At 33.0% G+C, this 68,949-nt stretch overlaps 6 protein-coding genes and 2 long non-coding RNA genes across 9 annotated transcripts; 2 read left to right on the forward strand and 6 right to left on the reverse strand.

The window, feature by feature from the left end:
* Positions 1-11,636: 11,636 nt before the first annotated feature.
* Positions 11,637-14,472, reverse strand: LOC136068965 (probable zinc metalloprotease EGY2, chloroplastic). The gene is given in 8 exon segments (XM_065776911.1): positions 11,637-12,057; positions 12,212-12,372; positions 12,606-12,813; positions 13,471-13,624; positions 14,074-14,167; positions 14,313-14,387; positions 14,390-14,417; positions 14,467-14,472. Coding segments are annotated over 8 exon segments (975 nt in total). The 3' UTR covers positions 11,637-11,808.
* Positions 14,473-16,624: 2,152 nt separating this feature from the next.
* On the reverse strand, positions 16,625-22,417 carry LOC111984778 (probable zinc metalloprotease EGY2, chloroplastic). The gene is given in 13 exon segments (XM_024016393.2): positions 16,625-17,045; positions 17,200-17,360; positions 17,594-17,801; positions 18,458-18,611; positions 19,061-19,154; positions 19,300-19,374; positions 19,377-19,404; positions 19,504-19,578; positions 20,054-20,164; positions 20,264-20,314; positions 20,811-20,954; positions 21,860-21,944; positions 22,051-22,417. Coding segments are annotated over 13 exon segments (1,590 nt in total). The 5' UTR covers positions 22,206-22,417; the 3' UTR covers positions 16,625-16,796.
* A 693-nt stretch (positions 22,418-23,110) lies between these two features.
* LOC111984802 (uncharacterized) lies at positions 23,111-25,172 on the reverse strand. The gene is made up of 2 exons (XR_010630261.1): positions 24,039-25,172; positions 23,111-23,673 (listed from the first exon to the last, which is right to left on the reverse strand). It is a non-coding gene; the product is annotated as an uncharacterized LOC111984802 (long non-coding RNA).
* Positions 25,173-26,476: 1,304 nt separating this feature from the next.
* Positions 26,477-29,715, reverse strand: LOC111984801 (probable inactive histone-lysine N-methyltransferase SUVR1). Of its 2 annotated transcripts, none has more exons than XR_002879957.2 (4): positions 29,552-29,715; positions 29,356-29,451; positions 28,982-29,132; positions 26,477-27,248 (listed from the first exon to the last, which is right to left on the reverse strand). XR_002879957.2 is itself a non-coding variant. In XM_024016424.2 (4 exons), exons 1-4 carry the CDS (start codon positions 29,582-29,584, stop codon positions 26,694-26,696), a joined length of 822 nt encoding a protein of 273 aa, XP_023872192.1. In that variant the 5' UTR covers positions 29,585-29,706; the 3' UTR covers positions 26,477-26,693. The 2 variants fall into 2 exon arrangements, 1 of the variants encoding a protein (XP_023872192.1); XM_024016424.2 differs by having other exon boundaries at positions 28,982-29,119; positions 29,552-29,706.
* A 1,449-nt stretch (positions 29,716-31,164) lies between these two features.
* On the forward strand, positions 31,165-33,400 carry LOC111984744 (uncharacterized). Its single transcript, XM_024016361.2, has 3 exons — positions 31,165-31,438; positions 31,509-31,709; positions 32,587-33,400. The coding sequence occupies exons 1-3, from the start codon at positions 31,330-31,332 to the stop codon at positions 33,204-33,206; spliced, it is 930 nt and encodes a 309-aa protein (XP_023872129.1). The 5' UTR covers positions 31,165-31,329; the 3' UTR covers positions 33,207-33,400.
* A 2,375-nt stretch (positions 33,401-35,775) lies between these two features.
* On the reverse strand, positions 35,776-42,698 carry LOC111984781 (auxin transporter-like protein 1). Its single transcript, XM_065776898.1, is given in 10 exon segments — positions 35,776-36,186; positions 37,473-37,730; positions 38,397-38,604; positions 40,280-40,377; positions 40,701-40,884; positions 41,002-41,114; positions 41,249-41,391; positions 41,394-41,433; positions 41,551-41,742; positions 41,851-42,698. Coding segments are annotated over 9 exon segments (1,419 nt in total). The 5' UTR covers positions 41,719-41,742; positions 41,851-42,698; the 3' UTR covers positions 35,776-35,979.
* A 14,903-nt stretch (positions 42,699-57,601) lies between these two features.
* Positions 57,602-63,711, reverse strand: LOC111984796 (syntaxin-31; the record flags this gene model as incomplete). Its single annotated transcript, XM_024016417.2, is given in 6 exon segments — positions 57,602-58,126; positions 58,306-58,503; positions 59,223-59,261; positions 60,649-60,794; positions 60,907-61,157; positions 63,384-63,711. Coding segments are annotated over 6 exon segments (1,056 nt in total). The 3' UTR covers positions 57,602-57,966.
* Positions 63,712-66,466: 2,755 nt separating this feature from the next.
* Positions 66,467-67,549, forward strand: LOC136068951 (uncharacterized). Its single transcript, XR_010630251.1, has 2 exons — positions 66,467-67,165; positions 67,282-67,549. It is a non-coding gene; the product is annotated as an uncharacterized LOC136068951 (long non-coding RNA).
* Positions 67,550-68,949: the final 1,400 nt, after the last annotated feature.

Here is a 68,949-nt window from a genome sequence, read left to right on the forward strand (position 1 = left end):
GAAAGAAGAAGAGAGAAAGATGGAGCGTAACGTGGAACATAGAATAGAATTGAGAATTGTATTCAAAATGGGGAGTTTTGAGTTGGTTAAAAAAAAAAAATTGCTTTATATTTTTTGTTTCAACTTTATTATGAAACTAGTGGCTAACCCATGTTATACATGGAACCTACCTATTTGTGAGACAGACTAAAATAAATTTATAAAATCTTAAATTGATTGAGAAACTACACATTACATGATTTACTCTTTTATGACTTCAATTTGTGTTACAATTTGATGAAGAAGCCATTGCTTGAACGTGTAATGGCTTAAAAAAATTTTGTCAAACAATTTCAAATACTATAAACATAACTCAAAAATTTAGATATTAAAATTTATGAAAAACCAAAAATATTAAAGAATAAAATGATTTACTGCTTAGAAATTATTTAAACAAAACGAAATATATATGACTAAAAAATAGAAAAATATAAGAAAAAGATTGAGTTACATTCAAAAGAATAATCCATGGCTATAAGTTTGCTCCCTATCATAAAATATCACATTAGTGAAGTAGAGAGATAATAATAATAATAATAATAATAATAATAATAATAATAATATCAACGTTTGAGTTTGAGTTTAAGTTGGATTTATTAGAGAGATAAAATTTCACTCATTGTTAAGTTTGGATAAAATAAAAATAATTTTGTTAAAAAAAATGATGAGTTTGATTTTAAGTTGGACTTGTTAGAGAGATAGAGTTTCACTCATTGTTAAGTTTGGACTCAACAAAAATAATTTTATTAAATAAAATAATAATTTATTTAAATATTGTGTTGAAGTGGAAAATTATGAGAGATTCAAAAGCTTTGGTTTATATATATATATATATATAGAGAGAGAGAGAGAGAGAGAGAGAGAGAGAGTTTCTTTCCTTATTAAGTTTGGATAAATAAAAATAATTTTGTTTTAAAAAAATAATGAGTTTGAATTAAGTTGGACTTGTTGAAGAAATAGAGTTTCACCCCTGTTAAGTTTGAACTAAACAAAAATAATTTTATTTAAATATTATGTTGACGTAGAAAATTGTGAGAGATTTAGAGGTTTCGGCGGTTATATATATAATATATATATATATATATATATAGACTAATTTGTAGTAAAACGTAGTTCATATAAAAAAATTACATTTTTTTTCTCACTTTTTTTTTTTTTTTTTGAGATGATTTTTCTTCTCACTTAAATAGTTAAATTTTTTAAGACACTAATATACTTCTTTCTTTTCTTTTTGTTTTTTTTTTTCTTTTCTAGTTTAAACTTTAATTATTTTACAAGAAAAATTAAATTATATATGACAAATTGTTAGATAAAACATAAAATAAAATACAATCAAAAAGTGGTATAAAATATTTTAATTATATTGTAAACAAAAAGGGGTTGCAGCGCAACCCAAAGAGAGAGAGAGAGAGAGAGAGGAACCTATAGGGAATTTAACCCGAAATTCCCAACCTGTGAGAAACAAAAAATAGAAAAAACACGCCAAAGAAAAACAATCACACGCACAAGCAATATTTACGTAGTTCGGCAATTTGCCTACGTCCATGGAGTTGTAGGGATTTCACTATTATTAGAGAAAAAATACAAAGTACGACTACAGTTATTCACTCTGTCAAGACGATGACAACAACAAAAAACTCTAATCACCAAAACTGCGTTTTCTAATCACCATGGACTAAGCTTCAGAAAATCTTCCATTAAAAATCACCCAACATTATTTCGGGTTAGGTTAGATCGTCAACCGGATCAAATACAACTAGACTCCACAAAGACCAACAGAACCTTCAGCAGGATCTATACGAGTTTGGGTTTTATTTTGAGATTGAGATTGAGCTACTTCCAACAGCTGGCCGAAGAAGCAAGCAGCAAAAAAGCTAAAGCTATAAGTGGTGGTGATCCCACCATGGCTTTAATCTTCCTAACAATATTGATGAGCACTAAGATTACAGCGAGCTAGAGAAAGATACACGCGTCTCCGTAATTTGCAGAGCCATCTGACCTAATCAAATGCATCTCCTAAATATACAAGTTCCCACGGCAAGTCCATCCATTTGGAGGTTTTACTTGAACATTGTTTATAAAATTACGTAATAATACCAAATTACTAATCACGGGTCAAGTAGTCAATCCAAGCACAACATTTTTTTCTAATTTTAAATAGGGAACTACAACACATTTTTTAGTATAAGTTTTATTCATTTTTGTGTCCTACATGCATCATTCGAATTTTGACTTAATAGAAAAGCTGATACATCTCTACCAAAAAGGAAAGCTGATACATCTCTACCAAAAAGGAAAGCTAATACATCCTCTAGTCACACCTCAACATCTTTTATGTATGAGAGATGCTACGTCTACAACAATTTTACAAAATTTTTACAACAAATCACAGGTGGTCAGTTGTTATTGGTTCAAATTTGAAACTAACACCAGGATTACTTTTTTGCCTCAACAATAACAACCAGTAACAACCTGCCACTTAGGATTTGTTGTAAAAATGTTGTAGACATATCATTTCTCTTTATATATTGGGCATGCCTTGCTAATTTGACTTTGAAGATTTGGACATTTTATTTAAAAAATATATGTGCTAGCATAATCAATCCGTCGTTATAATCAATCATTGTATTTTAATAAGAAACATAAAAATAAAAACCTCTAAATAAATTACTTGACCAAAAGAATAAGTGAGTACAGAGAATTATTTACATTACTCTGCTACAAATATGTAACTGAGCAGAGGAGAGACGAGAGAGAGAGAGAGCAAAACGGGAAACCAGTAAAACAAATCAACAAACTAACTGATTTTCTAATCTACCAATAACTTTATAACACATGTAATCACTTATTAATAAAATGTCATAGTGCTCCCGTGTTTTACATGTACTTCATTTAAGTCTCTTAGAGCATCTCAAACGGTGTAGCTAAACCCAAAATTCTCTCTATAATAGAGAATGAAACCCAAAAAAAGGTCCCCAGTGGATTCTCTAAATCCCCATTTTTTTTTTTTTTTCTGGCTTATGAACAATAGCTCATCAACTCTGATGGGCTACTATAGATTAGCAATTGGATTTTTTTTATTAAAAATCATACTAACTACTACTATATAATTCTTTCTCTTTCCTCCTCTCTTCTTTGTTCATCTGTCTCTCTTCAAAATGTATTAAACGGTAACACAATCATACACAACACATCTAAAATAGAATAAACAACAAATCAAGAACAAGAAAAAGACAATTTAATTAGAACAACAATCTAAAATCAAAACAAAAACAATAGATCAAGAACATGAAAGGCTATCTAAGCTCCATTATAACAACGAAGTGAAAAAAAAAAAAAAAAAAAAAAAAGGACCAAGGCCAACTCTCTCTGCCAGCTGTGTGTGCGAGTGAAGTGAGATGAAGAAGAAAGAAAATAAAAAACAAAAATGCAAACATAGAGGAGAAGTCAAAAGATTATGGTCGACTGTGTGTGTGAAGTGAGCCGAAGAGGAAAGAAAATAGAAACAAAAAGGTAAGCACAGAAGAGGAGGAGAAAGAGAGAGGGAGGTTCTGGAATCAAGGGGAAAGTAGAGATAAAAAAGGAGAGGATGGAGATATATGAGTATATGTGTGTGGTGGAGAAAAAAAAAAAGAAAAGGAAATTGTATGGATGAAAGAAAGGAAAAGGATAAGAAATCACAATTTAGAAATACTACTACAATATTTTCACAATATTTTTACAATAAATTTTAAGTAATTAGCTAATATTGGTGAGTAAAAATTTAATTTCAGTAGTAGGTTCAAATTAGAACTAGTAACAACTTTCCATATTAGATTTTGTTATGATTCTTGTGAAAGTATTACAAAAAATATTGTGAAAATAACACTTTTCGTTGAAAAATATAATTGTTGAGAATGAATAAAAGAAGAAAAAATACAAAAAGAAAAAATAAAGATTAAAAAAGAATAAAAAATGAATGAAGAAAGAATAGAGAATCTGTTGAAAAATGTATTTGAAGAAGTTAGTAGGTAAAAGGTAAATGTCAATGTTCATTGTCCAAATAGTACAAAAATTTAGCTAATCTGCTAGAGATGCTCATAAATCTAAGTATCTCCTAAGATGTGCTCACAAGACCCATGTCCATAGAAATAAAAATAAAAATCAACTAGAGACAACAGCTTTTAAACCATATTTAAACCATCTTAGACAACGATATCACACAAAGAAATGTAATCTTCATCTGTTTATTATTACTTTTTTTCCGTACTGTCATTTGCAGTTTTCTATATGTTTGGTTTTATAATTTATGTGAATGTTTTTCCTGGCAGTATACTACGCATTTCCTTTAAATAATCTTCAAAGTCAAATTAGTCAGGCATGCCCAATATATAAAAGATGTTGAGGTGTGGCTAGAGAAGCTGTTTTTTTTTTTTTTTTAGGGAGAATAAATGAATAAAACATACACCAAAAAAAAAATATATATATATATATATATATATTATATTTGACGTTCCCTATAAAAATAATAATAATAATAATAAATAATGTTGTGCTTGGCTTGAGTAAGTATTATTAAGCAGCTTAGTATTATTAAAAAAAATAAATAAATAAATAAACAAAACAGTTTTGTATTATTGTTTAAGACTTAACTTTGTATACGCAAAATATCAATTGAAACTATTTTCAACAGATTCAAATCTCTATGCTCCTAATTACCAAATTATCAACAAAACAACAAAAAATTTCATATACACAATAAGACTGCAGATGAGCACTATAACCCAATAAGCGGTAGGAGAGAGAGAGAGAGAGGGGGGGGGGGGGGGGGGGGCACACCGCATGCCTTCAGCAGGGTCTGTACCGACAGTTATGATTATTTTTAACCAAATCGAACAATACCTTACACCTTTCAACACAATCAGTAAGATATATAATTATAAAAGAGGTAATCTACAAATCAAAATATTTTACCAATTGAACTAATTTGAATAAATCCATGCATTTAATTTAATTATTCTTTTGTGCATAAAAATTGTGACTCTAAGCAGAAATGGCATGGGAAACAAAACATGAGGATACGAAAGAGAGAACGTACAATGGTAATGTGGCAAGTAGAGTTACTATTTGCAGAACAGTCATCTTTATCAAGGGTTTGTAGTTTGTGTCATCTAAGTTGGTAGAGTCGATGGCTGCTCCACTGCATGGTCCCCCTTATATTCCAGATTTGATCGTCTTTAGATCCCCCATTTTTGAAATATTGTATTCAATGCTCGATGCATGCAATCAAATTCACAATTAAAATTCAGTAATACACATATATAGTCATCACTTAATGGGGGTTGGGAGAAATTCTTGCAATCAATATTTGAGAGAATGTTCTGGGCTTTTGTCCATCAATTGAAGGTTTTCAACATTGTACGCTAGTGATTAGTATAGATGGAACTTTCCTATATGGTAAGTATAAAGGTATGTTACTGATTGCATCAGCGTGGGATGGTGAGAACAGACTTTTTCCACTTGCCTTTGCCATTGTGGAGAAGGAATTTGATGATAGCTGGTATTGGTTTTTGCGTTGTATTCAGATTAATGTCACTAATCAGGAAGGGTTATGTGTCATATCTGATCATCACCCTGGTATAATGGCAGCGATACGGACTATATGTCAATCGACACGTTGTATCATCGTTTTTGCCTTCGCCATTTGGTTAGCAATTTCAATCAACAAATTGGGAATAAAAACTTGAAGGCTATGTAATGTGGGCAGGCATGGAGAATCAGTTACGAAAGTATCAAATACCCAGGGATAAAATTACTCAATTAAGTGCAGATGGTGAGGAGTATTTATCGAAAATACCGGTGGACAAGTGGACGTTAGCACACGATGGTGGACATCGTTACGGGCAATGACGACAAACTTGTCTGAAAGCTTCAATGGAATTCTAAAGAGTGCTAGGAATCTGCCCATAACTACGTTAGTTGAATTTACATACTACCGTTGTGTAGCCTACTTTGCTGATCGATATACTAAGGCACGCACAGAGATTACTGCTGGGGAACTCATTATGGCCTATGCAAAGAATAAATTCAATAAATGGGAAAAAAAGGCACCAAAGCATTCAGTTACTGTGTTCAATCATGAAGATGGTCTGTTTGAAGTCAGAACACCAATAAATCCTAACTCTGCATATAAAGGTAATCATCGTCATGAGGTAAATTTGAGGCAGAACACTTGTAGTTGTCAAAAATGGCAGGTTTATAAGATGTCGTGCTCACATGTCATTGCCCTGTGTAAATATCAAGGCATCTCTGCAATGTGATATATCGATTGTTGCTACCATTTGGAAGAACAAGTTACTTGTTATGTACCTAGATTTCGCATGGTTCCAGACAATGTACATTGGAATGAGCCTGATTTTCCGGTTTTGTATCCTAATGTCAAGCTGCGCTGTGAAAAAGGTCGACCAAGAACAACTCAGCTTCGAAATGAAATGGACGAAGGGGCAGAGCATCAACCAAGGCCATTGTGCAGTCTCTGTAGGCAAGAAGGCCATAATAGAAGAACATGCCCCACTCGAACTGTGGCTGGCTCCACTAGTGGCTAAACTGAATGACCTACCATAAGTATTCAATCTACTTCAGTGGATTGGTTGGACCATTTTTTTTTTAGGAGTTGGACCATATTATTAGTTTGTATTATTTGAAAGAACATGGTACTAATTCCATATGCTACAATGTTTTCTATCACTGCAAGTTGGATTGGGGTGTATGTTTATTTATTTTGTGTCTGTGTGTGTATATATATATATATATTGTGTATTATAGTTTAGGGTTTCGATGACACCTTAAAATGTATACGTTTTATGGAGTGCTTGGGTCATTTACCATGTTTGAAAGTTTGAAATAAGGAAAGGAATCAAAGGGCAATAATCTAAAGAGGAAAAATCAAATTTCAGCACTACTCAGTATTTTAGACGTATCTCTCTCTTCAAAAATCCAATTAACTAAAGGCCAGATGGGATGAAACCGTGACTTAAATATCTACAACTTTTATGTTTTGAGTTTTTTGAAATTCACAAAATTTGTTGGCCGAAATTAACTCACAAGTTGCTACTGTAAATATTGGATGAAACTTACCACAAAAATTTTTTCCCCACAATTTTAGCAATACCATTGCCACAATTGAAAAAAAAAAGTTTATTTATTTATTTTTTCCAACTATGGTAATGAAATTTTTCCCCACAACTTCGGCAATACCATTGCCACAATGGGGAAAAATAGTTTTTATTTTATTTTTTTTCAATTGTGGCAATGGCATTGCCAAAATTGTAGTGAAAAATTTTTCTCCACAATTTCGGCAATACCATTGCCACAATTGGGAAATTTTTTTTTTTTTTTTTTTTCCATTTGTGGCAATGGCATTGCCGAAATTAGGGAAAACAAAATTTTCCCCACAATTGGAAAAAAAAATTTTTCCCAATTTCGGCAATACAATTTGGGGAATAAGTTTTTTTTTTTTCCCCAATTTCGGCAATATTTTTTTTTCAATTTTCCCCACAATTTCGGCAATCCCATTGCCACAATTGAGAAAAAAAAAAAAAAAAAAAAACTTATTCCCCAAATGGTATTGCCGAAATTGTGGAAAAAAAATTTTCCCACAATTTCGGCAATACCATTGCCACAATTGCCACAAAATTTTCGGCAACTCCATTACAGTTTTTTTTTTTTTTTAAAAGAAATAATAAGTGCACACAATTTTTACAATATTTTTACAACAAATTCTAAGTATCAGGTTGTTACTTGTTATTATTGTTAGATTAAAATAGTAATCTCAATGTCAAATTTAAATTTGAACTAATAATAACTAGTTACCTGTGATTTATTGTGAAAATATTGTATACGTAGCACATTATATTTTTCTTTAATTCTTCCCCAGATTTTGGCATTCACTTGTTTTTTTCCCTACCATTTTCGGCAATACCATTGCCACAAATTACTTCTTTTTTTTTTTTGGGGGCACTCACTCATTATTGCACTTCTCACACTCACACATCCGGGCAAGCATAGGAAAATTGGGCAGATGAATTTCAGCAATATTGTTGCCGAAATTCAAGGTTTACTGTTGCCGAAATTAGAATTTTCTCTTTCCTCCTTTTTCTCATTCTCTCTCCTACTTTTTCTTGAATTTCGACAACACTGTTGCCGAAATTCAATCTCTCTCCTCATTTTCCTAAATAATTGGTAACAGTGCCTATAACGCAAATATGTTTTAAATTTAGCAATATTTAGCCAAAAGACTCAACTCCATTGACCACAACTTGCAATTTCAATCAAAATCAAGTATTGTATTTTATTCCTACTTGTGAAGAAAATATTATTAATAAAAAATGAGAAATGTTATGTTTACAACACATTTACAACAGTATTCTCAAAACAAGCAATGTTCTCTCCTCTCATATAAATATGACATGAATTTAATTAGTAGAATTCTTCACCTTTATTTGATTGGAGAAAATATTGTTCCTAGTAGCATAGAACACAATCCACAACAAACTCCTTTTTCCCCTCATGACAGGTCTTAAGCCACTAAGCCTCTTCAAAAATTAAACAAAAAGCGATGTTTGTACAATTTCGTATCTGTTTGGAAATTAATTATTTTTTATAGCATATTTGTTTAATGTGAGACAAAAAAATTGAAAGTTTCATTACTTGAAAGGAAGCTGAAAATTGAATTACTTGAAATAAAATTGAGATTATGAAACCTCCAAACAGAACATAAAATAAACAAAAAGTTAGCTTATAGGCTCAACTTCTAGCCTTAATGTACAACTTTGGCGTAAATGCACTTTTAGTCCCTACATTTTGACGTTTTTCCATTTTAGTCCCTACATTTTATTTTTTCCACTTTTAGTCCCTAAAACCAATTTACGCGTTCCATTTTGGTCCTTTCCGTCAGTCAACTGACGGAAATAGCTGAGGTGGCAGCCAGAGCAATTAAAATATTATAAAAATGCCACATCACCCACGACACGTCAGCATATAAATTTAAAAAATTAATTTATTAATTTTAACTAAATAATAAAAATAAAAACATAATTTTTTTTTTTGAGAAACAATAAAAACAGAATTAAAAACTAAAATTCAAATCAATTAACATCTAAAAAGTTCATGAACAAGAACACCAACCCAAAAATTTTAAAACCTAAAAAATTAACACAAGATCCAAACCTGAACACTATTCTCAAACCGGCCACACAATTTTTCTTTTTTTCATCTCAAACTCAAACTCTATTCTCTCATCTCAAACTCAAACTACACTATTCTCTCATCTCAACCAAGCCAAACAAAAAAAAAAATCTCAACCCAGAAAAACACATCTCAAACCCAGCAAACCCATCTCAAGAAAACCTAGATCCGATGGCTGGAGCACCCAATTGGCTCGGAGCTTTGCGGTGTCACCGGGCTTGAACGATTTGACTCCGGCGATGAGGCCAGAAGCTCCGCCGCCTAGAGCTCCGAGGAGGTAGCCGCAGCCAGTGAAGAAGTTGAGGTTGTCGCTGAGATTACGGCGACTTCGGCGAGCTTCTTCGTCGAAGAGGTATTGAGGGCGGTGGGGAGTTGGTAGATGTTGCGAACTGGGATCGAGACTTGGATCCCTTGGTACGGGTCTGGGTATTATTCGGGTTGGGTTTCCATCAGAGAGAAGAGCTCGTCGGCAGGGAGCATGGCCTCTGAATTTGGTTTTGTTTGAGTGGGTTTGCTGGGTTCAACTTGCTTGAGATGGGTTTTTCTAAGTTTGAGATTTTTTTGTTTGGATTGATTTGGTACTTTGGGGTTTTAGGATTTGATGATTTTTTTTGGGTTTGAGAAAATGGTGCCTTTGAGATTTATGATTTTGTTTTTGAGCTGAAATTTTTTGGGTTTTTTGTGTGTTTGTTTCCTAAGAAAATTTTTGGGTTTTGCTAGTTTGTTGATTGGGGAAGAACATGATATTCATGTGCTGGGAAAGAAGAAATGTTCTTACGAAAAAAAATTTTAGATTAATGTTCTTTGTGTTTTGAAATTTGAGTTTGTGTTTGGTTCTGGTTTGAGCTCTTGTGTTGTTGTTCTTTTGTTGAATGTTTTTGTGTTAGATCTAAATTGGGTTTAATTTTAAATTTGTGTTCTTGGTTTGATTTTCTGACTTATTTTTATGTTTTAAATTTTGTTTTTATGTTTTTTAATTTTGTTAAAATTAATAAATTAATTTTTTAAATTTATATGCTGACGTGTCGTGGGTGATGTGGCATTTTTATAATATTTTAATTGCTCCGACTGCCACCTTAGCTATTTCCGTCGGTTGACTGACGGAAAGGACTAAAATAGAACGCGTAAATTGGTTTTAGGGACTAAAAGTGGAAAAAATAAAATGTAGGGACTAAAATAGAAAAACGTCAAAATGTAAGGACTAAAAGTGCATTTACGCCTACAACTTTTTATAGAATTAGTATTAGAGCTTGTAATAATATATGTTAGAGGATTTTAGCATCAAAACCATACAAATGTGCAAAAGTATGCATTATCCGGTGTTGTAATTGTAAAAAAATTTACAATTGTGCTACGGTAGCATCTTATTTATATGATACTACTATAGCACAATAGTATTCCTAAAAAGCATTTTTTTAATTGTCTCTCTCCTACTTTTTATTAATGATTCCAACAAAATTTTACTCTCCTACTTTTTGGTTATATATTTTGTTGTGTAGATATATTATTTTAATGTGTTGTATAGGAAAATAAAAGTTGGGATGTTAAGTGTATTGTAAAATGGTATAGTATAATCAATAATGTAAGTTTTGAGATGGTAAAATAGAATTTTTTGAAGAAACCAAATGCAAATGCTCTAAAACCTCTCCTTCTTCTTTTTTGTTTCTTTTTTTCACTTTTTCAAAAGTATTAATATACTTTAGCACATTTCCAGCAAAAAAAATAAATAAACTGTTCCCAAATGACTCTAAAATTTTGTACATACTTGTTTACCATTGGAATCAATAAAGGCCCATTTGTTACCGTTGTTTAAATAACAATTTTCAGTATTTAAACAACTTTACACATTTTTTGCATACTTCTTCATTTACACGAATTTTTAAAAAATACAAATAATATTACTATAATAACATTACGGACCTAAAGCTAGTCGTCAAAGCCCAGGCCTCTACTACTATCCAAAGCAGCCTCCTACCTTGTCTCCTACCATAGGCTGGTCCCAGGTCAATTTTGATGCCTGTTACTGACACGAGATCTTTCCTAGCCTCTATCTGTAGAGATTCTCATATTTGTGATTTTCCTGCTTGATCTTTCTTTTCTTTTCTTTTTCCTAGAGTTAACAATTGTTTGGCCCATAATTTGCCCGTTGGACATCTTTTGACAGACTTGGACCCCAATCCATCACCTCTATCCCACTTTGGTCCCTTGTTGATTCTAACGAGCATGTTCCTCTTTTGCCTTTCTTAATAAATTTATCGTTATTGACCCAAAAAAGGGTAACAATAATGGGGGAAATAAAAAGCAAAAAGAGTCTTCTAGAACCCATGTTTCCACCATAATATCCAAAATGGCTTATAGACACAAGAAAAAAATCCTGAGACATTTTTTTCTTTCATTAATGATGAAATTAAGAAAGCATGGAGACATCTTTATGAAATATTATTTCTGTCAAACCAATACATTTGAGTAATTTTCTAAGACAAATCCTACAAAAATGGATTCTTTAATTCTATAAGATCTTTTAAACTATATAAGGAATTGTTACTAGAAACTTGTAATTACTTCATCTGTAAAGGGAAATGGGTATGGTAAGCATACCAACAAACCTAAAAACAAAACTAGTACTCCAAGGGCAACATACTTTCCATCAGGATCAGTTACTTCCTCAGAAAGTGGAGCTATTGGCCCCCTCTGTAAGAAGAATATCAGAACAACCCAATAAAATGCCACATCGTTAAAGAGTGACGATAATCCAAGCAGCACAATTGAGGCAGCTGTGAAGCGAGATGAAGCCTGGCAAATGTTTTTATTTTTAATCAGTTTAGCAATTTTTCACTCTCTATATTTTGAAGTTTCATAGTAGCTTAGGTCTTTCAAGGGTCTTAGCCAGCTTATTAGCCATGTAAAAATGAATTTCCAGTAATATATTCAACTTCAAATTGCATACCTTTCTTCCCCATATGGCGAAAGAGATTCTCCCCCCATCAAGCTCTCCTGCAGGGATGCTGTTGATGGCATTAATAAGTAGTCCAGCCCATGCCCATAATACGAGAGGATTAACAGATATGGGAGTGCCTTCCTTGAGCACGTTGCCAAGAAGCAGCTTTGCTATAAAATAAGCAAGAGTCAATTTAAGTATACAACGATGTATCTCCAAATTAATGAAAACAATAACATGATTGCTGAAATATAGAATGCACAAGACTTGAAAAATAAATATGATTGCTGGCATATTCAGGAAAAAAAAAATGAAAATTGAGATGCTCCTCCAACCCATGATTTAATATGTCTTTACATCTCTCAGTCTCTGCATGCAACATATTTTCAAAGTAAGAGCTTACCAATGCCACCAGCAAGAAGTGATTCATGAAATACAGAAGCATCAACAACAACACCAAGACCATCTGTTGGTGGTAAGATGAACCCTAAAAGCAAAAGAACAAGACCTAACGAAAACCCAGCTAAAGGTCCTGCTATTGCAACCTTCAGAAGATCTTCACGCTTAGATACAATATTTACAATCCTTGTAATAGCACCAAATGAGCCTATCTGCCACCAAAACAACTCGTTAGATTTTCAATACACAATTTACTCACGAAAAACAAAAAAGAAAGCCCACTTTACAGAAGAAAGCATGGCTTAACACTTAACAGCCAAAACAGTCACAATCTGACTGGTAATAATGAGACCAGTTTGCTGTACAAATATCTTTGGGCATGATGGTTAAAGTAATTCCATATCAAAACAGTTAGCAGAAAAGTCAGAAGAAGTGAAGAACTAATATACTCATTCTAACTACACCTTAAGTTAAATTACATCCATTATCCATTGTTTAAACTTTCTTTGGCATTTCTTGCAACTTGTAACTAGACTTAATGAAAAATAAATTCAGATGCTGCACTTATATTTTGCTGGGTATAGAAGATTACAGTTCCAGAAGATAGTTTCCTAATTAGATTATTTAAAGCCAATCTAGCAGCAGTTAAAAGTCATTCTCCAGTCAAGTTGAATCAAAATGCAGCTTTACTACTGGCTTCTAGTGATATGTATGTCAGGAGAAATGGGATAAAGATTTGGATTTGTGCAGACTTGAAAACTTCACCTAAGAGACGGAAACAAAGATCCACCAACTTAAAAGCAAAAAATAATAATTATAAAATATTTGTTTATAGAAAAGAATTAATACGGGACGATCATATATATCACCTGCCAACTAGGAACAAAGTAGGGAACCCCAAGCTTAATTCCAGTACTATTTGCAACTAAAATGTGGCTGACTTCATGTACTGCCAGGACAAGTGCAGTTACTAAGGCACCAGGTAGCCCATCCTTTAACAAGTCGAGATTGTCAAAAGTTGATCTGAGAAATTAATATCATAACCTTCATAGTCAGAAGAAAAAAAAATATATACAGCTAATGTAGACTTACATCAATATAAGGATTACAAAACAGCCAATCAGAATTCACAAGTTGAAAATTTCAAGTAGAGAAATATCGGATGAAGTCATCATCCTCACAGACTAAAATTAAGCTCAGCTTAAAGGAATCACATAATTGCATAGCAATATCATCTTGGAAGTACCGGCCTTGAATAAATTTGTTTACTTCACAAAAAAAAAAAAAAAAAAATAAAAAGAAAGAAAGATCTATATCTAAAATATGACGAGCATTTAATAAAATTTGAAAAGTTTACTATCTAAAATGGAAAAATGAACAAGAAAGTAATATTGATTTGAGGGTTAAAAACAAACCATGCTTTGCATTTACTTAAGAATATCATATAAAACATACAAAAAGGGATTGCGTACAGTAAGTTGGACTGCAATGCAGGCACATTTCGAAGCAGTAAGGTAAACACTGTGACCAATCCAAAGGCTCCAGCAGCAAACCACTCCGGGACAGCTGCAACATATTACCAAGTCCATTATAGTACAAAAATCATAGGCTGTCTGTTATTCATTCAGCCCTACAGCACGTGATGGAAATTCTAATAAATAAATTTAAAAGAAAAATAAAAGTAACTTCAATGCAGGAGCTGAATAACTACCAGTTGTCTCTGGTTGCAAGGTCATTCGTGGAACAACAACTGCAACTGGTTTATCATCCTCAGGATTGATGAGAAAAAAAGCTTATATAGATCCCCAAATTTATCCTAAAATAGATGGTGTAGAGATTGAGTTGAATAAAGAATCAACAAGAACCTTCATAAATGTAAACAAAAGAAGNTGAGGCCAGAAGCTCCGCCGCCTAGTGCTCCGAGGAGGTAGCCGCAGCCAGTGAAGAAGTTGAGGTTGTCGCTGAGATTACGGCGACTTCGGCGAGCTTCTTCGTCGAAGAGGTATTGAGGGCGGTGGGGAGTTGGTAGATGTTGCGAACTGGGATCGAGACTTGGATCCCTTGGTACGGGTCTGGGTATTATTCGGGTTGGGTTTCCATCAGAGAGAAGAGCTCGTCGGCAGGGAGCATGGCCTCTGAATTTGGTTTTGTTTGAGTGGGTTTGCTGGGTTCAACTTGCTTGAGATGGGTTTTTCTAAGTTTGAGATTTTTTTGTTTGGATTGATTTGGTACTTTGGGGTTTTAGGATTTGATGATTTTTTTTGGGTTTGAGAAAATGGTGCCTTTGAGATTTATGATTTTGTTTTTGAGCTGAAATTTTTTGGGTTTTTTGTGTGTTTGTTTCCTAAGAAAATTTTTGGGTTTTGCTAGTTTGTTGATTGGGGAAGAACATGATATTCATGTGCTGGGAAAGAAGAAATGTTCTTACGAAAAAAAATTTTAGATTAATGTTCTTTGTGTTTTGAAATTTGAGTTTGTGTTTGGTTCTGGTTTGAGCTCTTGTGTTGTTGTTCTTTTGTTGAATGTTTTTGTGTTAGATCTAAATTGGGTTTAATTTTAAATTTGTGTTCTTGGTTTGATTTTCTGACTTATTTTTATGTTTTAAATTTTGTTTTTATGTTTTTTAATTTTGTTAAAATTAATAAATTAATTTTTTAAATTTATATGCTGACGTGTCGTGGGTGATGTGGCATTTTTATAATATTTTAATTGCTCCGACTGCCACCTTAGCTATTTCCGTCGGTTGACTGACGGAAAGGACTAAAATAGAACGCGTAAATTGGTTTTAGGGACTAAAAGTGGAAAAAATAAAATGTAGGGACTAAAATAGAAAAACGTCAAAATGTAAGGACTAAAAGTGCATTTACGCCTACAACTTTTTATAGAATTAGTATTAGAGCTTGTAAATAATATATGTTAGAGGATTTTAGCATCAAAACCATACAAATGTGCAAAAGTATGCATTATCCGGTGTTGTAATTGTAAAAAAATTTACAATTGTGCTACGGTAGCATCTTATTTATATGATACTACTATAGCACAATAGTATTCCTAAAAAGCATTTTTTTAATTGTCTCTCTCCTACTTTTTATTAATGATTCCAACAAAATTTTACTCTCCTACTTTTTGGTTATATATTTTGTTGTGTAGATATATTATTTTAATGTGTTGTATAGGAAAATAAAAGTTGGGATGTTAAGTGTATTGTAAAATGGTATAGTATAATCAATAATGTAAGTTTTGAGATGGTAAAATAGAATTTTTTGAAGAAACCAAATGCAAATGCTCTAAAACCTCTCCTTCTTCTTTTTTGTTTCTTTTTTTCACTTTTTCAAAAGTATTAATATACTTTAGCACATTTCCAGCAAAAAAAATAAATAAACTGTTCCCAAATGACTCTAAAATTTTGTACATACTTGTTTACCATTGGAATCAATAAAGGCCCATTTGTTACCGTTGTTTAAATAACAATTTTCAGTATTTAAACAACTTTACACATTTTTTGCATACTTCTTCATTTACACGAATTTTTAAAAAATACAAATAATATTACTATAATAACATTACGGACCTAAAGCTAGTCGTCAAAGCCCAGGCCTCTACTACTATCCAAAGCAGCCTCCTACCTTGTCTCCTACCATAGGCTGGTCCCAGGTCAATTTTGATGCCTGTTACTGACACGAGATCTTTCCTAGCCTCTATCTGTAGAGATTCTCATATTTGTGATTTTCCTGCTTGATCTTTCTTTTCTTTTCTTTTTCCTAGAGTTAACAATTGTTTGGCCCATAATTTGCCCGTTGGACATCTTTTGACAGACTTGGACCCCAATCCATCACCTCTATCCCACTTTGGTCCCTTGTTGATTCTAACGAGCATGTTCCTCTTTTGCCTTTCTTAATAAATTTATCGTTATTGACCCAAAAAAGGGTAACAATAATGGGGGAAATAAAAAGCAAAAAGAGTCTTCTAGAACCCATGTTTCCACCATAATATCCAAAATGGCTTATAGACACAAGAAAAAAATCCTGAGACATTTTTTTCTTTCATTAATGATGAAATTAAGAAAGCATGGAGACATCTTTATGAAATATTATTTCTGTCAAACCAATACATTTGAGTAATTTTCTAAGACAAATCCTACAAAAATGGATTCTTTAATTCTATAAGATCTTTTAAACTATATAAGGAATTGTTACTAGAAACTTGTAATTACTTCATCTGTAAAGGGAAATGGGTATGGTAAGCATACCAACAAACCTAAAAACAAAACTAGTACTCCAAGGGCAACATACTTTCCATCAGGATCAGTTACTTCCTCAGAAAGTGGAGCTATTGGCCCCCTCTGTAAGAAGAATATCAGAACAACCCAATAAAATGCCACATCGTTAAAGAGTGACGATAATCCAAGCAGCACAATTGAGGCAGCTGTGAAGCGAGATGAAGCCTGGCAAATGTTTTTATTTTTAATCAGTTTAGCAATTTTTCACTCTCTATATTTTGAAGTTTCATAGTAGCTTAGGTCTTTCAAGGGTCTTAGCCAGCTTATTAGCCATGTAAAAATGAATTTCCAGTAATATATTCAACTTCAAATTGCATACCTTTCTTCCCCATATGGCGAAAGAGATTCTCCCCCCATCAAGCTCTCCTGCAGGGATGCTGTTGATGGCATTAATAAGTAGTCCAGCCCATGCCCATAATACGAGAGGATTAACAGATATGGGAGTGCCTTCCTTGAGCACGTTGCCAAGAAGCAGCTTTGCTATAAAATAAGCAAGAGTCAATTTAAGTATACAACGATGTATCTCCAAATTAATGAAAACAATAACATGATTGCTGAAATATAGAATGCACAAGACTTGAAAAATAAATATGATTGCTGGCATATTCAGGAAAAAAAAAATGAAAATTGAGATGCTCCTCCAACCCATGATTTAATATGTCTTTACATCTCTCAGTCTCTGCATGCAACATATTTTCAAAGTAAGAGCTTACCAATGCCACCAGCAAGAAGTGATTCATGAAATACAGAAGCATCAACAACAACACCAAGACCATCTGTTGGTGGTAAGATGAACCCTAAAAGCAAAAGAACAAGACCTAACGAAAACCCAGCTAAAGGTCCTGCTATTGCAACCTTCAGAAGATCTTCACGCTTAGATACAATATTTACAATCCTTGTAATAGCACCAAATGAGCCTATCTGCCACCAAAACAACTCGTTAGATTTTCAATACACAATTTACTCACGAAAAACAAAAAGAAAGCCCACTTTACAGAAGAAAGCATGGCTTAACACTTAACAGCCAAAACAGTCACAATCTGACTGGTAATAATGAGACCAGTTTGCTGTACAAATATCTTTGGGCATGATGGTTAAAGTAATTCCATATCAAAACAGTTAGCAGAAAAGTCAGAAGAAGTGAAGAACTAATATACTCATTCTAACTACACCTTAAGTTAAATTACATCCATTATCCATTGTTTAAACTTTCTTTGGCATTTCTTGCAACTTGTAACTAGACTTAATGAAAAATAAATTCAGATGCTGCACTTATATTTTGCTGGGTATAGAAGATTACAGTTCCAGAAGATAGTTTCCTAATTAGATTATTTAAAGCCAATCTAGCAGCAGTTAAAAGTCATTCTCCAGTCAAGTTGAATCAAAATGCAGCTTTACTACTGGCTTCTAGTGATATGTATGTCAGGAGAAATGGGATAAAGATTTGGATTTGTGCAGACTTGAAAACTTCACCTAAGAGACGGAAACAAAGATCCACCAACTTAAAAGCAAAAAATAATAATTATAAAATATTTGTTTATAGAAAAGAATTAATACGGGACGATCATATATATCACCTGCCAACTAGGAACAAAGTAGGGAACCCCAAGCTTAATTCCAGTACTATTTGCAACTAAAATGTGGCTGACTTCATGTACTGCCAGGACAAGTGCAGTTACTAAGGCACCAGGTAGCCCATCCTTTAACAAGTCGAGATTGTCAAAAGTTGATCTGAGAAATTAATATCATAACCTTCATAGTCAGAAGAAAAAAAAATATATACAGCTAATGTAGACTTACATCAATATAAGGATTACAAAACAGCCAATCAGAATTCACAAGTTGAAAATTTCAAGTAGAGAAATATCGGATGAAGTCATCATCCTCACAGACTAAAATTAAGCTCAGCTTAAAGGAATCACATAATTGCATAGCAATATCATCTTGGAAGTACCGGCCTTGAATAAATTTGTTTACTTCACAAAAAAAAAAATAAAAAAAAATAAAGAAAGAAAGATCTATATCTAAAATATGACGAGCATTTAATAAAATTTGAAAAGTTTACTATCTAAAATGGAAAAATGAACAAGAAAGTAATATTGATTTGAGGGTTAAAAACAAACCATGCTTTGCATTTACTTAAGAATATCATATAAAACATACAAAAAGGGATTGCGTACAGTAAGTTGGACTGCAATGCAGGCACATTTCGAAGCAGTAAGGTAAACACTGTGACCAATCCAAAGGCTCCAGCAGCAAACCACTCCGGGACAGCTGCAACATATTACCAAGTCCATTATAGTACAAAAATCATAGGCTGTCTGTTATTCATTCAGCCCTACAGCACGTGATGGAAATTCTAATAAATAAATTTAAAAGAAAAATAAAAGTAACTTCAATGCAGGAGCTGAATAACTACCAGTTGTCTCTGGTTGCAAGGTCATTCGTGGAACAACAACTGCAACTGGTTTATCATCCTCAGGATTGATGAGAAAAAAAGCTTATATAGATCCCCAAATTTATCCTAAAATAGATGGTGTAGAGATTGAGTTGAATAAAGAATCAACAAGAACCTTCATAAATGTAAACAAAAGAAGGGGGGGGGGGGGGTGGTTACAAGTACCTGCATTCTCTGTCTTATCTTTTCATAACTTTTTGCAGCCTGTCCTCGCAGGTTTCCTTTAAACAAGACTCCACCCTAGGTAAAGTAACACAATAAACTCAACATGCTTATGATGAAGATACTAATAGAGTTTACCTATCAAAAAAAAAAAAAACTATACTTGGGAGACTCATTCTTCCTAATTTATATAATCTTATTACTTATCCCAAAAAAAAAAAAAAAAAAAAAAAACCAAGACAGATATAACTAGAGAGAGATGTAGGATTACTGGGGCTAGAAAGAGTACAACATGACTTCCAATGGTTATCAATATCATCTATTGTAGCATAATCCTTTGATTCCTCTCAAAGTTACCTGAGAGAGGTACATAATTCCAAAATGAATTTCTAACCCCTAATAAAACAATGATATGAACCTGAATCAAGTGAAGTTCCTGATAGATATTGCAACTTGTATTTTTTTTTAACTTCCCTTCAAATGGAAGTTGACAACCTGCCATTATGGGAGGAAGTGGGAATGGAATTCAAAGCTATCAATGTAAATATCTCACCTCATATGGATCCTGGCTTGTGATGAAGAAAGTATCAAAGCCAAATACTTGATTCTTAAGAATTTCAATTGTTTCCTTTGAAATCCTGATTGATTCATCCAGTTGCTGTGGCTGTTCAGAAATTGTTTACTAACAAAATGTCAAAAAGGAGAGATAAATAACAGAAATATTTTCTTATGCAGGAAATATTACAGTGCTCATCACGATCACCTTCACACCTGGCAGAGGAGATCCACTAGCAATTTCTACACTATCAACATCCTGTTTCATACAAAATCTTAAGACAGTAAGGATCAGAATGCCATGCTTACTAGAACAACTTTCTGACAACAAAGAAAATCCTACAATGAGAACCAATCCTAAATACGCTACCATTTTATATTTGGGAATTAAACTTTATAATCAGCCTAAAGATGGAAGTTTCATAGTGGGATTCAAATGCTAAATCCATGTCCAAATTGCAGGTCTTACATGAACCCTTGAGGAGATAGATTTATGCCAAAATACATAAGTCATGAATGCAAGTTAAAGGGCTAATTTGCAAGTAGGAGTCTTTTCTTCTTCCTTTTTTTTGTATACAAAGTGGCCAGGGGCCATTTCCCCTTTAAAAAAGCAGAATTTGAAAAGGAAAATACGCATAATATGAAAGTGACATCTCATTGCTTGGGAATGCAATCATATTCTGATCAAGAAGTAAATATAACAATTAGACTATTCCAAGGGTGAAGTAGTGATTCTATATATTAGGGAAAAGTACCTGTACACCACCTTGAGCTTGATTTTCCTCATCACTATTGTTTATTTTTTCCCCATTAATAGGCTGAGAATCAAGTTGGGGGTCATTTTGCACAAAGGAAGAAGTGGAAGGTGACTTTTCTCCATCTTTCTGTAATTCTTTTTCCTAGAAATAACCAGATAATATCAAAATCCATAAAGGGTATAACAATGTTGAAAAGAACACTTCTGTTTATTGAACCAAGAACAGAAATTATGTAAGAGCATAAATTTTACGAGGAAGTGTATGTGTGTTCTAGACAAGATGAATGTCTAGTCATGAATTCTCTATCACTTTCTAAACAAATTCGTCATTAAATCCTTACATAATGCATTGAACATCATAATTTGGAAACTTTAAAAAAAAAAAAAAAAAAAAAAAGTTAAGATAAAGAAAAAGAGTTACAAACAAACACTTTGAAAAAAAAAATAGCATCACTTCATGCATCCATAATTGGATTTAATATGAGCAGTCATAATTAGAGTACCCTCTAGGAAATGCACCAAGTGTTCTAAAAGATCGGCTATGCTTTCACCTGCTACGTAAAACAAAATCAAGTCAAACAATTTTAAACTCAAGCTCTAGTTGATTGTGTGGACTCTAATTCCAAATTAGCAATTACATCGCTTCATTCACCATAGGCCTTAATAACACCAAGTTCCAATTCCACAATAAAAGCACAGTTTTCCAATCCCAAATAAATGGAATTCAAATTCAAATTCAAATCTAAACTTATTGCAACAATAAGTGGCCTAACCTAATGGGAAAAATCAACATGCATAAATATAAAATTTAGGTACAGTTCCTTAACTTACCAAATTGAATTCAACAATATGGTTGTGTCAACCAACAAACCGCATGGTTAAATTTAACTGTCATTGTAAAAGATAACATTGGTTTTTCCACATTGGTTAATACGGCCATAAGATACTGCACGCCTAAGTAACTGTACCTAAGTTTTACTGATAATATGGTACATCAATATGGTAAATTTAAACCAAACCTATCATAAATATATTAAAAAGTTGTACCTTATCGTCATTGCCATCTGGGTCAGTCTGTGTCTCAGAATCAGTCACTCTACACGCAATCTCTCGCTTCCCACAAGGTCTTAATCTAACATATTAATAACCAAAATTAATCAAAATTTTAAAAATAAAATAAAATGTGAATCAAATTTGATAACCTTTATATAAATCACTATACCATTCAAAACAGTTACCTCGAGACCTGGTACGACTTCAAGGTACTGAAACGACACCGTTTTCGCCGAGAACCAGTTGAGCAAGCAAAATAGGGCCGAAAACGAAAATCACAACAAGAGCTGCACTGCGATATGGGGACGAAATTCCCGCGAAAAGTTGCCGGAAAATTCATTTTTTATTTTTCTCTCGGAGCGTAACGTAGAGAGGGCTTTTTAGTCCAGTTGAAACCCTAGCGCCATAGAAAAGAAAGAGAGATTTGAATTATTCGGGTTTAATAAAATTGAAGAATTCAGAGCCAAAGGCTTATCCAGTGTGACTGTGAGAACTATAGCTAAAGAGAGAGGCAAACTGAATTATCTGATATTGTTTTGTTTTTTTGTTCGTTGCCCGCGTAATGATATTTTGGCTTTTTTGGACATTGTAGAAAGGAGTAGGAGAACCGTCGGTTAACGAATTATAAATGGACACGTGTACATCGCGTGGATATCCTGGCGGCATATATTTTAGTCCACGTGGCTGTTTCTACATCGAGCCAGTTCACTTTTCGTGACGGCATTCAAGTTGTTAAAAGACGCCAAACATCGCTGTGAAAATTGTTTTTGTAACGATAGAAATAAATGTAGTTACCGAGGCTATCTGTTATAAAATATATTTTTTATTATTCAGTTTATTTTTATTATTATTTATAAATTTTATTACATTTTTTTGTATTATTTATAGGTCATACTGTATTATTTTAGCTATTTTATATACAATATTTTTAATAAAAATTTTTTAATTTCAATGAAGTATACTATTCCAAACAGACACGTCAAATATGGATAATTTTCTTCTCTCTGTCCCATGGATTGCTTTGATTTCATATCAATTAGTTGAATGACTGTAGTTAGTATTCGCTTGAAAATAACTTATTTAATTGAAATTAAATTTTTTTTACTAAAAGTACTATAAAAAAAACTAAAAGTTATTTAAAATGGTACAATAAAGCCTATAAATAGTATTAAAAAGTGCAATAAAATTCATCAATAGTAGCAAAAATAAGCTAAGGAGTAATAAAAGCTGCATTTTCAGCCAATGTCAACCACAATGTCACTCTAATAAATTTAGTGGAAATATATATACATAGGTTGTCACGATTCAAGAAAATGGTAGCTAAATCTAAACTATATTCCAAAAAAGCTAGTCAAGTTACAGTTGAGTCTCTTCGTGATGGTTTACAAAATAAATTTACAAAATAAAATCCTATTGTTATCAGGATAAACTGCAATTCAGGATTCACAAGTGCAGCCAAGTTTTCGGCTTCTACAAAAACCTAGTCGATGGAGTACAAAAGAGGCAGCTACATTACATATCTTCAGGCCTAACATCCCACCTGGTCTTGCGCTTTCTTCGCCCATCCGTTCGAAGAAGAAACCTTGCTATGTCTTTTGGAAATGGCGCTTTTGTTCCATGCAAAGGACCCTGCTCTTCATTGCTGCTGATCCACCCATAGCAAGGTCTACGTGTACAGGCAGGGAGAGTATCCACCCGCTGTGGGGTGTGCAAACCAGGAGGAGAGCAGGTAGGATTGTTCCCAAGATGTTTACTACCACCAGAGTCCCTTGTTTCTCCTTCCTCCAGTGAGGATTGTTCCTTGCCATCTGCATAACAAGAGCATACGATATACAAAGGAATTAACATGGAAATTATAAACGATGTTTGGTGCAAATCTGTTACAGCGTCATCAATGCACGAGAAGCTATATTTGTTGATTTTAAAGCACTTTTATCTCCAATTTTGCTTGGTTGAATGGAAGGAAATTGAAAACAAGATTACATCACTAGTTGATGACCACCCTTAAGTTATATTAAAAATAGATTCATGGGACTTGACTTTACCGAGAAGACAGTTTGGCCTCACTCAATTAACTGAAAAAATGAGAATGTTTAGGGGGTAGTTATTGTTGTTAGTACTTAGTAATCAGTAACACAGTTAAATTCTGAGAAATGCTTTGGAAGTTGATTACCAAGTTGATTAGTTAATGATGAAGCGCCAGGGGTTTCAATAGTCTGTGATGCAGAGTCTAAAGCCTCATTAGTTTGAATTGTAGCATTTTCAGCCTCCAGCTTAGAATGGGATGGATGAATAGGTTCACTTGATGGAGAGGGCCCAGCAGATAGTGCCTTGATATCATCTCTGCCTCCTGTATCATCTTGTGACGCATCCTTCAGAAGAAAATATATTAATACTTACGAGTGCATGAAAAGTAAGCAATTGCATTTATAATGTTCTTGCTATTGAGATTCAAGGTCTGAATTAGCATCATGAATATTCTTTGTAGAATTAATTACTTTAGGTCAATGTTCAAGTCAGCTTTTAATCTCAAGAGTAAGAGGACTACAAGCCAAACACACACACACACACACACACAATTAGTAGCATAAGAGATAATTAAAAAAATGTACCACAAATACGATAATATGAGAACAGTAACAGCACTTGGGGGAAGGGCCATTTCTTTTGACTTTCAAAGCAACTTAGCACTAATATAACAGCATAATGTTTTCAGTTCAAGAGCATAAAAAACAGCAGTTCACAACACAGATCAGCCACCAAATCAAGCTATATAAAAGTATCATCAATAGACCCTGAAGTTATAATACAACACAGAAAAATGCAAAAGGGTCGACCAGAGCATTCTTTAGGAAGACTGCTAGCAACTCTAATAATGTCAAACAAACTTACAAAGCAATGAGACACAGGTCCATTGTATTAATCCTAGGCCCCAAAGCTTAAAACATTAAAACATGATAGACATGCACTATACTTCTTTTTAACATTGATGATATTAACAAAGTGGCCTCTTTCCTAAGATTTTGAACTTCCAACATTCGCCTGTTGGAAATAGAAAGAATTTCAGCAACAGCAAGTTTGCAGCACCTATTGGAGTAGGAAGAGTTCCTTCTTCGCATTTTAGTTAATCTGAAGGCCTTTTTATGGTTAGTAAATAGTGATTGCACAAGACTAGAAAGAACAACAAACTTAACTTCCACTGTGTTGGACGTAGTTTCAACTCGCATATTTGGGAAATTAACAATAATAAAGTATTTTTTTTTTTTCACAAATATTTGAACTCTAAAATTTGTCTACACAAAACAAGGGAAGATTGAATTTCTAAGTCCAATGCNAAAGCTCGGGAAAGTATGAGAAAGTGCAAGAAAATGTTAAGCGGATGAGAGACTCAGCCTTGGGTTTTCTTCTCGGAGCCATTGCTAGTATTTGCTACACAATACAGACACACAGACTCTCTCTCTCTCTCTCTCTCTGTGCCGATTCCGAAGTCCAAATGTGCATACTTGCCTCCTGCCATGTCAGAGACTAATGAAATATTGTTCTAAGCATGTAATCACTGGGCCGTGGATTGCCATGTGTTGCAGTGCAATTGGATTCTAGTACAAGTCTAACAACACTGTGTTCTTAATAAGAAAATAAAAATAAAAATAAAAAACTTGTTGCACACGTTATGCGAATTGAATTGACTTAAAGTCACCTGTTCGGTCCAATTTGGGCATGTGTAGAAGTGTGAAATAAACACTGCCAAAATGGGAAAAAATAACCACTAAACTCTTAGCACTACTTGTAGTTTAATTAGATCAATTAAGACTATTTGATGGATACTTAGATAGCTAAAATATACTTTAGAATAAAATATATAAAGTAAAATAAAATAAAAATTGAAAAAAAAATTATTATATATAACTTCATATCCCACATTTCATCTCTGGTACGAACTTTGACTCAAATGGCACTTTAATTCATTTTCTCATCAAACTGAGACAGGCATACAAGGCCCTCACTTTCATGTCTAATTTACTAAAAAATATAAGCATGTACATAGAACATGTATAGCACTAGTTAATTTCTAATCGTGTTGAGAATCAATATCATTACGTTAGTAAGATACAATAGAAGTAAGATACTGTGGAAAATGTGTTTCAGACTTTCAGTATCCAATCCCCTTAAATAGCAAAATAGTTAACCCAATCCTATATTGTTTGTAACCTTTTAAAATCAAGGAAGACATTGCACTGGAATTTTGATTGTATTATGATTGAGAGTTTGGAGAGAAAGTAAATAAGAGCATAACTACAATTGAATTGTATTGTATTGTATTGGTTAATAAATCATACAATTGAATCTAATTGGAAAACTTATACTATATGTTACAACACTGAAGTAAGTGCATATAAGTTTTGTCCTTAATAAGATTGTAGGAAAATTTGCAATATTTAAGAAGTGGAAAATCTGAAGTAACATCATATTAAAATCTTGAGTAAATTACAAAATTAGTCTTTATCCTTTGCAGTTTGCAACATATTTCAATTTGGTTCCTAACCTTTCAATTGTGTCAATTTGGTCCTTAACTTTTCAATGCAATGTCAATTTGGCCCCTACTATTAAGTGTTGGATAAAATTGCTAATATATTTAATGAACTGAATAAACTATTATTTCCATGCTGCGTAGGCAGACACCTAGAACATCACATTAACATATACAGTTGACAGTGGTGAACATCCCACAAATCCACATTCAATTGAGCATAAGATATCAACTCCAACCCATTAAGAAAATTTTAACAAAATTAAACCATCTTATCATCATTAACAGGCAATGATGATTTTATGTGGCTGGCGTTAAATACAAAAAATCTTCATCATCATCACTGCTTATCCACCCATAGCAAGGTTTACGCCTTCCAACAAAACAAGAGTCTGCCAGTGGTGGGGGATTCATACTTGCAGAGTCAGCTACCACAGGGCTGATATGTGAGTAGTTCACTTGTACTCCAAGCTTATCTTGTAAGGTATCATCTGTCACAGGTCTAATGTCAACCAGTGGTGGGGAATCGACAAATTGGGATTGAATCCGTGCGCTGAGTTTCTCTCGTGATGCATCATCCTTTAGAGAGTGATTTACAATTTGGGAGTAGTTCATCTGTACTCCAAGCCTATCTTGTAAGGTATCATCTGTCACGGGTCTAATGTCAACAAGTGGTGGAGAATCGACAAATTGGGATTGAATCGGTGCACTGAGTTTCTCTTGTGATGCATCATCCTTTAGAGAACGGTTCATAATGTCTTTTGGGGGCGGGGAGTGATTGTGCAAGGAATGGATTTGCATAGAATGGACATCTGGGGAATGACATTGTACTCCAGGCTCGTCTAAAGTAAAATCCTTCAAAATTCGGGGAATTATGCTTTAATAATAGATAGCATCACATCACTGTTCATAGACAAATAACATGCTGAAATAAACCAAGTCTTGGGACAACTACTTGGAACTATATACATTCATTAACCCTCAAATTGCATTTTAGAAAGGAAATAGACATGTAGTCACATGTCTGCAGGAAATGTTGAACCTCATATGACATAATGCATATAAAAACAGATCATAAAGCTAAATCATATCTAATAAACAAGTCTACAGGGATGGCCCAATACAATCAAGAAAGAGAAGGCATCCACCATAAAAGCTGTAACACAACCAAACCAGTCTCAAAGCATAGAGTAAGGAAAAGGCACATAGAAATGTGGTGAAACCTCCTTGACAGGATTTGGTATGTGTCTCGGTGTTGGTAACTTCTAAGATCAATTCTTAGGAAACAGGTACAAACTACAAAGTAGTGAACATGGGAGCTACAAACAATCACATAAAAGAAGAAAATGCTTCAACTTACTTCTCGTAGATCTAAATTTATGTTTCTTCCTCCATTTTTAAACAGTCCAATCAGGTATGTAATTAATAATAGAATTATGCACACATCCTGAACCCATTATCATATCCTTATGTCTACGGGACAAACCATACACATTTTAAATTTCTTATTAAAAACATATAAAGCACAAAATGGCATTATGAAAACAACATGCAATGACAGGATATATTGAACTAAAACATAACACGGTCCTCCTCCATGTAAAACAACTTATTTAAATGAGCTTTCATGGGATGATCAAGAAAGTACTTACCAAAAATGTGGTGATCAAGAAAGCAGTTCTTTACAAGATTGTTTAAGAATAGTTATGTCATATACAGAACAAGCTTATTCTCTGTTCTCTTAGGACTTCTTTGATTAATAAGTTACACACACACACATGGTGGATCTTGTAACCATGACTTCATCCTCAACTCTATTCTGTATGAAAATTGAAAAGAGGAAATGTTATTTGAACTAAATTTCATAGACAACCTACAATCTTTAGGACTTTTGAATAAAGGACAAACTGCTTTCACTCAGGAATTATCTATCATGGCTGTAAGAAAAGATTGTTGAAATCATGCCAGCCTTGATTATTATAAGTTTCTATGCTATGGTGTTGATTATCATTTAGATGTGGTTCTGTTGGAGCTGACTTTCACAGGTCTAATGAAGGCACTTGTAGGTGTGATATCATCACACAGTCTTTCATTTATTTGATTTCAATCAATTTAAATCCCCAATTAAACAAAATTATAGGATTTAAATTAATATGATTTAAAAATTTAAGGGTTCGATTTAAAACTAGCAGAACTATTAGATCTGAATCAGTCTAAAACTTCAGTTTTTAATTTAAAAATTTTGACACTCCCCCTAATATGTATGGTTTATAATGTAATTTTCCCTGTTTCTTTTCTTTTCATTCCTCAGCATTAAGCAAACCAAAAGAGCAGTTAAGTAAATTTCACAAAAAGTATACAAACATAGAGAACCACATTAAATTTACATTTTTAAAAAATATATACATACAAAAAGATTTTTTTTTTTTTATAAAGATAATTTTAACTTATGACATTTACCCTTAATAATTACTTTTTATCATTTATTCACCACAAGAGTCTTTACATACGGAGCTACTACGTAAAGAAATTTTTAAATTGATAAAATAATACATGAAAGAGAGTTGAACAAATAAAAGCTCCATTACCTTGGTTGAAAAATTCCGAACAAGTTTCGGTTGAGTATCTTCCCGCTTAGATTCCTCACTTTCTGGTAAAATGGTATCAATAACCAACTTATATGAAGCCTCTTCTATAAAAGCCCACCCTTCATCTCCGCCATAAGCCTAAACCAAAATCCTAATTCCTCATATATCACACAAAACACAATAAACGTTAAAAATCACTGTTTGGTTGCCCAGAAAATAAATATATTTCCAATATCAACTAAACCCACTTCCAAAAAGATGTTACATTTCCCGAACCCATATCCAAATATTTAAAAACAATAACCAGAAACACTTTTTCTTTTTCTTTTTCCGAGTTTTCTCGGCAGCCAAACGAGTAGTTTAAAAACACTGACCTCGAGGAGTTCACTAACAGTACTGCGAACCAAATCTTCAGCGAAGCCCATGGGACGTAAAGCATCAAGTGCAGCATCAATGCGTCTTAAACCCACCTGAAAATTTTCCCGAGAAAATTTTGTAAGAAAGAAAAAAAAAAAAAAAAAAAAGTGTGAGTGGAGTAGAGGAAGGAAACGAAACGTTGACGTATCTGACCTGTCGCGTTCTTCCACCGCCTGTTGGAGCCATTTGTCGGTGTCTTTAGTCAGCTCCGTTGCTGAGAAAGATTCACTAGACGCCTAGGATCATGAGCAGTTACTGTTTGTTTTTTTAGATCAATCTGGACCGTTTATTTTGCAGTGGACCCGGCTATGGAGATTTTGTTAGAATGACTAGACGGCCCAGATGAATAGTTGTGATGGTGCCATATCTAAAACTACAACTTTGCTCACAACTCACCCATGTGGCGAGTTGTGATTAGTGGAAAAATGTCTCCACATAAACTCACCATCACCCCTTCATCAACCATAACTTGTCATATAGGCGAGTTATGGACAAAGTTGTAGTTTTAAGTGTGACACCAAAAATTTTCAATTGTGATTCTAGCTGGAAAGGGTACAAGGGTAATAATTTTTTTTTTCTTTTTCTTGTTTATCAAAAGGATTTTTTTTTTTCCTCAAAAGGAAAAATGCTAGATGTCCTTAACAAAAATGCAAACATGTAGTTTATTTTTAGGAAATCATACTCCAAATTAGTTGTTTATACCCCGATTTTGCACCTTAAGTATGATTGTTAGTTTACAAGTACAAAGTTATTGTAAGGCGAGGGGTAAGGGTCAGGATTCAAGTCTGCAGGAGGTAGAGTTTCACACACTCGAGTTCAAGTCTTTGCTAGAATAGGATTACTATCATATATTAAAAAAAAAACTTGGAAAGCCCTAATTGAGATGAGTAGTCAATACATATAGGACAACATTTAACCCGAAAAAAGGATATAAAGTTTCTATCTCACTTTTTGAGTTCCACTTATGTTTCATCAATCATAATTTATCATATATCTATTTAAATTTTCTTATAAAATAATTTTAAGTTTAAAATTGAAAAAAAAAAAGTAAAAAAACCATCCACATACCGTGATTGGTAGAGCATAAAATCGAATACAAAAGGGGATAAAAGATTTGTGGAATACAAAAAGTGAGGTAAAAGATTTGGAAGGGGGGGAGGAATAATATTGTCGTGATTTTTTTTTTGCTTTTTATTTTAGATAATGTGATTTTTTTTTCCCTATAAAAGTTAAAGTAGCTTTCTTTTTTTCCATGAGACTCATAAATGTAGGTCCAAACTCTATGATTGGTCACCTTTCCTGACCATATTGTCTGCCCAAGTCAAGAGAAAATCTTAAATGTTTTATTATATCGATAATATAAACTCTCTCACAAATAGAGATGGTGCAAATAATGAATTTTATAAAAGTTTTAACACCACTTTTAAATTAAAAATTTGTCAAAATAATCAATTCTTTTTTTTTCTCATAATTTTTTTTAAAAAAATAATTTATAAACTAATGCCCTTAAGATATTTATTAACATTTTCTCTTTTCTTATCCAAAATATAATTAAATTCAAATAACTGATAAGGATCATATGATTAGTCTCTATCAAGTACCATAATCCTTAAGATATATTGACTTCCTATTTCTTCTCTCTAATTCCACCGTTGATTGCTATCATCTCCTTAATTCTTTCTCACTTTCAAATTCCTTGTTTCTCTTTTCAGTTTTTACTGTCGAAAAGTTGGTACGTATTACAAGAAGTTTAACTAAAGATCCGGTTGAAATTGTGCTCAACCATTGGTCCTCCAATGTAAGACTGTAACCCAATGTTTGCTTTACTTATCACACTTGAAATAAAAGCTTATGGGAAAAGAAAACACATGCTAGCACTGTGTTTTCCTTCTTTGCAAAGCTAAGCCTTGGGACACCATTCTGTACTATATATGATCTTTGATATACCAATTGCCTCTCTTGAACTTGGAAACCAATCAACCATGGCAGACACAAACTCATTCGTTTTCGCAGCAACACAATCTCTTTCTTTTTCCTCTGGTAATCAATTCATCTCTCTCTCTCTCTTGCAAAGTAGCAAACTTATTGTAACAACGTTTACTATAATCAGGAACCATTGATGTCAAAGACAAAAGAGACAGTCGGATTTGTAGAGTCACAAGGAAAGGTGGTAAAACTAGAAGTCACTCTTTCGGGACTCACACAGTTTCTTCTGCAACAAATCAAAACTTGTCAAATTACACTCCAACTACACCGTTTTGCAATCCCTTTTCGTTCGCTACTTCATCAGTTCTTCCTCATACTACTCCCGGTAATTTCAATGCTTGCGTGTATTTATTTTGTATACAATTTTAAAACTTCTTGGATTATAATCATTATGTTTTTAAATTTAGGTCATTCTATGGTTTCAACCTTTATGTTTAGAATCATGATTAAAAATTTAAATTTCACAATTAATTTTAGAATAATGATTGAATTCATGGTCATTGCTAGATTGGGAAATTTTAACTCAAAAAAAAAAAAAAGATTTCTCACTCTTTTATTTTTCATATAAATATAAAATTTGATAATTATGGTAAATACTAAATTAGTAATAGGCAATTATTATGATTATGTTTGCATATAAATATAAATATTAATTTTTTTAATAGGTATGTTTAATTTCAAAGGCTAAAAAATCAGTGATGAGTTAAACTTTACATACCAACCATGTATTTTTTTTTTTTTTTTTAGTAATATCTACTTTTTTTTTCTACTTAATCTTAACTAGTCACATATCACTATAGAATATATATTAAATAAAACTATATATATATATATATAAATTTAAGTTATACCAAATTAATTATTGGTCCACATAAAAAGAATTAATTATTGGTAGTATGGTACATTAATTTTTTATGATTATTTAAGACTATTAAAATTGGTGTGTATTGTAGAATTCTTTTTTAAAAAATTATTATTTTTTCTAAAATTTTAAGATTTTGGGACGATTAGACGATATAGCTTTGTTAGAATAATATTTAAATAATTAATTTTGTATAGATAATTTATCATGGTGTAGAGTATGATGAATGTAACCAAAAAAGAATGTAACTTCAAACTTGTCACTTTTCTAAATTTCTAACTTATTTAAAAAGAGACTGCATATGAGTTAATTTGTCTGAACATTAAACATTGCGATGCAGAAAAAATGGTTGAAGTAGCAGGCTCAGATCACGCAGAGAATTCAGGAAAAGACAGTGGACTCAATCAGCAGAACACCCTGAAAGGGATAGAAGAAAATTCTGAACCAGTTTCATATCCACCTTTACCACTAGTACGCATTTCGCGAATCCTGAAAGGCATTCCTCACAGTCCTCATTTTCTTCAGCTTCGTAGCCACTCTGAAGCAGCAAGAAAGAATTTAATGGCAGGGTGGGATCGAGCATTTGAAGAAACAGTGGAAGAAATACATTCTTTGACAGCAAATGACTTCTGGGTCAGAGCCAGTGAGCTGTGGAAGACTATGGAGGAGCTTCAGAGTTTGGGCTACAATGTGTTTAAGCTGAGGAAAAGGTTGGTGGAGTTAACAGAGGTGATGGTGCAGCAAAAGCTGTCTCAGTTGGAGATTAGGAGATTGAAGGTCAAGGCTGAGTCTCATAGAATGGAGATGAGTAGGTTGGAAAGTGTTATTTTGGGCCTACAGATACAGGTTGAGAAAGAGCAGGTTGCTATGGTGGAAGTGCTTAAAGAGGTATCAAAGATGGAAAATGAGTTGCCCAAATTTGATAGTGGCTTTGCTTCTTTAGCCATGGGTCCTTTGTAATCTACCATTTTTGTATGGTGCTAGTTGAAGTAATTGGGTTTTGGTGTCTAGTACTAGTAGTTGATGAGGGTCTCTACTTTTGGTGGACTTGGAGGTCTGGTAGAGTGAATGTGTTTTGGGGCTTATACAAAAAGAAAGCCCCTTATCCGTGGACCGTATCCAAAGAGTTAATACTAATGAGGGATTATTCTTTACTTTTTGGGCCACAATAATGTTGCATTTCTTTATTTATTTATTTTTAAAGAGTTTTAACTTATAGCGTCATCTAATAATGATAATTTTTTTATCATTAAACTAAAACTCCAATAAGTTTTGGTGTACTTTGTCAAAACTCATAGAAATTATGTAACGACCCTCTTTTTTCTTCTTTTTTTCCCAAACTCATATAAAATGTACGAATGTTACGTACGTAGCACTCTTCACTTCATAATGGATTAGCTCCCCTCTGTAATATGGGCTACATTTCTCTATAACATCCAAGCCCAATGCAGGCCTTTAACATAGAAAAGAAGAAAGGGCCAGGGCTTCGTATTTTCGTTGAAGGCTTGAAGCCTAGAATCCTCATTATCATGTCAATGTCTATCACACACGTTTTCATATTGAATCTCAGTTGAAGGACTTGTTTGTTTATTGTATTTCTGAGAAAAAAGACCAATTAATTTGAACTAATGAGAAGAATTTGAATAAAATAAGATGATGATGAGACAAAACTTTGTGTGTTAAACGTTGAGAGTTTTACTGTTAATAACCCATACTCAATAATTTGGATATCTGTCCTCACAACAATGGAAAAGAAAACAAAAGACAAAAAAAAAAAAAAAATAAAACTCCAATAAGTTTTGGTGTACTTTGTCAAAACTCATAGAAATTATGTAACGACCCTCTTTTTTCTTCTTTTTTTCCCAAACTCATATAAAATGTACGAATGTTACGTACGTAGCACTCTTCACTTCATAATGGATTAGCTCCCCTCTGTAATATGGGCTACATTTCTCTATAACATCCAAGCCCAATGCAGGCCTTTAACATAGAAAAGAAGAAAGGGCCAGGGCTTCGTATTTTCGTTGAAGGCTTGAAGCCTAGAATCCTCATTATCATGTCAATGTCTATCACACACGTTTTCATATTGAATCTCAGTTGAAGGACTTGTTTGTTTATTGTATTTCTGAGAAAAAAGACCAATTAATTTGAACTAATGAGAAGAATTTGAATAAAATAAGATGATGATGAGACAAAACTTTGTGTGTTAAACGTTGAGAGTTTTACTGTTAATAACCCATACTCAATAATTTGGATATCTGTCCTCACAACAATGGAAAAGAAAACAAAAGACAAAAAAAAAAAAAAAAGTTGAAAACTGCTGTGTTCACACTTTAGTTAGTGTAAAGAAATATGCTTTTGTAAGGAGAAAAGAAACGAAGATAAGAACAGGACGTAAACGAGTGACTCAATCAGGTAATGCCCTCCCGTTTCCTTAAAAACTTTTCCAAAAGTTGGTCTGTCATCATCTTATAGATGTGTAAAGGAATTAAAAGCTTTAAAAAAACAAAAAACAAAGATTGATATCTATGGCAGGGATTGTAACCTTTTTATTCTAAAGATAAGTTGTGCATTTGAAGGCCATATTCAATGGGAAGAGCATAACAATGACTGCCTCCCTTTTCTTTTCTTTTTTGGAAAACATATGACTGCCTCCTCTTCATCTAAAATGTATCTTTAAATTAAATATAAGAAATTTAAAGGGATACAAAATGTCTTGTAAAAATTATTATTAAAACTTTAAATGTTACTAACCGTGAAATGAACTCTCTCTACTTCAAGTTAATTTGACAATTTGAGAAGATCCAATCCGGTGAAATTGAAAACGACATTAAATGATTTTATTTACAATTTGGTCTTAAAGGACTGTCGGTGAGGGGGATGTGTTGGTCCTCCATATTTATGGTGAAGAATAGCAAGTTCCTTGGTGGATTCAAAATGTATGCAGTATAATATGTCATTGGCAGTTGGACCATTTTGCTCCTTCCCAACTCAAAAGAATAACTTTTTTTTTTCTATCATCTTTGGTTTGTCATTGTCTTTGTGTATCCCCATGCCAATGATTAGCATAACCCATAGATGCAATAAATAAATAAACGAGGCTTGATAAGAAGCAATTCAGAGTATGGTGATAAAGATGAAAGCTACAAAAACCAAACACATGGAAACAACTTTTTCAAGCCACCATCCACGTCAACAAGGGTCCCAAGTTTAATCCATTGTAATTTGACTAGTCAACCCTATAAGAGAACAAAATTATGCAGCAAAACGACATACAAGTTATGGGTTCAAGTGAATTGAGGAAAGAAAAGAAGAAAAAAAAAAGAGCCAGTCAAAGGGGGCATAATATAGATTATTAATCATAATCATACAGTTTTGTATTCATGTGACTCACATGCTAGGGAGCTGGATGCTAGACAGAAGTTTGTCAATGTGCAAGCCATGTGAAGCAGATACCTCAATTCAGTGCTCCACAAAGTTTTAGTATTTAGAAACCTACCACAATTCACAAAAACCAACATTGGAGATCTTGCAAAATATAAATGTACTTTCTTTGCATTCCCTTGGCATCTTTTGAACATATCTTCACTTATTAAAAGAGAAGGAATCAAAATTACTAAAGAAACATCACCATTCACAATACTGTAGATTAAACAAAAAGAAGGGGAAAACACAGCACACCACATTAGGAGGAAATGCTGATGCTCCTTATGTATATAATACATGAGTGACATTAGTGACTTCCAGTTGGGGCTCGGACGGGGCACTGATAGCACTTGGCAAAGAGTCCAAAAGTGTCAACCTGCCTGATGAAATTGGTCACGCTAGCCCATCCTCCAAATCCAAAGCCAACTACCAGCACCCATATCACTATAAATGTGTTCACCACATACACGGCCGTCCAGCTAGGGAGGAAAAATGGAAGCTTCTCAGCCGCATTCTGCATACACGAAAGTTACTCCATTAAATATCAGAGGACTAGAAAAAGAAGTGTACTATAAAGCTTTAGGCATAATTTGATTAGCTAATTGCTAGTATTTCTGTTGTTTTCGAGAGCAAAATACTTTAAGATTTTGCATAAACAATTTTAAAAGAAAGTACTTTCAAATTGTTAATCTAATCTGTACTTAATTAATTACATTTTATCTTTTATTTATAACCTGAGTCTGTTCCATGTGTTAGATTGCAGTCATTGGAAGCTGTATTTTCGACAAAGACTGATGAACTAAGTAGGGTCAACACAGATATAGTTATTAGATGGCTTGGCCCAAATAGCATTCCAAGACGTAAAAGTAGAAATGTGATGGTATCTAATAACTGAATGACAAGGAGATGCCACCAAATTCATCTTTGTCTCATAAAATTCCCAAAGAATTATTGGGGCTAGAATTTGGTAATGATACTGTAAGTCACTTCAGAGCCAAAATTGAAAGCTGGATTCATATGCAGATTCCTTAAATCAATTAACTTTCCCCTTTTATTTTCTCATTTTAGGTAACAACACCCTTTGATTTTGTATCCTCACATATTTGGATTCTTCCATGTGCTCCCTAGTAGACAAATTGTGAGTGTAAGAAAGGCAAAGCCATAGAGAGTACTGTATGCCATACACAAATTCTGAATTTTATTCCAAGAAACGGTGTAAAACTACAGAGTTTCCAATATTTTCAGAGGATAAAAGAAAAAGGGTTTAGAATTGAAGTTCTAAAGAATCTTAGAAAGTAATTAGTACTAACATTGACACAATGACTAATTGACAGGCTACCAGAAAATCTATAGCCATAACCCCATAGATTATAGTTAGGTAGGCCCTGATTTTGTGATTAACAGCTCATAGACCCAGCATGGATCCCACTAAATTCCTAGGAAGTCAAAATTAGAACCGTGTCTAATAATTCAGTCAATAAAATTACCTGAACAAGTACTAATAAACACTAAACAGCAATTAGGACCCAACATAACTGTCTAAATGACCAATATGCCCCCCCCAAACACACACACACACACACACACATCAACATGGAAACTATTTGGTTGGTCACCATGTAAGCTACAAGCATGTGTATCCATCACATTTGTTATAGTCATTATGGGTTCAAAGTGAGGCAGGTGGTAATGCACTAAAGAACTTCATGGTGGACTAGACAATGCCAGTTGGATAAGACTAAGAGTGGTCACAATGGTTAGAAATGAAGATAAGAAGTGGAGAGATTGGACCATTTTTACCTGTCTGGCTGAGGCAGATCTGAAAGTTAACATATGTGCTAAAGAGGGGATGATGTAGACGGTGAAGCTGACCAAAAGAGCCCCCACAGCTGAGTTAATTGGACCAAAGAAAGGAAATATAATGGCCAAGAACCATATTGGTATCACCACAGGCAACCGCACCAGTGCTCTCAAAAATATGCTCTTTGTGTCATGCATTCCTATAACTTTCTCCCACACGAAATACAATGGCGTACATGCGAACCCAAATGTTATGAACTGCCAAATCACACATGTAATACATTAGCTCAAACATGTAAATTTTGTACAAGGAAAACGTCCGATTTTCGAAGAGTAATGTTAAGAATACTACAAATTTTAACAATAATTCTAACAAACTTATGTGTTTACAATTACAAAAAAAGTAATTTTGACATTTATTTCTTATGTTATTAAAGTGAGTAAGTGACATGACATCAATTACATTGATTGTCATTTTAGATTGCAAGATTATAGTAAAATTAATAGCTATTTTAGTATCATGTTATGGGTCATGTTTTTACAGATGTCCTTCGGACAATTGTTAATAAATCATAATAGAAAAGTTTTGACACCACTTTTATAGGAATTATAAAAAAGCTGTCAACAACATTTATTTTTTAATCATTTTCCCAATAAAATGTTTCTAAAAATAGCTCATAAACTAATGCCTTATAGTAAAATTAATAGCTATTTTAGCATCATGTTATGGGTCATTTATTAAATACTACCAGTTAATTAGTGAGTATTCACTGAGGTCTTTCACGTGCATGTCTCTACTATCTAGCAGCAATTATAGCTCTGTCAATAAAAACTCTATGCAATTCCTTAGTAACATTAGGCTAAATTAGTACATTAGCCTAATTTTGTAACAACAATTTAGTCATATAGGGAAAATGTATGGACCTGATGAATGAGCATCAAAATGACTGCAGCGTCACGCCATGCATTCCGGGGAAGGAGAGCGAAGGCGTTGGAATGGGTGAGGAGCTGGTCACCATAGGCCCAGTACATAGCGGCAGAAGATGGAAGAGTAAGGGTGAATACATAGAGAGTGGCAATGAGATATATGTACTTGAATTTCTGAGGCTTCCACATTGCATGCATGATTTCCCTGTAAATAGCATGATCCTAGAAAGTTTAGTTCCACCCATCACACATGCCAATTATCATATACAAATTCCCTCTTCCTTCAATTTTCCCCCAAAAGATTGATGAAGGCTTTTTTTTTTTTCCTTATGTAAAGTTACTTACGGATCTACCAATCAAATAAATGAATAAACGATGATGTATTAAATGGAAGGTAAAGTGAAGATATGATTAAAACTATTACTTGATATAATACCATGATAAACTAGCACTTGATCCCAAAAACTTAATTTGTTAGAAAGTAGTTTATTTAATCATTTAATCGTTGCTATAAAAATGAGAGACAAGAAACAATGAGTGATATCTAATTTGAGATGACAAGGGAATATGATAATATATATATATATATATATTTATATTAATATTAATACTTTGAATTTGACCAGGATTAGAAAGATAAAAAAAGGAAGAGAGACAGAGGACTGAGTTAATGTCAAATCTTAAGCACTTGACCTGACTTGATCCGGATACAATGAATTAAGTGTGTGGAACACTTATTAAAATTTTACAAATATTATGGATTTCAATAGAATCGTATCAAGTCCTCATAAAGAAATAGAGAGAAAGATTCACTATTTTATTAAGAAACCCCCTTAATTGAATGAACTATACAGAACCACCCACTTGGAAATATTTAACGCGCGATTCTTGCTACACCCATTTATAATGGCATAGCAATTTTTAATGAAAGCCTACTGACAAAGCTTTTGAGATCAGTCATCAGTATTAACTATTAACTCAGGGCAGTAAGACCAGATCCCATGCTATGCTAACCTTTATTTTATTGATGGAACCTCACTTTCACTACCTATTATAAACGACAAAGCATAGGTTTTAAGTCAATCAAGATCTCTCTTTTCTTTTTCCTTTTTTAAGATTATAAAAATATTAAAATTACTACTAACTTTCCTTAAAAAATAAATATACAAATTGATGTAACGATTCATACGAAAAATATCATATTAATAATATTAATAAAGAAAATTAATTATATTTTTGTAATATGTTTAAAAATCAATGCATCAATTTGTAAAACTAAATTTATCCCTAACGTGAGATCATTCTATTTCCCAAAAAAAAAAAAAAAAAAAAAAACTACGTAGAGTAGAGATCATTAACGGGTCCAACAAATAGTTTGTTTCATAATTTTGTCTTTTTGAGTTTTTTTTCTCAAAACCCATTAATGCCCTGCTAGTTTCTTAAAGGAACCGCCATGCAATCAATTTTTAAAAATTACATTTTCTATTGTGTTTAAAAATTAATATATCAATTTATAAAATTAATTTCACTCTTTTTTATTTTTGTGAAAAAATAACTCTTTTAATATTACTTAGCCTCCAAACGTGCATTTAAGATTTAACTACATAGAGATCATCAATGACTCAAATAAATAGTTTGTTTCATAATTTTGTAGAAGGCTGGTGTCTAGTGAAAGTTTTTACCGTACACAAGCGGGTCCTTTTTCTTATAACCCATTAATGGCCTGCTAGCTTCTAAAAGGAACCGCCATGCAAAGAATTTCTACCTTACATTTTCTCTGATTTTTTGAAAAAGAAAATAGCATTATATATGATCTCATAAAATAAATTATAAAAAAAAAAAAAAAAAAAAAGTGAATTGAATCAAGGTATCAAACTCACACAGTGACGGCGTGCCCGCCGAAAGTGTACAGTATATTGGTAGCGCCTGTGAAATACAAAACCAACTTTTTTGGGCCAGAGTGTGTTACACCCTCAACCTGTAAACCAGTTAAAAAAAAAAAAAAAAAAAAATCATACGTGAATAAAATGAGCAGCTTAAATGATTAAATCAAGCACACAAATAAAAAATAAAATGTCAAAACTTAGGAATAGGCATAGCCATAGGTGTTGTATTTTAAACTTTTCAATTAAATTAATTCAATCATGTGTATTATTAGGTTAATTCAGTACAACCATATATTTTATTGACTTATTAGTCAATGCAATTCCATATAATTATAACTTTTGGTTGAATTTAATTGAGAAATCTAAGTATAACACATAATAAACAGTACCCAGAAACTAGGCAAGTCCTAATTACCTGGCCATTGGCAAGGGCTGCAACAGTGAGATACCAAGCAGTGTATGTGGTCATTCCAAGTCCAAGAAAGGACCAAATCCTGTAGTTGTGGAATGAGGGTATGAACACTGTGGTGGCACAGCAAGCTCCAAAGATATAAGTCCATGTCCTCTTGTCTAAATGGTCATCTATGTAGTATATGTTACTGCAAAAAAAAAAAAAAAAAAAAAAAAGGGTAATTTAAGCACAACCCATTTCTTATTATCCCTTTGGAGTTAAATAAATTGAAGGAAAAGAAATAAAAAAAAGAAAAAAAGAAGACCTTGCACAAGCTATAAGCTGAATAACAGAACCAAATAGGAGAAAGGTACAGTTGAAGGCCAACCCAACGGCTTTCCAGTACGGACCCAATAAACCATCAAGCACTTCAAACCACTGTCCAAATATTCAAAAAGGGTTATTAAAAAAAAAGAGGTCATTTTCTGCATTGAAATTCAGACTGTAAATTTGACTTGTGTGGAAATTGTATTACTTTTGGTGATTGATGGTGGTGGTGTTGAAAAACTTACCTGGATGACATGGTTCTTGAAGCTGACATTCTCTTTTTCCTTTCGACTCCGGTACTCAACGTATAGGATACTGATCAAGTAAGCAGTCCAGCTTCCCATCAGACCATAGAAGATTTGCAGTAAAATCCCTGAAAGCATACCATTTGAGAGAAAGAGTATGGCAGTGTTAACAGAACCTGAGCAACCTGTATAACCAATAACCAGAAAACCAATCAAAAGCCAATCTTTTCATGACAAACTAAAGGAAAATAGTGTTATGAATCCAAATTATGATTTGGGTTTTTTTTTTTTTTTGGTATTACTTGATTGGATGCACAGCTGAACCAGGCATCATAGACAGAACCACCATGCCAGAGAAGGCTTTTGAGCCCCAAACCAGACTCATTTGGCATCTCTTCATCCCTGTCATCATGTTGAGTCAAGTTGGAGCTTGAGACCATGGCTTCCTCTGCTTGCTTCTGAGGCAACATTTTTTACAGACTCAACAAATAGATCTGCAACATATATTAAAAGTAAAATCAGACAAAGCTCAAAACTTGAACCCCAAGAATATTTCTTTAAAAAAAATAACATTTCTTGCTACTTAGAAGACTAGAAGATACCCCAAATCTCAGTCTTTGTGGCTTTGTGCTTGAGAGGTCAGTCACAACTAGTAGGTAATTTATACTGTGAAAAGAAGAGTGAGCCAGCAACACTTTAATGACAAATGTGTGACAGTCCGCAATCAGCTGCCTTCTTTAACTGCTCAAGCAGCATAGAAATTGGGCTTTATCTCGTTTTTTTTGCCTTTTGAATAAACAAAAATGAGTGAAGGGTAACAGAACTACGACTCTTTTATTGGTTTGGCTGTCTGTTACAGCTTTGCCAAGTAAATTACAATCTGTGTAGAGTTGTAGTGCATTGGACTCGTAAAAGTCACACACAATTCCAATATTGTCAGTCAGTGTCTTAATTGTCACACAACCTTATCTCTCTCTCACTCACTCGCTCACCTAAACAACTTATTAAATGTGGCTTTATCCGGAGGAATAGGCAAGACAGAAAGAACCTAATAAAGAAAATAGTGCCACTATCTCGAAAGGGAAACTTTGAGTTGGATACAACGAAGGAAGAGTGAGCCAAGGTAGTTGGTTCTTGGAGCTTGATTCCTGGGCTTTGAGAAGCGAGATCTGACAAAAAAGGAGGACCTGAAAGAGTGAATTAGGGAGAGAGGTACTTTTGCAGTACAGAGAGCAACCGTTGATGCTAGTCTTTAAGAAACCGAGAATACAAAGTGAATACCACACAGCACGAAATCTTTATGTTTCTTTCTCTCTTTTAACTCTGTCTCACTGTGTTTTCTGTTAGCAGTTGCTAGCAGAGATCTTAGGCTTAGCTTCTATCAATGTACTTGTTCTCCTATTTTCTTTTCTGTTTTCTCACTCTCCTCTGTCACTTTGTCTCGGAGAGTATGCTATATAAAATGGTTAGATTACCCTATGGCTCTATGTACAGGGGCAGATCCAAATCTTAGTAAAATAGAGGGCAAATTACGTGGTTCTTGGGTTGGCTAAAATTTAAATTGCTTACTTGTAGTTTAAAATTCGAATTTTACTTATTTGAGGTTAATTTAGTTAAATTTTCATTACTCACTTATGTTAAAAACATGGCTAAACAATATAATTTTGTTTCACTTTTATGCCTCTCTCCTCAAAAAAACATAAAACTACATAAAAATACAAGATCAAATAAGATTAAAAACAATCGAGCGAAACACTTGTATCATAGAATTTCAAACCACAGACAGACAACTTAAATTTCAATCAAACCACAGGAGAATAAGTTGTAATTTTACCCTAAAATAATTATGAGAATTCAATTTCCCAACTCTTTTCACATTTTTTGCTGCTTTTTTTTTTTATTCAATTATCACAAATCAATGGCTGAACCAGGAATTTATAAGAGCCAAACATAATATTAGGCGATAATTTTTTTTCCCTCTATGTATATATTAATTATATCCGTACTAATAGTAATATACATACAACTTAATAATAAGAACCCAAAAGTGCACTATTTTTGAATTAATATATTTTTTTATTTATTTAAAGAACGAGTCAGTAGTCTTAAACTTGTCCTTGAACCTAAATTTTTAAAATTAATTTATCACCCATTAAATATAATGACTAAAATTTAAAAAATACTAATAATTTAAAGATTGCTAAACAGAAGAAAAAAAATCATTCAAATTTTAATACATTAAAAAAATCTAATAAACTACAACCAAATACATGTTACATTATTTTATTTATAAATTAAATTGTGTGTACCCAATATATGGTTATTGGGCTCAACCTCTACTTGGGTTCACAATCTATTTGTATTGTGGGCTTTGGGTTTCTACTGTGGGTGGCCCTATGCTCGGTGACCCAAATACACTTCGGTTTCTTTAAACCCTTCTCTTTACCTCACAGAGTCGCTCCTTTTCCCTCTTGGTTTAGTCACTCTTCTCTTTTCGTTTTCTCTCTAGAATTCCCAACCAACATTCCTCGTTCTCTTCTCCTATTTATAGGCTAAGATAAGTGGAAGTGTCATGATTACTCCCCCTTACTAGTGCGAATGGGGGTTCAATTCCATATCTCAAAGTGGTTGTTCCATCGGAAAAGGTGGTAATGGCATTGGAACTAATTCCCACCTCTAGAAGCCCGCTCAGCAGCGATATTCTTAAAGGCGCTATCAGCCAGCCGAGTACAGGGTGTCTCCGAGCAATAACACATCCGACCAGGTTAGAGAGAAGGGGCTTGCTTCGTATATCTACGATGTGCAGCCTCATTTAAGCTTTTGGGCCCAAGTTGGGCCTGAGGCGTCTGAATCGAGGCAAAAGGTCCAGAGTGGGGACGGCCCAGCCCCGTACAAGCCAGGGGGGCTTGTGGCTAAGCCCCGTACATAAATGATAAAAAAAGTAGTATATTTTAATAAGATACATTTATAATGTTATGATATATTGATTTGCAAAGGTACAGTGTTATATTTACACAATAATACATTGTCTAATGCGTGTGAGTTATAGGCTATATTGTGTAAATTTTTACACTTATTGATGTAAGTGCTCTTAGGGTTTGGTTTGCATCCAATGTTTTAATGCACTAAATACGACATGATGTGGGCATATGTCTATTTCATTTTTATTACTTTTATTATACATCAATGGCATCATGTTATATTAAAACGAGTCATGTTACAGATGCTCTTAGAACAATTTTAATAAACTATAATAGAAAAGTTTAGACACAACTTTATGTGAAATATAAAAAGTTGTCAATAACTTTTTTTTTTTTTCATTCTATTAACAAAATGTTTCTAAAAAAGTTTCTAAAGGATATTGGTTAACATTTCCCTATTAAAACTTGTAAAAAAAGTTAGAATATAAATCAATTTCATCGTTGTTTTTTTTTTTTTTTTTGTTCTACTAATTATGGTATGCCATCTATACAAAGTGAAACACAAAAATATACAAAGAATTTTTACTGATTAATATGATCTAGATTCTAAAAATAAGGTAAAATGATCTCGACCCATCCTATTAATAATCGTAAAAAAATGTTCCTTCAAAAAAAAAAAAAAAAAATCGTAAAAAATGTTGTGTCGCAATCCATGACAAAGTGATTTTATCCTCCTGCTCCTGTCATTCTTAGTCTTAGGCCACAGCATTTTTTACCATTAGCAAAATCATATTAACCCCTTTTGTTTTTAACGAGAATCAAGAACATATTTACCTGGATGTCTCATTTATTTCTATTTTATTGTGTCTCAATCATTCAGATAGGTAACTGTGTGAAAAAAATAATTATACCCCTAGTACTACTCTATTCACAATTCCAATCCTTGTAAGTCGTGTCCAATTATTCTAGGACTGTGATGCTTAATAACAGGACAGCTCGTACAAAATGAAGTTAGAAATCCGAGCCACCTCAACCAGTAAAAAAAAAATAATAAAGGTTAGAATATAAACACATGGAAAATGAAAAGTGAAAAACTATGTAATTCCGATCTTTATTCTTTAGTGACCACTATTCTTTCGGCAAAGACATACTGTCTAAGTTGCGAGTCACTAACCCCAGACTGAATGAGCATTCCAACTCACAAAAGTTAGAAAGTTTGAGTTGTGATAAAATGAAAATCCACCGCAGAGGAAACAACAAAATTTTGTTTGAAGATTGGGCTGTCTCTGTTGAAGATTACAGCTTCGGCTCCAACTAGTTTCTTTAGTAGCTTTTTTGTTTCTTGGGTACCCTACAATCTGCCTTAGCAGTTTTGACTTATGAGGAATGGAATCATAATTCTGTCTCCCTCTTAATATTTACATTCCACCAATTATTATGCTTGATTTATTTTTATTTTAAACTTTGATTACTTTATAAAGGGGAAAATGTATTTAATTATTATGTTTGATTTATTTCTATTTTAAAAACTTTGATTACTTTATAAAAGAGGAAAATGTATCATGTTACAGTTGGTGAAACATAAATTGGAACATGAAAGTATAATATAAAATTTTTATTAAGGAGAAATATAACATTTTAAAGCTTCTAACCTTTTTCATCTTTCAAATATTCAAGAGAGAGGGATATGTTGTCAAAGGCCTCTTGGTTCAGTGGTACTTCTAACTCCCCCCTCAAAGAGATGAATTCAAGTTCAATCCACTGGCCCTTAAAAAAAAGTAGATTATATAATTGCCTTATAGTTTTGTGATGGTTGATCAAAATCATTTTCAATTTCTTTATTAAAAAAACTTTGAAGCAAATTAAAGTTTCTAAACCATATCAATTGCCACTCTATCAAAAACAACAAATATTAGTGCTACTCTATCAAAATTTTCCATGTATCATCTATTCATTATATAAAAAAATAAAAAAAAATAAAAAATTCTGCCACTTAAATGAACAAAAATAGGTCTTTAAGTAATGTTGCTAATATTTGAATGCATGCACAAAACAAAACAAAAAAAGAATGACAGTAAGAGGTTCTAGTATATTAACATATTCTTATAAATACTTATATGGTTTTTATTGATTTTTATCTATATCACCACGGACATCTCTTTATTAACTTCATCTTGATAATTGTGAAATATTATGTGAAAAAAGTTGAGACTCCTTGAGTTATTGTTTTAGAAAACCACTATTTGTTTTGAGATCAACATTTTTCATAAACTGAATCATTTTCCTTTTTTTTTTTTTAAATATAATAAAAAACCATATCATTTCCCTATATTTGGTTGTAACCTTAAAATGGATTAGAAACCATCTTCTCACTTTTTTTATTTAGTTTCGCGTGGAATAGAGCTATTTTCCTTATTTAGTTTAGCATGAGATAAAGTTATTTTTCTTATTTAGCTTTGTGTGAGATTTATTTGTTTTACATAAAATTTTAGTAGAAGACAATTTTATCTCCTACCAAGTTAAATTTAATGCGAAAAACTATTTTCACAATCTTATATATATACTTCTACATATGTTCTATTTCGGGTTTATTGTAACACAAATTAAAATAATAAAAATGTAAATGTTTGGGTTTTTTTCTTTTTTTTTTTTCTTTTTGGTTGTCACCCAGCCGAATCATGGTATTTTTGTTTCTTCCACTTTTTCTCTTTAACACTATTTTATTTTTCTTTTCTATTTGGATATCATCAACCTTAGATAGTACCCATCACCAATAATGTTCACATTTGTATCATTTGATAAAGTAAAACAAGGTGCAATATGCGGCGTCCTTTTGATTTCATTTCTTTTCTTCTCCCTAATTCTTTAGCATTAATTATCATGGTGTGCATTCACATGAACATAATGGAGGGCCAAATAACAAAAGGAATAATACATGTTGTGAAAATACGAGGGATTTGTTGGATTTGAACTTTGACCCAAAAAAAAAAAAAACATATAACACTAATTTGTGAAAATACGAGGGTTTTGTTGGATTTGAACTTTGACCCAAAAAAAAAAAAACATATAACACTAAGCTTAGAAGAATTTGTTTGAACCACTATTAAGTGACCAAGGGGTCTTAATTAGTCAAAAGTTTTTCAGCGTGCAAACATTTAATTGGTGAATTGATCTTTATTAAAACCTCCATTAACGTCTATTTTCCCCTTATCATGAGCTAAAATAAACATGCTTAGTGGGTGGAGGGTCCAACTTCTCACTCGGTTCCTACTCTTTATTTAACTTTTCCTTAATATGCTCCTTGTCGCCCTTTTTCTCTGACTGTTGACTAATAAATAATACCATATGGTAATTTGCATGGCTCCCCCATCTTGGTGATTTTACAGGACCATTTTATATATCCTAATCTTAATGCACCTATCAAATCCCATTTCACCATCCAATGCGCTTCTCAATGCAATTTTAAACATCATAAAAAGGAAGGTGATGCAGCATTTCATTCAAAAATTAAGCCCCATTTTTTTCCTTTTTCTAAAGCACTATGATCGACTATTCCTAAACATGCCAACAATAAACAATTTAACTTCGGGATTGGTGGGATAGTAATGATTAATGGGATGAGTTACTAGGCCCTATTCTTCATAAAAAAGTTATAAATAATGGTAACTTTTATAGCTTTGAAAAAAATATTCAATATTTACGGCATAAAAAAAAAAAAAAGAATTGAACCCTAAGCATTTACCAGAAATGCTAGTTGAACTACAAGATATTATATGTGAGATATGAAACCTCTACCATACGTTCTTTCTTTATAGTCGCGTGAGATTGTATGAGATTCCTTTTAAAATACGAATTAACTCACTCGTCTTACCAAGATAATCATCTCATAGTAAAATTTCAACTCTACGCATATAAATAATAATTAATGCAAAAGAACAGCGTGCTTAGATTCAAATCCATGGCCAACAAACGCAATTTCTTTTCTGTTTGTGTATCTATAATTGTTTGGTCTTGATTAAAGGATTGGACCCTTCCAATTCTACCATCTCAGCAAATTGCAACTACCACAATATCTCTAATCATATCTGCATGACAAATTGGCGGGTGGGGTGTATTTGTTTCGGTTTTCATACGAAAGAAAAATGGTCCAAACATACCATTATGATTAGAAGGATTTTTTTTTTTTTTTAAGGGTACCCACAAAAGAGAGAATATTCCTTGAAATACCATTGGAAAAGAAAAAGATAGGATTTATTTTGCTTTTTATACTCTATAAAACTTTGGATATAGAATTTATTAAAATTATTTAAAAAAAAAAAAAAAAAACTGTGTGCTGCAAGCTTCACTGTTTGGTATTTTCAGTCCCTTGTCCCACCCAGAATCTGTTTTGATTGGAGTCACTGAACAAGCATCCTAGGACATGCTTTAGTTCCAAGTCCCCACAAAGTTGATTTATTTAAAGGTTCAATTATGTATCTAATGCTGCGAAATAAATCATCATGTAGCAGTGTCATAATTCTATTCAATTTTTATTATTCATACCATTTCCAATGCCCCAAATTTTGGTTTATAAATACACACTCGCATTGGGACAATTATGAACACAGGACAAGAGGTTGTATTGCGTTGTAAATTTTGGTTTATAAATACACACTCGCATTGGGACAATTATGAACACAGGACAAGAGGTTGTATTGCGTTGGCCATGAAACTTTTATCATGGTTTTAAAAATAAAGTGCTTCACCAATTTATCAAATTTAAATGTGTGTAATACACTTTTTATTTATCGTAATAATCATTGACATAATAGATTATTGGTGGTGGCACTGTGCGATTGGCGATGTTGACATTGACATGATCTCTGTTCATAGCTAAGCTACCGCGGTCCGCAAGTTGTTTTCCAAAAAATAAATGTCTTTCAAATTTTCTGGTGTAGTGGGTGCGAGTGAACATTTTGACAAGAGGAAACTTTTCCAAAGCAACAAAAAAAATCCAAAAGAGTTAATATATATATATATATATATTTTTTTTTCAATGTGTCACTCTTCCATTATTATGAATTTTGTAACTCAATTAGTTTTTTTTTTTTTAATAGAAATGTTCACAATTCAAATTCTCGTTTTCCTATTATAACTATTGAATTATCACTGCAACTACTTTTAGGGTTCTAATTTTTCCACAGCTCTCACTATGGCCACCATGCTAACACTTAAACATAATGATTTTTTTTTGTAACAATCAAATGGTGGAAAATGGTTTTCGATGTCATTTTATAGAGTCATAAATAAACACGAAAAATAAAAACATTTTTATGGATTAAAAAATCCCCAAAAAACAAGACGTTAAGAGGAACATTCTTATTACACTGTATTGTCTAGTAATCAATCAGAAAAATAGGTTGGATTTAAAGCACTGACTGTTCATATTCATGTGGAATAGGGCTATCATTTTTTTTTTATAAGAGCATAGGGCTATCATTAATTTCCTTTTCTTTTCTTTTTTTTCTTTTTCCGGTCACAGGTTATTATTAATTTTTACCAGCATGACTAACTAGTAATCACAAATCACTGGTATAGTGGTATGGGGCCGAGGATTAAGCTTATGAAAATTATGGGCTAGGGGCCCATTCTTAATTGTTGCAGTTGTTATAATTAACTTGTAATCTTTAAAACATAGATATCTTTGTTTAAAAACAAATAGAAAGCATTCTAATGAAATAGGAGACACATGAGAAGAAAGAAAAGGGACATGACTGCATTAATGTATTATAGAGTTATCGAAAATACATCATCAATATATTTAAAAATAAGTGGGTTCTACTTAATTTAATTAGTGTCTCTTATGGTCAAATAAAATATCTAAAATGCATATTTTGCCTAGACCAAAAAGGTGTTTTGACATGATAATTGAGAACACTTTTTCATTATGGGCACCATATATTGATATTAACCTATCTATCAAAAAATATATATTTAGAATACAAATGTTTTAAACTTTTTTCCCCATAATTATTGAGGTGGTGATTGATGTGAATAAATATGTATATCAGTAGTGGATTTTTAAAAAAGCAATATTTCTCCAAATTAAATTTACAACTTATCATACCTTGTATAATTAGTATTACTGATGTATAATAATAATAATAATAATAATAATAATAATAATAATAAGCTTGAGGAAGAAGAAACTGGTGTAGAGTCATATAGCTTAAGCTCAAGAAACTTGAGGATATTTGAGAAACAAATAATGTAATGTAGAGATCTTGATGACATTATCAGAGGGGCAGAGTTTACCTCCAAACCGATTTGGAAGAAAATTTCTTCAACTCATTATCTGGTAGTTGAAATGACCATCCATGTGTACTTTTAGTCATATAACTTTTTAAATGAGTTATATGATTTGTTTAAATAATACACGTAGATGGTTATTTTATTCACCATATGATAAGTTGAAGGAAATTCCTTTGGAGAAAAACTTTGTTGTTGTGGGAGAGTTTTTCGTCTTTTTAGACTCTTGTTTGGGAAAATTTCAAGAGTAAGAAAAAAATGGAAAGAAATTTTAAAAAGTTGAAGTATGGAAGTGTACAATAGTTAATTTACATTATTTCGTTACAAAAAAAAAAATATATATATATATATATATTTTTTAATATATTTAATATATTGACAAGAAATATAAAACCAGCAGGGATGGAGTCTAATGCCTGTATGGTCTACTGGCATCCACTAGCTTATGTAGGATTTAGATCTAGAGTATGATTTAGACATGGGGTATTATTATACTTGGGGAAGAAAATTAAAAAAGTCATTAGGAATTAATGGAAAAGTTCTTGTTTGGTATAAAATTGGTTCATATTTTTTGGTGTCCTGTAATTTATAATAGTTTTTCATGAAAATTAAATAATAAAAAAAAACTGTATTCTTTCTTTTAAAATGAAAATAAGTTGAACTAAACAGACTCTAACATTGAAAAAAAAAAGTTACTTGTAGGTCACATAAATCTAACTAAAGTAAAAAGAAAATCCAAACCAACTAAACCGCCTCTTATAATTCAGTTTTCTTGTTGATAGTATATTACACATTAATATTTTGCACCATACATGTTTGTGATTAGATTTTTTTTCACAAACTTAGTTGTTGGTGAGCTCATTGCATTTGGGTATCTCCAAATATCTTTGATAATGATTTTCATAAACCTTTGGAAGACAATTTAATGTGAGTCACGTCCTAATCTAAGAGATATGAGGATTCATGAAATAATCACATTTTGAAGATTCTTCTTCTGAGAAGATTAGTGAGCAGACATTATGGAGCAAAATTTTCTTAGCAAGAAACTCAAATGCGGCATCATTATTGCACAAAAATCAAGGAAATGTAACATCAAATTTGATATGCACAGAGAAAACAAAGCAGGCAAGGACCATCAAATGATACAAAGTCATAACAAAATCTCATCCCACCATTCACACATGGCGACCACAACAAACAGCTCTGCCTCTTCCTTTGTTGTACTAGCATTCTAAAATTGAAGGGCTTGTCTCCAATATGTCTACTTATTATTATAGTGGGTATCTAATGCATCATTATCAACCACTGCACAAGGCTGTGCTTCTTTTAGGCATAGTGGAATAAAATTCCATGGTATCAGTATCCATTAGTCTTTTCAATGGGCATCTTCCACCATCTATCATGGATATAAGGACTTGATTTATGGACTTTCGTCTAACATTTGGTGACTTTACTTGCATTTGAGTTTACCATACCAATAAATAAATATAAATAAAAGAAATGTCAATTCACGTAATGTGTGTGCGCGCACTTGGACCCAGCAGGTAGAATATTACTATAATAACGGCCAGATAGGAAAGTCACCTTGGTTGCTCCCTCCTACCTTTTCTTTCATTAAAAAAAAGAATCCATTATGTTTAAGCAAGACTTTCATTTAGTACTCTTGTGTATTGAAAATTTATACATTTGAGAATACGATAATAACTTACTCATTCTTTTCATATAAATAATAAGTCATATTATGAATTACTTGTCTAATATGCCTAAGCAACCAATAATTATACAAATCTTTGGGAGTACAATAATAGTGCACTCCCTCCTTTGGCATAAATAGCAGACCCCAATAATTAAATACACATGAAACTCATCGTTCTTGTGAGAAGAGGGATTGCGACGTATTCCAAGCGTTCACAATAATTTTTTATATTAGACAAGATACAAGATCCCGTGTAATTATTTTTAGACAAAATTGAAAATTAAAAAAATTGTACATTAAACTCATGGCAAACTAACACGTAATCTTTTAGAATCTAACCTCAATGATTTTACGCTAAGTTTAGGGTATCTGAAAATGTTTTTTTTTTTTTCTTAAACAGTAAATTTTAACTTTTATTTTACTTCACTGCGTCCATTTCAACAGAAGTTTATTTTTTTATAATAAAAAAGCAGTAAATTTTAACTTTTATTTTACTTCACTGCTTCAATTTCAGCATAAGTTTAATTAATTAGGATCCTAACCTACTACCAGAAAACGGAAAAAGTGGAATGATCCGGGAAGGTAGTCTCTTTCCTATACTGGAAATGATTGATGCCAAACTTACATCTTTTACTTCCATTTTGGCATAAGTTTAATTAATAATTAATTGGGGTCCTTTACCTACCACCAGAAGATGGAAAAAGGTGTAATCAGGAAAGGCTATGATAATGTCATTCCTATGCTAGAAATGATTAATCCCAAATAATGATCTTTCTTTTTTCTTTTTCTTTTTATTTTTTTTTTTTTATTTTTTATTTTTGCTTTTTTGTAGGTGTATCAAAATCCTCTAATATTTTAAGGTAGCTTCACCGTGAAATTAGAGAGTAACCTACAACATTCGCTTGTAGCTAGGATAGTTCATATGTAAAGGGTAGAGTAACCTGAAAAAACTCCGGAGACTAGATATTAAACGCGGGGATCATGAAGGCAATAGAATTGCGGACGTTTTGGCGAAGCATGCTTTGCATATGAAGGACCGTGCCTTTTGGCGTGGTTCCTTCCATGTTTTTATTATTTCTACTTTAACGTATCACTTCTCTAGTTTTTAATAAATTGATACGACTAGTTTTTTATTAGAAAAAAAAATTGCTTGGAGTTTCAATGGAGTTACAATAAAAAAATCTAAAATGATTTTTGTTTTTTAATCCAGAGTTAGGGATGCCATAACTAATCTTCTTATATGAAATAAAAAACTCTAGTCTTGCTTTTTTGTTGTTTTGTTTTTGGTTTTTGGAGGAGGGAAGTGGTTTGGGTTTCAAGATATTACACTAACTAGACTAAATCTCGAAGAATCAGAAAGAATATATTCACAAAATGATTCCTTTTAAGAATTTAAAAGAATCAAGTCATTTTTTAATGATTCTATATGTTATTTTAAATATGTTATTTCTCAAAAAAAAATGTTATTTTAAATTTATTGATCATGAATGTAAATTTTATAAGTTAGTAACAAAAGTGATTCTATTTCTTTAACTAAAATAATACAATTTCAACAATAATTTATTTGTTAATTATTAGTGTAGATTTGTGAATGGATAAAAAAAAAATTATTGTTGTGGTATTCAACATATATGGGAAATAAATAAGTTGAACAAATTGTTCAAAAACAAGCTAGAGTTTGTTTAGCAAGAAATTGAACTAAGGTTGATCATGTAACTAATTAGGTGATGAACTCAAACTTGATTTGTGTTAAAAAAAAAAAAAAAAAAAGACACTAAATAAACAACCTTGAATTTAATACTTGGCTCATTTACAACCCTAATTCATTTGAAAGGTGGACAACATGGAGTTCAAACCGTTGGAAACTTACAACATAGTCTACCTAGGTTTTTTTTTTTTTTTTTTTTTTTTCCTAAGTAAATGTTTTATGTTGCTGTGGTTTTCCCCTTTATCATGGGGAGGAGAAATTATAAGATCCACATGGTGGACAAGTGATGTGGTCTACCATTTCACTAAAAAAATGTCACTTGTTTAAAATTGTTAGTTAGAAAAAATTTTTAAATAGAAATTAATTACTGACTCAGTATTTTTAAACAAGTGGAAGTTTTTTAGTGAAATAATAAACAAATAACGTGATCCACCAGATGACTCTATAATTTCTCCATAGGAAGCTAGTTTCCTCACAGTCACAGATAATTGGACCTAACTTTAGTTGTCTCAATTTCAACTCAGGCTTAAACAAACACCAGTAGTCTGATACCAAACCGACCCAATTTCCAAGCCCAGCTTCTTATTTTGTCTTTTTAGCTCCAAATAAATACTGTAATCTTATCCCACGTCGGCTTCGGCTTTACCAGTGTCCAGTGTCCACATTTTTATGTCGTGGGTGATCCAAAATAGCCTTTTTAACAAAGGTATTAGGTTATTTATTGATTTATTTTGATTGGGGATTGACCATTTCATAATAAATATTTAAAATTTTATAAATTACAATGGAGATATAGAGTCACATTATTTAATAAGATTTTGTGGATTCCAATTAGTTCATTTAATAAAGTTTTTTGTGGTTAAAAAAGAGATTTGAAGCTTGACCATCACTATACTAAAAACTAATTAATATATTGATTTGATTATAAAAAACAATTAGTAGGAAAGGATGTTATAAGTTGAAACTATCTTATAAAGCTTAAAAAGATTTTAAGTGATAGCTTTAAACTCATAAAAAAATAAAATGTAAAATCTCCATTTCACAACAAATGGAAAGAAGCTTGATTAATCCGTTTCCATTTCATACCATCACTGTTTAGCCGCGACTTTGTTAGGACTTAGGAGACTAAAAATTGAGTCACCAACAATAATGTAAGATAATAAGATTATTGGAAACGCTTTATGCGACAGAAGAACTTAAGGGCCACAATACTTTTTTAACTCTTTCAGAAATTTCGTAAAAATAAAGATTCTTTTAGTAACATGGAAAAGCCTTATCTTATACACTGCAAAAGAAAGAAAAGTTGGGTCTTTTTCCTTTTCTGCTCTTTACGTATAAAATCAACTTTCACCTTTATATCCAGCTTTTTACTTCATCTCTTTCTCTATACTTGAAGCCCTTGGTAAAGATTATTATCCTTTATTCCTTTTCACGAGCAAAAAAGATAGTTGCTCGGAAAAGGAAGTCCCTAATATATATCTCTCCCAATATGCAATTCATGAATTCATAATTGCCAAAGCCTGTTTGATTACCAAAACAAAATGTTATTTCTTTAATCATGTAAAATAGAGTTTTCCTTTGAATATGCGTAAGAAAAGCTAGTCACAGTTTTGAATGTTGGCTTGTCTAGCACGTTCTTTTCCTCTTTCATTTTTCCACTAATAGATGTGGCAAACAATAATAGACATTAAGAAACTGGCAAAGCATTCAAATGGAAAAGAATATTCTTTGCCAAAAAGGACGTGAGTGGATTCCTCCACCATCTGTTTAGAATGCTGTGCTTAAATGATACCACACGAAAATGTGATTTGGCAGCTACCTAAATACTATACAGTATATATAGTTTTTTTTTTTTTTTTTTGAATTTGATATTCTAGTTTCTGTAAAAAACACAAACATGGTTTGCATAAATTGTTAAATACATTAACAGGACCAAAACATTCCAATTTCATTTTGTTTCTTTAATTTAATAATAAAAAAGTATAGGAATATAAGCCTAATATAGCTGCTAAGTGAAGCATGAGACTAGTACTAGGATGTTATGCAATAAGACATAACCTTGTGGTACTAACAGCAATTAGCAACCTGATTTTCCAAAAGCACTTGCCAATCACAACTTGAGTCTATTTCAAATATAATATCTTAAAATCTCACATTATAATCAGCCATACCTTGGGGTTTGTTATGTGCACAAGAAGCTGGTTAGACAACATTTAATCCAAAAGCATTTAATTAGTGTTCAGCTAAGCCTATCTTTTAGCTAATTTTGCTCAGAATGAGTTCTTAAATTTCACCTTCCGCCCTTCCCCCCTAAACAGAGCTTATTTTTTAAACAAAATAAGTCATCAAAAATAAACTCCTCAAAACAAACACTTTTTCTTGGTCATTTGATATGGGTGACGAGGGTTTTAAACTTTGAATATTTTTAAACACCAAAAAATGCCAATAAGTTGAGCTATAAACTATAAAACTCTTGCTTCCTCCAAACACACTCTTCTATTTGCTCAAGTTCAGTCACTTGCCAAATCCTACACACGTGCCCAAATGATGACAAGAGGACTCAGAAGTCACTAGCCCACCGAAAGTAATTGCTAGCACTAAGTAAAAAAGCCCATTCAGGACTTGATTGATTCCTAGGCTTTTTAATGGAGGAAACATCTAAGAAGTGACTCAACATGTTAGTCCATGGGTGAGCATGCCCGTCCAAGTTGTTCCCCACACACAAGGCACACTATTTTATGAAATTGTGATAATTACAAAATTTAAAGGATTACACAACTCCACCTCAAACAGTTTAACTCATTCCTGAAACAGTGCAAAAATAAAAAGTAGATGTGTGTGGGGATATAGCTGTCTGATGACCAAGAATTGCTCCACAGACATGTTTCTCAGTTCTTCAAGACTACTATGCACTAGGTTCCTAAATATGTTTTATAAAGTTCTCTGACTGGCCAAACTTGGCTTGAGACCCTGGATGGCCTCAGCTTAGGTAACAAAAGAATTGGGTTAGAGAGAGTTTGAAGCCGATCTTAGGCTCAAAATACATCAGTTTCTATAATTAAGACAAATGTACTACATGATTACTAATTACAAATACAGAACTGCTTGAAAGTTTTTGCATCTGAAGAAGAAGAAATCATGTGTGCTTTAGGTCGCTTATAAGTCATGCGCCAATGATGTTTACGTCAAATGATATTTTCTGGTATTTCCAAGTATAAAAAATGTATTAAAAACGTGTATACATGTATTGTGTCAGAAAATCCAAATCTATATCTTATGCCTAAGATGCAGATTCAAAACTCTCAAAAGAGCTTTGTGAATGCTGCGGTAATCTGCTCACTTGGCTATAAGACTAAAATAAAACAAGTCACTGAAGTTATCTACATGAGAACCATCTACCTAACTTCTTGAGGACTGGAAGGTTCTTCCTGCTATCCTTGGTTTAAATTTGAAAATTGAGATGCAAAAGTTTCATCTTGCACTGCCAGGTCACTGCCCACTGCCACTCTGGACATCTTAAGGACTACCCATGAATGAGCACAAAGAAGATCCAAACTCGCAGACTATTCCTCAAGCAAGCTTGAAACATCTAACCACTAAACTACCCTGAAGTCATTGTATTTTGCATATATCAGCTTGCATAATGATACAATTGTCAGAAGGAGAGAGTTGAATTCATACCCAATCATTTTTATCAAAAGAGTAAAGTAGAGACAACCCCCATGATCTGAAGAAGGAAATAAAAAAGTGATGCTCACTGGTATTTATAAGGATTGAAGACAATATACCATAATGTTGTCAAAATTTCGTATCAATATTAATACGCAATCACATATACATTTCCAAGCTCAATCACTTGATGAATGCACACAACTCAAAAACAAATACTGCTATATATATGCTTCTCTAGAGATAGCTAGAAGCTTTTACAAGATATAGCAAAAAATTGTAAAATGTAAATGCCAAGTAAATATACACAATAAGTGAGCCTACTCATTCCCACATAAAGGTAACCTATTCCTGACAAGTTAGCCAATAGATGGACATGGAGAAAGCCTGGAAACCCCATGCAGCAAGAATTGTATGTTGGTTCCCATAATGACATTTATGCCACAAAGAAAATGAATAACACAAGGAAAAATATCAAAATGGCAAATATCTTTATCATAAGCCACCTATTCGATGATATTTGGTTAAGATGCCTCAAAAGAGAACTGCGAGCACCTTCAACATTTGCCAGTGACTCATCCATGTTATCATCAATCCTGCTTATAACAATCAGGGATGGTCAAATGCTACAGTACTTGAAGTTTGAAATCTAACCAAATTAAATACTTTCCATGGTTTTCATTTTTTTTTTCCAATTTAATACATCTAAAACAGATAAATTCCAAACTATAAGGCAACCAGTCAAGACATCACACATTGAAGCAAAAAGGCGAACCTGATTGCCAGTTCCCCTTGCTGTGCAACCATTGTAGCCAAATGTGTAAAGATCCCACTGAGTTCTGAAATAGTGGATTCCACATTGTGAAGAGCAACTGCCCGGTTTTGTGCATAATTTTCCTGCCTTGGAACCACCTGCTGTAACATTGACATTTCCATATGCTGGGATGGAGTATTCTCAACAGCTAACCTTCGTCTGACTTGGCAATATTATATCATATATGTAACATCAGTTGCATTACAAAAGCGAACTCAAGTTATTGCCATAGTAGGGAAACAGATAAATCATGAAAATAAATATGCAAATTGCCAAGAGCCTTGTAGCTCAATTGGAATCTCCTGGTGGGTTCATTGTAACTATTGAATTAAAAAAAAAAATTTTAATATGCAAAATTATTGAATATAATTTTGGTGGTTGCCATTTTGATAATCAAGCGAGCTTGGAAGTGGGGAAGTTGTACAAAATAATGAAGGCCCTACATAGAGCCTTTTCAATAGTATCAGTAAAAAAAGGCAGAAGTTAGACAGCACCAGGATGGCTGAAAGCAGGGGAACTCCCAGGGAGAAAGGGAGAGAAAAGACAAATGTGAGGTTGGGGGGGGGGGGGGGGGGGGGGGGGGGGGGGGGACTGCTCAACTATTAACAAAGAAACTAAGAGTAGAAAAACCAGAAGCAAGCCATTCAAAGCCAGCTTAAATGGCTCCAGAAAGTGCTCCCTACATGGATTTCTTTGGTAAGTAAAAAAAAAAAAAAATGCAAGACCAATGACAAAAAGAACATTATAATGTGTCCATGCGTGTGTGAGTGGGAGATCACAAATATCAAATAACATGGTCAAACACAAAAATACATGCTCTACACAAAATGTAAAAAGGTCAAACTTGATCTAGGGTGGTAGAGTCACATGAAACACACCTCAGCTGGCTGCCAACTTGAACTCCATTTGGTGGCAATCTGATTGAAGAGAGAGAGATATACAAGTATCATTTATCAGCAATAAACTGTGGAAGCCCTATTATTCTAGAAATGGTAAATTTGTTTGACATCAATTAAGGTTTCATAAATAAATGGAATATCAAGCATTAAGAATGACAGTTACACTCGTAGACTTCTACACAGATAGATTTATCATTTCTGACAGCTAAGACTTCTGTGAATAAGTGTAATCTAAAACCTTCAACCTAAAACAGAATTACAATGACCGGATTATGTACGGTTCATTATGACACCCTTCTAATTTGGATCTGCTGCCATATCAGACACGTAACTGATGCTTAAATGCTTTTTTGTATTAAACCTTTATGATATGACTAGCATACAATTAAATTATTGTTCAACTATACCCCTGAGCAAATCTACTGAAGCAGCATGTGTAAACATAAACTAGGACAGCTTCAAAAGCACATGAAGATGAGGATCAGTAAGATGGTTTGAGGTGTTATACTAGTTTTAATTATCAAGCAACAAGTTTGTTTCTTGGCAGGATTCAAAACAAATAAATGTCAAAACAAAATGTTTGTACACTTGCCCTTGGCATTGACAGAAGTAGTAAAGGGATGAGCTGGGATGAGATTGGAAAAGTCTTCAGCCTAAATCTAGCCTAACAGAAAGAATATTATTACATCCTAAATTCCAATTGATACATGACAATTCCTTTGGACAGTAAACTTTTAGTATTCAGCACTGCTAAGTGATGACAATCCATCTTAAAGACGACATTTCATCTTGACCAATATCTTCTTCATATCTTCTGTCCCAGCTGAGTTCCTCATAGATATCATTAAAACTTTACTAGAAAATTATAAACCTAAAGCTTCTAAACTGGTCAGCAATGCAACTACATGTATTTTTGTACTTGTTTAGATTGTTAGCCCATCCAATGGCTGATAAACATAGTGTTCAGTGAAGCTTCTTCACTACCGAAATACTAGATTCTAGTACACTAGAAACAATTATTTTTCAAAAGGGTCGTATCTGAGCCTGTGTGAGAATTCTTTATAGCACATAGGAAAGGGAAAGTGGTAAATCAATATGATCATTGATGTGCACCCTAAATTTAAATAGTATGTACTTACGCTGAACTAGTATTTTTCAAAAGGGTGGTATCTGAGCCTGTGTGAGAATTCTTTATAGCACGTAGGCAAAAGGAAAGTGGTAAATCAATATAATCATTGATGTGCACCTTAAATTTAAATAGTATATACTTACACTGAACTAGTATTTTTCAAAAGGTTAGTATCTGAGCCTATGTGAGAATTCTTTATAGCAGATAGGCAAAGGGAAAGTGGTAAATCAATATAATAATTGATGTGCACCTTAAATTTAAATAGTATATACTTACGCTGATGGTTGTGCATTTGCATCTCCATTTGATGAATTGGACCAAGGGGGTGGCTCAGTCACAGTTTTTGCATGATGCTGAAAAGGGTTCTCTCTTAATGCATTCTTGGAAAACATTTGTTTCCTATTTTCATGAGCCTTGATATGCTGTGGGGGGCAATTTTCAAATAATTAAGAGTTGCAAATGTTTAAAATAAATAAATAAAAAAAATTAAAAAAAAGAGTAAATGATAAAAGGTAGGTGCTTATTGAAACAAACCTCTGTTCTTGTTGTCAAAACATTTTGTAGCTGTTTTGTAGCCCCCATAAGTTTGCTCTTCAAGTCATCAAAAACTGCCGTGGAATGTCCGACTCTATCCTCAGAATACTTCCCATCCGCTATTTCAATGTTTTGAATGGTTTGTAAATCTGAAAGAGCTACATTCAGCGCCGTAATATCATTCTTTATCAGAGAAGTTAATTCCTGTATTTCCACAATTGGATCATCAAACATTGTTGACCTTTTCGCCACTGCACATCAATATAAACATACAAAGCAAAACCCAGGGTCAGCATAGTATCATCCAGCTCTATAAGATCTCAATTGCTTTTGGATCCAACTGGAAAATAAGCATTCGCCAAACTAGACACTATAAAGTTTTCTTTTCTTTAGCATCCTCTTTCTTTTGAGCAAAGTTAGATAACTCAGTTCAGTTATAAAGGGGCAGAAACAAGGAATGAAATGTTATAATCATAAACCATTATGGTCAAGCCAACAACGGTGAATTACACAAAGTGTTTAGTCCAAAAATCATAGGACTACATTTCAAGGGAAAATACTTAAAATTTACTACCAAGTTTACTACAAAAAGCTTACAATCTGACATAACGATAAATGTGATTGGTGCCATGTCAACAATAAAATAGATAAATAATTTAACTACTTTTTTCTGATACGTTCAAAAGTTGACACAACAGTTTTTTTTTAGGTAATAAATTTTATTGAAACCCAAAAAAATAAAAAAAGTCACCCAAGTACAATCAATCATGCAAATTACAATGATCAAACAAATCACAAACTGAACATAGATACATAGTTCCCACAACATACATTCAGTCTAACAATGTTTAGAAGAAAAATAAATTTAGAATTGGTAAAGGCCGCTCAAAATCCTCAAAGCACCAGTTGTTACTCTCCCTCCAAAGGCACCACATCATAGTATCATACAATGAGGAGCAGACCTCCAAGCAACACCAGTGATGTCAGCCAAACCTCCCTTGCCAACAGACTTCAGAATCACCAAAGAAACTGCAAACAATCCAAGCACCAAAATCCTCAAAGCACCAGTTGTTACTCTCCCTCCAAAGACAACACATCATAGTATCATACAATGAGGAGCAGCCCTCCAAACAACACCAGTGATGTTAGCCAAACCTCCCTTGCCAACACGCTAGTAAATCAACAACAGACTTCGAAATCCCCAAAGAAACTGCAAACAATCCAAGCATCATTGACCATAACTCCATTGCAATAGGGCAGCGAAGCAACAGATGATCCACTTTCTCCCCATTACATTTGCAAATAAAACACCAATCAAAATCCAAATATGCCTTTTGTGTAAATAGTCAATTGTCAAAATTCTCCCCAATGCCACAATCCACACAAAGAATGCAACTCTAGAAGGGACCTTCGGCTTCCTGATGCTCCTCCATGGAAACAACTGAACAATAGAATGGGTCAAACCTAGTAATAGCCTTCAACCTCAAAGCCCCTACTCTTGGATAGTCTCCAACACATCTTATCATCCCAACCCCCACGCAAAGGAGCACTATACATAACATCCATAACGTTCGACAACGACTCTAGTGACTCTAGTCCCTAGTCTTGAACAACTCTCATAAAAGACAAATCCCAACGGAGAACCGCATTAGAGAATTTCATGAGATCCGCCACATAAGCCTCCTTATCATGACTAATCCTATATATCTGAGAAACATACCTAAAGAAAACTCTCCCCACACCACACATCCTGCCAAAACTTTACTCTAAACCCATCACCTACCTCATACTGAATATAATGCAAAAACATAGGCCAACCCTGCCTAATGGTCTTCCACAAACTCACTCCATATGGGCCAGGTACTGAATTAGAGCACCAACTCCCCCAATCACATCCATACTTAACTTCTATCACCCTCCTCCAAAGCATATCTCTCTCGTTCCCAAATCACCATAACCATTGCCCTGTCAAGGCTGCATTGAAACATTTTTTTATTTTTGCCAACCCCTCGACTACAACGGAGAACAAAGTTGACACAACATTTTATACAACTCATGTTTCTAGTTTTAGAAGATCTCTTTCATGAAGTGCTATTTTTATGTAACAGATACATACAACTTACAACATCACCCTTACATGCATATGGGATCCACTTTTATGAGGTTTCACACATATTGTATGAGATACTTTCTCCTATGGAAAGTGCTAAAGCTATTATCAATTTTATTACAACAAGCTGGCTTACTTTTTTTGTAATGGATAACACATCAATTTATAAAACATATGAACATATGTACTAAAATTTGAACTATCTCTAGCATAAACCAATAAGACTAAGTTTGAACCAGAGAGGTTGTACCTTCTACGACATGTCGTTTACATTTTTTTATTTTTGGTTATTTTGACTTTAACCGACTAATTTTGGCAGCAACCAGATAAACTATAACAGTATAGAATACAATACAGATAAGCTTACATTGGGCGAGCCTTGTGATCTTGTGTGAGATCTCTTGGATCCCCAACCCGATTCGCGAGGCCTTCTTGTTGAATTCGGATCTAGCAGAGTTTGCTGCTGCTACAGCTGCTGCTGGTGGTGGTGGTGGTGTTGTCAATGGTTTCGATGAAGCTGGGTCGTTTTCGGGTTGCTGTTGATGAACGGCTGTGATTCCTCCGATCTTCTTCAGAGTCTCCGAGAGTGATCTGAACTCCGCCGTCCGATCTCTGTACGTGGACGCCATTTCTTGTATTGGTCGAAAATGAAACTGTTGTCGGAGACAATAGAACAATATATATATATATATATATGCACGTGATTAGCGCTTGGTGTCGGGGAGTGGGTGTTGGATCGCGAGCTGGCCGGAGCTACTCGTGTGAAATTTTCGCAGTGTTGGATTGGTGGTGGTGTGGGATTTGGGCTTCGTGCTCTTTACTTGTGGCCCTGTTCATCTAACCACTTCGATTTCTTTTTACATAACGACCTAAACGGGTTGGAATGGAGAATGGACCCCTCAACACGTTCTTGGTGAAATTACATTTTAACAACCTATTTACATTTATTAGGCCCAATTTATTATTTTATTTTAATTTCATAAGGGACAAAGTTTAGCTACAAAATTGGTTGTAGCCTTAGGCTACAAACTCACTTAATAAAATAAATATTACTGTATATTTTGAAAATCTAACCGTTGAATTACATGTTCTTTACGCTCTTAATGCACATGTCAATTTTTGTGTCAATCGGATATCATTTACTATATAATCTATAATCTTATATTTCATGCATAATTTTAAATTATAAAAACTTGCAATTTAAAAATTTATTGATGACATAGTTATTAATTTTTTTTTTCTTGAAATTTTGCAAACATGGAGGATATAAGAAGAAGATGCAATCCAATGGTGGATTTGTCAAAATTCATCTCCAATAAAAAATTATTGAATGAGTTTGTAGCCTTAGGCTACAATCGATTTTGTAGCTAAACTTTGTCCTTTTATAAATCTTGTTTTCAAAAAAGTTATGACTTATGAAGGATTAAGGTTTTAGAAAATGTATATTTTGGTAAACAAATACACCCTTAATAAGTTAACATGCTGTTAACAACCTAATTATATGTATTTTTTCTTCGCATTTTAATATTTCTAAAATTAGAGAATGGATTCTTCTAATTTTTTTTTTTTTGCTGAATGAATGGATTCTTCTAATTGAATTATCCAATTTCCTCATATTTTAATGAGATGTGTGACATGTGACAATTATTTAATTTTTAAATTCCACATGTCTTATATCTAAATAAGATTGGGATGGAAATGGAAGATTCAAAAGGAGAAGATCTTGTCCCCCAAAATTATATTGTTCATTGCTTCAATAGTTAGCATTATGTTTTCCTTTTTATTTTTCTTAAAAAAAAAAAAAAACATTTATGTGTGCTGTTTTAGGTCATCTTATACCTATTATCGCTTATCTTTCTTGAATCAAAACATTGTAATTTCATAATTATTTCCTTTTAAATTAATAAGTATTCACCATATAATACTTTCGATGCATTTCTCTACGTTGCCTACCATGTTCTTAACATATGATTCATATATTATTCGATCTTTGTAAATTATTGAAGCGAGATATCAAAAATAATTTCAATTTGTTATTTGTTATCTATTGATCATCAAGTTTATAGCTTCTTTATTATTTTCTCTCAATTTACTAAACTTCAATTTCATCTATTGTGTTTTATACATACTTAGCCAGAAGTCTTTAAATTCTAGAGCATCCATCTATGTATTGGCTCTATGTCTCATTTCATTTGCTAAAACTATATTGCCAATAAAGAGTATTCACTTATGATTTCATCTTTCATTACTCTAATAAGTTTGTTAATAACTAGTGTAATGTGATATGAACCTAAAGCAAAATTTTAAATGTAACATATAGGAAACTCACAAGTGATTTCTCTAAAGGTGTTCACGAGTTGATTTGAGTTGGTTTTGGACTGAACCTGGACTAGACTCAATCACATCGGGAGGTAAAAGACAAGACTTGATGTTGATTAAAGAGAAGCAATGGTTCAACCATTTAGTTGTTCACAAGTGGCTGTTGGATCTAATCAAAGCCTAATAAAAATGGCGACGAAAAATGCTTTCAGTATATTTCGTTAGAGATCAAGAGATTTTCACTAGATCTTATTGAATACCACAAATTTAACGATTACAATTAAATATGTTGTTCCTTCTTCAAACCCATTGATATTTTATTATTATTAACTATAAAAATTAGCTACATTTAATAACTATTCACACTACAATAAAAAAATTTATTATTTTCAATCACTTGATATTTAAATGAAGCCCACTAAATTGACACAAGATTAAAAATTCAATAACAAAAAAATATCCATTTACACCAAAAATTGATTAGTGTCTTGATCTGATGATAAAGAGTGCTCATCAGAAACGGACGCCATGAGTTGAAACTCTCTCTCTCAAAAAAAAAAAAAAAAAAAAAAATATCAAGATCAGAAAATTAACCCATCCAATAATTAAAAAAGCCTTGTTGATTGGATGTAATTGTTATTGATTATTTTATTATTTAGGCAAATTAAAATTTAATATATCAAGAAGTACCTTAAACTTGGATTCTCCTAAATTCACATTTGTGGATAGCAGAACCAAGAAAATCACTTTTGATCAATTTTAGTTCCTTGGTAACTTCTTTCATCTTCATTCTGTCTTTAGGTGAGTCCATTAAATAGGCAAGTCCAATTTCAAGGATTGATACTAAGCATTTATGCACATTAGGATCCATTTCACACAAGTTTGCAATACCTTGAGCTTCCACGTCTACTTAAATTTCATTGCCATTATAACAGATTTATAACAGGAGAGAGAAAACAAGAAAGCAGTTTGGAAAATATCTAAATTGTATTGAATTGCATAAACTTGTCTCTAACCCTGTTTACATATATATACACACACTAACTAAATTCTGATAGTACATCTCGTGTGAACACAACTAAAAGCTCTGCACATGTGTGAAAATACTTAATGCACCAAACTACTTGTAGCATTACATAATTATGCCGTTTTACTAGGACTTGTATCGTTTAACTCCTGACTTGATTTTCTGGACTTGCTTCTGATCCCATTGAGCCACTCACAGGCCCAATTTATACCACAAGCCCACTAAAATTCCTAAACTAAGACCACCATTTAATCACCGTCAGATCCAAGCAAAAAATAAAATAAAAATCCTAATCGTCAGATCCAAATCATCCTAAAAAACCGTAATGTGCTGTTCATTTTCTGCCAGCCTCTCACCTCAGAAAACCCCCAAACCAAAAGCTCTCACTAGAATCAGAGGTTAAAGAGACGGCGCCGTTTTGCTGTCCGCCTTGACCGAGCACAGGGCTTCGTCTTGGCCCTCGATTCTGCTCATTTTCTCGTAGGTTTTTTTATTTTAACCTTAAAAAAAAAAAACCCAAAACATCATTTTGTTCTTCATCTTCATCGTAACAATGGGGCGCACGAGCCATCAAAATCCGAGAAGAAGATCGCCTACGACTCCAAGCTATGCCAGCTGTTGGACGAGTACAACCAGATCCTTATCGTGGCGGCCGACAACGTCGGATCCACCCAGCTACAGAGTATTCGCAAGGGTCTACGTGGCGACTCGGTGGTTCTTATGGGTAAAAACACCATGATGAAGAGGTCTATCAGGATCCATGCTGAGAACCCAGCTACAGAGTATTCGCAAGGGTCTACGTCGTAAGTTTCGCTCTCTCTCTCTCTCTCTCTTTTTCATTTTTTTTGTTTGTTTCATTCACAGTTAAAAATTGTGTTTTGTTTGGTTTTTTTTTTTATTTTTTTATTTTTTTTATTAGGGCAACGTGGGTCTGATTTTCACCAACACCAAGGGTGATTTGAAGGAGGTCAGTGAAGAGGTCGCCGAGTACAATGTAAATTTTTTTACTTTTAATTAGATGTTTGGTTCCTTACTTTTATTTATTTATTTGAGAAGAAAATTAATTTATGAGCAAGCCCTTGTGAATGACATATATTTAACGTTATATGCTTGTAACATTAAACAAGCCGAGTTCTACATATCAATGATTAATAGAATTGATAGTGGATTGCTAATTTTGTAGATAAGATATGAAATTAATGTTTATAATTTATTGATAATATAAATAGCCCATTTTTTTTTTTTCAAGCTATAACCTGTTAAAAATTATATAAATGGAACTATTTTTTTTTTTTTTTTTTTTATCTAATCTACTCAAATAGTGTAATTTTATTATAAGGTGCTTATCTATCATAAGCATAGATGTGAAGAACTAACAACTTGTAAGTTGTGGTTTTTATTTACTATATACAGAAAAGAAAAATTAATCAAGTAACTCTTGAATGAGCTTAAGTTATGGTTTTCCATTTAACATTTGCTTATGGCATGGTGATTGTTTTGTTTTGTTGTTATTTGAAATCTAATCATTCTTTTTAGGCTGAGGATGTCTTAGAGTCATGTTCTAAATGCTTTATCCTATTCTGAAGTTAAACTAACTTGGTTGTAACAATTTTGAACTAAACAGGTTGGGGCTCCTGCTCGTGTCGGGCCGCGTCCACCATGTGGTTTCTTTTTTTTTCTCCCGACTCGCGCCTACGCAGCTGAGACTCGGCCCGATTTGCGCCAACTCAGTCTGTATCGGCCGAAACCGGCGAAACTCGAAACGGCCAATTTAGGCCGAAATTCAAAAAAAAAAAAAAAAAACCCTAAATGACCCACTGTGAGACACTCAACCTCCGTCACTTCAAAACACCGTTCTTAAGTCTTCACTTCAAACTTCAGCTCTCTCTCACTCGTCTTTGTGCTCTTTGCCTCCCTTTCTGTCTCTGCTCTCCGTCTCCCCTGTGAGACACTTAGCCACTCAGTCACACACTCAGACAGTTGAGGACGAGGATGGATAAAATCTTAGTCTCGCCGCCGCCGCCGATGTAAGACAGTTGAGAGTACCATATCACTTCTGATGAAATAAAAAAAGAGTGGAATTTTTTTTTTTTTTTTTTTTTTTTTTTTTTTTTTTGTTTTGGAAAGAGGAGAGGAGAGTGATGTCACTGATGTGGAGTGGAGGGTGCGTTTTGAGGAGAGTGGGTACTACTCGACATTCATTGATGTGGTGTGTGGGTAATAACTGTAGAAGCACTATGGCTTTATTTAGTTTAGTGCACCAATGAAACACAAGTGTGAAGTTGTGCCGATTTTAATATAGATTAATTATTTATTTTTATAATTAATTATACACATTCTTGCATATATTTTATGAAGTTGTATTTTAAAAATATAATTTCAATTATAATTGTAAATCATAAACTTGTATTTTCAAAACATAATTTTATAATTTATGCTTAGCAATATATATAAATATTAAATATAAATATTTTAATAATTTTTTAATTGTCGAGTCCCGCTGCACCCGCACCCACCTTTTCAAAAATGCCGAGTCCCGCACCCGCACTCGAGTCTTGAAACGCACCTGTGCTCATAGCGAGGATTA

The sequence above is a fragment of the Quercus suber genome, unplaced genomic scaffold (assembly GCF_002906115.3).
Source record: "Quercus suber isolate HL8 unplaced genomic scaffold, Cork oak 2.0 scaffold_144, whole genome shotgun sequence".
NCBI classification, from domain to species: domain Eukaryota; kingdom Viridiplantae; phylum Streptophyta; class Magnoliopsida; order Fagales; family Fagaceae; genus Quercus; species Quercus suber.

Bases quoted from the DNA above. Each gene is read 5' to 3' on its own strand.
- LOC111984744 (XM_024016361.2), top strand. From the start codon at position 31,330: ATGATCTTTGATATACCAATTGCCTCTCTTGAACTTGGAAACCAATCA. The intron at 31,439-31,508 runs GTAATCAATTCA...TACTATAATCAG, and splicing joins ATCTCTTTCTTTTTCCTCTG to GAACCATTGATGTCAAAGAC. The intron at 31,710-32,586 runs GTAATTTCAATG...ATTGCGATGCAG, and splicing joins TCTTCCTCATACTACTCCCG to AAAAAATGGTTGAAGTAGCA.
- LOC111984801 (XM_024016424.2), bottom strand. From the start codon at position 29,584: ATGGCTCCAACAGGCGGTGGAAGAACGCGACAG. The intron at 29,452-29,551 runs GTCAGATACGTC...GAAAATTTTCAG, and splicing joins GCGGTGGAAGAACGCGACAG to GTGGGTTTAAGACGCATTGA. The intron at 27,249-28,981 runs GTAATGGAGCTT...CGAATTTTGAAG, and splicing joins TTCGGAATTTTTCAACCAAG to GATTTTACTTTAGACGAGCC.